General features: G+C 34.1%; 1 protein-coding gene and 1 long non-coding RNA gene across 2 annotated transcripts; one reads left to right on the top strand and one right to left on the bottom strand.

Annotated features, from left to right (window-relative positions):
• The first annotated feature begins 29,839 nt into the window (after positions 1-29,839).
• On the top strand, positions 29,840-30,592 carry LOC107869635 (agamous-like MADS-box protein AGL62). The gene has a single exon (XM_016716132.2). It carries the CDS (start codon positions 29,984-29,986, stop codon positions 30,590-30,592), a length of 609 nt encoding a protein of 202 aa, XP_016571618.1. The 5' UTR covers positions 29,840-29,983.
• Positions 30,593-45,609: 15,017 nt separating this feature from the next.
• On the bottom strand, positions 45,610-54,622 carry LOC107867728. Its single transcript, XR_001673291.2, has 3 exons — positions 54,442-54,622; positions 46,355-46,479; positions 45,610-46,280 (listed from the first exon to the last, which is right to left on the bottom strand). It is a non-coding gene; the product is annotated as an uncharacterized LOC107867728 (long non-coding RNA).
• Positions 54,623-72,089: the final 17,467 nt, after the last annotated feature.

Genomic DNA, 72,089 nt, shown 5'->3' with positions numbered 1-72,089 from the left:
GAAAGGTAGGGATATACGCCAATAGGGCTAGTCCCATCAGTCATTAGTTTTATTCGGTCGCCCAACTCAGCAAGGTGCCACTTCCAGTGCTACCAGTGGCCAGCGTCCAAACATATTATATGCTCTTCAGTATTTCCAAGATCAGGAAAATTTTCCTGACATAGTTACTGGTATGTTACAGGTCTTTCACTTACATGTTTATGCTTTACTAGACCTTGGAGTTTTTCTTTCTTTTGTAACTCCATATATAGCCATCAACTTTAGAGTCAGTCTCGAAACTTTGGTAGAGCCCTTTTTAGTGTCTACCCCAATAGGCATTTCCATTGTATCCAGACAGGTATATAGGAATTGTCCAGTCATAATATCTCAGAAAGTTACCTCAGTTGATCTCGTAGAGTTAGAGATAACAGATTTTGACATTATTCTCGACATGGATTAGCTCCACTCATGCTATGCCTCTGTTGATTTTAGAAACAGAATAGTTTATTTTTAGTTCCTAAATGAACCAGTCCTTGAATGGATGGGTAGTACAACAACTCTTAGGGGTCAGTTGATTTCGTACCTTAGAGAGAGAAAGATGTTATCAAAGGGGTGTATTTACCATCTTGTGCGAGCCAAAGACTCTAACTCAGAAACTCCAACTCTTGAGTTAGTTCAAGTAGTAAATGAATTCTCAGATGTGTTTCCTGAAGATCTGCCCGAAGTTTCTCCCAAAAGGGAAATTGACTTCGGAATAGACCTTCTTCTAAATACTCAATCCATATCTATTCCGCTATACAGAATGACTCCAGTAGAACTCAAGAAGTTAAAATAACTGTTAAAGGATCTCCTAGATAAGGGACACATCAAACCCAGTGTCTCCCCATGGGGCGTACCTATTCTATTCGTGCATAAGAAAGACAGTTCTCTCAGAATGTGCATAGACTACCGTCAGTTGAACAAAGTCACTGTCAAGAATAAATATCCACTTCCTAGAATTGATGACTTGTTTGATCAACTTCAGGGTGCCAGCTATTTTTCAAAGATAGACCTCAAATCAGGCTATCACTAACTCAGGATCAGGGAATATGACATTCCTAAAATAATATTCTGAACCCGGTATGGTTACTTCAAATTTCAAGTCATGTCCTTTGGTCATACCAATGCCTCAGCAGCCTTCATGGACCTGATGAATCGAGTGTTCAAATAGTACTTGGACATGTTCATCATAGTCTTCATTGATGATATTTGTATTTACTCTCGTAGCAAATTGATCATGTAGACTACCTCAGAATAGTACTTCAGACTCTTAGAGCTCACCAGTTATTTGTTAAATTTAGTAAGTGTGAATTCTGGCTAAGATCGATAGCTTTCTTTAGCCATATTATTTTTTGTAATGGCATTAGAGTTGATCCTTAAAAGACCGAGGCAGTGAGAAATTGGCCTTGAACTATCTCTCTATCAGATATCAAGAGTTTCTTAGGTTTAGCTGGCTATTACTACCAATTTGTTAAAGGTCTTTCTTCAATTGCATCCCTCATGTCTAGATTGACTTTGAAGAAAGTTAAGCTTCAGTGGTCAGATTCATGTTAGAAGAGTTTTCAGGAGTTAAAGACTCGACTCACCTTAGCCCCAGTTCTTACTCTACTAGATAGTTCAGATAATTTTTTTGTGTACTGTGATGCATCCAAGGTAGGTTTAGGTTGTGTCCACATGCAGAGGGGTAAGGTCATAGCCTATGCCTCCAGATAGCTTAAACCCTATGAGAAAAAAATCTGACTCATGATCTTAAGTTAGTAGTAGTAGTATTCGCCTTAAAGATTTGGAGGCATTACTTGTATGGGGTGTATGTGGATGTGTTCACAGATCATAAAAGCCTTCAGTATGTATTCTCTCAGAAATATTTGAATCTGTGTCAAAGAAGGTGGTTAGAGTTACTAAAGGATTATGACATGAGTGTTTTGTATCATCCAAAAAAGGCCAATGTAGTGGCTGATGCTCTCACTAGATTGTCTATGGGCAGTGTTGCTCATGTTGAGGATGGCAAGAAGAACTTAGCTCAGGAAGTTCATCAGCTTGCCCAACCAGGTGTTTGCTTAGTCGACTCAGCAGAAGGTAGTGTGTGGGTGCAGAGTAGTGCTGAATCATCTCTAGTTTCTGTGGTGTAGGAAAAGCAGGATAGAGATCCCAGTCTAGTTAAGTTAAAAAATAGTCAAAAATCAAAAAGTGGAGGTTTTCTCCCAAGGAGGAGATGGTGTGTTGCGTTATCAGGGTAGATTATGTGTACCTGGTGTAGATGACTTGAGGCAATAAATTCTTGCGAAAGCGCATGGTGCGCGGTACTCTATTCATCTAGGGGCCACTAAGATGTACCATAATTTATAGGAGATCTATTGGTGGAGTAGGATGAAGAGAGATATTGTAGAGTTTATAGCTAAGTGCTCTACATGCCAACAAGTTAAGATTGAGCATCAGAAAACTAATGGGTATATGCAGGAGTTTAGTGTTTCCACTTGGAAGTGAGAAAAAGTGAACATGAATTTTGTGATAGGTTTGCCGTGTACCCATCATTAGTATGATTCTATTTGGGTCGTCATAGACATGATGACCAAATCAGCCTATTTCTTGCTAGTCCATAATTTTAATTCAGCTGAGGACTATGCCAAACTCTATATCAAAGAGTTAGTCAGGTTACACGGAGTCCCAGTGTCTATCATCTCTGATAGAGGTACCCAGTTTACCTCTCACTTTTGGAAGGCACTCTAAAAGGGTCTTGGTACCTAAGTCCACCTCAGCACAGTTCTTCACCCTCAAACGAAAAAGACCATTTAGACTCTAGAAGATATGCTGAGAGTATGTGTTGTTGATTTCAAGGGTAATTGGGATGACCATTTGCCTTTGATTGAATTTGCATACAATAATAGCTATCATTCCAGTATCCATATTGCTCTGTTTGAGGATCTCTATGGTAGGATATGTAGATCTCCAAATGGTTAGTTTGAAGTAAGTGAAGCCATAGTAATAGAGCCTGACTTGGTGTTTGATGTGTTAGAGAAGGTTCAGTTGATCAGAGAAAGTCTTAGGGCTTCCCAGAGCCGAAAAAAATCATATGAAGATGTGAGGAAAAAGGACCTCAAGTTTGAGGTTGATAATCTTGTGTACTTGAAAATATCTCCCATGAAAATAGTGAAAAGATTCGACAAGAAAGGGAAACTCAGTTCCTGACATATCGGTCTCTTCAGAATTCTCAGTCATTTTGGAAAGATTGCTTACGAACTTGAGTTGCCTTCAGATCTAGCCTCAGTACACCTAGTGTTCCATGTCTCATTGTTAGAAAAGGGTATTAGTGATCCAGCTATAGTTATTTCCTTCGAAAATATAGATATTCCGAACATTCTTTTCTTTGAGGAAGTTCCAATCAAAATTCTTGATCATCAAGTTCGTAGATTAAGAAACAAAGAAGTTCCTCTAGTCAAAGTTCTTTGGCGGAATCATTCCATTGAGGGAGCCACTTGGGAAGCAGAGGCAGATATACAGACCAAGAACCCTCATCTTTTCTTCGTGAATCCAGATTCAGTATAAGGTACTAATTTTCTTAAGATTTCTCTCTATCATGCTCAGTTTAAGTTGCACATCATATTTATGTGAATCGTCAATTTACAAATATGTGCAATCATGCATTCCATGCATCAGATATGCATGTTCATTATGTAAGCTTAGTCCACCAGTTTCCTCAGCTTAACTAGTTTTATTCGAGGACAAATGATCCCAAGGGGGAGATATTGTAATGCTCCATCTTTTCCTAGCATAATCTAAGTCCTAATACATGAGTGTTCATATATAAAATTTTTAAAACACTCATTATTTTTTAGTTTAGAGCCTGCCATTGCGTAGAAAATTCAATTAGCTTTCCAACGATATAAAATTCGCCCAAATCTGATAACCGGTAAGAAGTTATGGCAATTTTAAGTTCCAGTCGTTAAACACCATTATTTTAATACTTAGTGCATCACGGACACAGTCCAAATGACAATTGTCAATTTTCAATGTGACTCTACGATCATAGCGCATTGCGGAGCAAGCCAATTTCCCGTTTGGCAATTTCCAGTAGGCCTCTGTAATGTTTGCGCATCGTGGAGGTGGCCAAATTGACATCCAAAGATTTACCGTGATAGCTACGTGTCGCAGTGTTTGTCCAGGTCCCAGTTGTCATTTTCCAGTGGCCTGGCGCAATAGAGGCACGTCGCGCCCGTGGTCCAGATCGAAAATTTTTTATAAAAAATTAAAGTTGTGCCCAGGGTTAAAACAATCTTTTTTCATGATTTTATTTCACCCAGATGTGGGATTTAAGCACTAAAAATGCTTAAACCCTTCATTATTCACTTTTCACCAAGATCAAAAGGTAATTCTCTCTCAAGAAATCAAGAACCCTAGCTTTCAAGTTCAAGGTCAATCCTTACGAACTCACCAAGAACTTTAAGAAATTCATCATCCCAGGTATGTTAGATGTTCATCTATGGATTTCTTTCATCCATGGAGCCCAAGTAACCTATTTTAATCACCAAGTTATAATCTTTCAAGTTATTATGTTTTAAATTTTGATTTTATCCATGAATCTCCATACACTATTGATTTTATACCATGTTACCATGAAATTATCGTTACTATTTAATTCTTCATGTTTTTATATTATTATTTATTGAATTAAATCATGATTTAGATCTATGGTGTTGAATTCATGCTATTCCATAAGTTTCATGACATTTCTATGATTGTTTTAACCATGAACTACAAGTGTTTGATAAAATGCCTACAATAGTGATTAATTTAAATAAAAGCCTTCATGTTTTGTCCCTCAAGTTTTAGTGTCATTTTACTATTATTGTTTTGAGTCCTGGGGGTATTGAATAACCGAAATCCATCGATGATTACTTAGTCTAGTATCAGTACATTATAGAATAGTCATCAGAACATACTATGAGCATTATCAGAACAGTCAGATATCAGTCAATTAAACTCAGAATAATCTAGTATTTCAGTGTCTTTCAATTGGGAGTAAGATTTAGCACCAAGCGAGTGTAGGGATGGTGGATTCCCCGTTAGATAGGCAGAGTCATTAATAGCAATCCCTATACTCCAGAACTACGTAGCGACTATAAGATATGAGAAGCCACCCGCCAGATTAGGCTTGACTATCTCGCAGGGGTCACCCGTCAGTTCAGGCTTGACACCCTTAGTCCTTTGTACATTATATCAGTTTAGTGGATCCATACAACCATCGTTAGTACCCATGGCACGGTATTAACACCCTTCCAACTAGAGTTATAGGTTGGATCCTGATTAGCTCAAATTGGGGAATGTCGTTTAGATGATACCTCCCACAGTATCAGATATAGTCTCAGTTACAGTCTCAGTTCAGTTATGCAGTCTTAGAGTTGCTTGACTAAATTATACAGATATCAGTATTTTTTAGTATTTTAGTTTACAGATTTTACTCAGTTCATGTTATATGCTTGGTCATGCATCCCAAGTGTCCACAGATTTTCACGTATCTTCAGTATTTATAGACTGTCATGCATACTCTATATTTACAGATTCTCCATATGTATCTACAGATTCCATGTTCTCTACTCTATACTCTATGTTTTACATGCATATTCAGTTAATTATTAGTTTTGTTCATGAAACCATGCCTATCAGCCTACCTCATTTAGCATACCAGTACATTCAAAGTATTGATCGCATACCTTTCTTTTGTATTATGATGTATTATATCATAAGTGCTGACGCTCAATTCCCAAACCGCGTTTAGACTTCACTTCTTAGATTATCAGTAGTATAGTAGCAGTGGTGAGTCCTCATCATTCGAGGATAGATTATTTTACTTCATATCTCTATTTTAATAGTTAGCAGAGTTAGTTGGGAGCCTGTCCCATCAACTCATATTCAGTCAGTCAGTTTTAGAGGCTTTTTAAACATTAGAGTCAGTTATTCAGTATTCAGACATTATAGTTAGTTATCCAGTTTATCATTTTTTATCAGATTCAGTCAGTTGTTTCTATAAACTTATATTTTAGTTTTAAATTTAGTTATTAAAACCTTATGGCATGTCAGTATTCTTTCGCATTTGCTAGAATTTTTGCCAATACTGGTGTGGTTTTCAGCCTCGGGGAGTTTTTGACTATGTTTTGATAGTTCTTGCCCTCCAGTAGATATGGAGTGGGTTATATGCATTTTCAACTAGTGATTTATCCTTTTCTGTGATTTCTATTTTGCATCTACATTTCATGCCCTCGGGTAGTTATAGAGTTGGTTGCTTGTGTTATCAGTAATTGGTTATCCCCGTGGTAATTTTGTTCTTCAGATATGTCTCGGCTGTGACTTGGTACAATTTGTCTCATGTATGTCAAATTTGGATACTAGAATCAATTTGAGATGGTTGACAATACTCCTCTGTTTTTCTCTTAAACGTGAATCTCATCAAATTGCAGTGATTAATCATTGCTACTAGTTGGTATTTACTAGTTGGAGAGAGTGGAGATCAGGCTGGAGGTGGCTGGATCTAGGAGTGCGACGATGGTCCGTCAGTGGGGTGTTTCCAGTTCGATGGGACGGTGGCTATGTGGTGTTGATTGATGATGAGTAGTGTTTTTCCAATAAAATTTTGCTGAAAATAAAACATGGGGGGTTTAATTTATTTGGTGTTATTTTTATTTTGAATTAATGTTTTTCTTTCTTTTGAAATTGATAGTAGTAAGTGTTACTGTATTGTCTGTGTATATCTCTATAGGGATGAGAAAAATACGTTTATTAGATAGGCTTCTCTTGGTCTTTAATTGGGACTGGATCGTGTAGTTTATTGGGTCGGATAGAGGGTTTGAGTTAATAATTTAAAATTAAAACAAAAAAGCGACAAATATACCGTTGAACTATAATAAATTGTACATATATACCCTCCGTCATACTTTGGGGTACACATATGCCCGTACCGTTAGTGTGAGGAGCATATACATATCATTTTATTACCGGCAGGGGCATATATGTACTCAAAGTATGATGAAGGATATATACGTATCATTTATCATAGTTTGAGGATGTATTTATCCTTTTTTTGATTGTTATATTATACAGATATGGGCCATATATAGTCATACTAGGTGGCTTAGCCATGCTACGCATGGAACCCAATGTTGTTCCTTAAAAATTCCACGATATGTGTAATTTTAGCATTTAATTAAAACCTTTATTTATTTACTTGATAATTTAAGTTGTTAATATGACATTCATAAGATTTCGAGAGTCAATCAAATATTTTATATTTTAAAAATTTTTTAGTTGTTAATTATTGTAATTAATATATTTTTTTACGTATTTTTTTAAATATATAACAAATTAATTATTTTTGTAGATATTTTAAGTTGTTAACTATGACAATTTATAGTACTTCTTATGTAATTTATAAATAATAGATTTTTTTTGAATATATAACAGATTAATTATTTTTTAGATATTTTAAGTTGTTAACTATTGTAATTTATAATACTCTTTTGACATAGCGGCCTTTCATTCCCTTGTTTCGTCGTGGCACGCCCTTGCCCCCCCTCCACAAGCACCCCCCGGCTCAGGGGGGAACAGAAAATGCTTTTCGTTTTCCACCCTTTGTCGGTCCTTGCGGGACCGAGTTATTCTCTATAACCATAATATAAAACAAGTAAACCTAAAAGCTTTGAAGCGGACTTCTCCTTTCCTCTCCTCTCTTTAAACTAAGAAAGAAGAAAGAAGGATCGAGTCTTGCAGATCTACTGCTTCAGATTCATCAAGTTGGGTGCTGCTTCCTTCTCCTAGTTTTGTATGTCTTTTTCGACGATCTCAATGTATTTCAGATTCTGCTTTCATCTTCAGATGAAGGAGACATCATCAGCCCGCCAGGTCTCTCCGAAAGTCCGAACTCTATGGTAGAGAACGCTGTAATAATAATTGGTCTTTTCAGGGCCTACACAGGGGTTCCATTAGTAACAGGTAGGTTAGCTCAGGTGATTGAGGGAGGTGGTAAGAGACGGTATAGGCAAGCCTTTCTTTATGATCATAAGGATCGGTCATGGACTAAAAGATATTTTAGAAGCCCATAAAGGAAAATATATAAGATAGCCATATCCCAAAACCAACCAGGCAACTGCTTTTTTTGAGAGAAAATCTTATATTGAACTTATTATTTCGGGCATAGATATTTTCATTTTGGTAGAAACCCGAAAGTATTCGAAGGCTGATAAAAAGATACGTGTACTACGAGATCACAAAGACTGATAAGCATTCCGACGCTTTAGTTAACCCTTTATGTTTAATGACGCCCTCGTGACCCTGGTCAGTAAGAAAGTAATTTCTTTTGACGTAAAAGGCAGATAGAAATTATGGATCTCGCTCTCAGATTCGTCGATCCTCTCAAGTTTCTTATCCTATTGAAGGCTTGACTTCCCCCATAGTTGGGGGCGGGGGTTAAGTGTCCGATTCGACAATGAACACTAAATGAAATAGGCAAATCTATTTTCTCACCCGCCGGAGGCTCTTCACTTCATGCCTTACTTCTGCTCTAACGAGAACTCTAAGATGAGGGAGTTAGAAGTCGGATACTATTTTAAATTGTTAGCTAATTTATAAAACTCTCCCTGTTCAAATTTTTGTGGCATTAACAGCCTACTATATTTTAAAAATAATTTAAGTTTTAAATTATTATGATTAATAATATTTTTTCTTCTATTTCAATTTAAGCAATACTAATATAATTTTGATGTCAATCAAATACCACGATTGAAGTAGAAAAGTAGGCATGTCTTAAATGACTCATAATAACTAATTAGAAGTGATGCTATAAAAATACTTATGAAAAAAGTCTAAGAAAACCTCATATAAGATATCAAATTAATTCAAAATATTATTGAGATAATTTATTATTTTATCTCGATTTTATCTTTTTTATTAAATGTAATTATTTTTTAATATTTAGATGACCTCTAATAATTAATTAGGGGTGTATAGTAAAATTATCATTGAAGCAGACTTGTCATAAATATCTATTTTATTTTTTTATTAAATATTATTAATTTTTTAATATTTAAATGTCATATAATAAATAACTAGGAATTATTAGTAAAATTACAAAGCAAACAGACAGGTGATAACCTGGCATGACTACGGAGCAGAATCTGCTTGAGCAGCTCCACTCCCACTTACTATATAGGAGAAATAAGTTATGTCCACAGCGACTTAAGGAATTAGGCATCAAAGGATATGTCATAGAGAAAGTTAGGTCATTATTTTTGGGAAAAGCAATGAAGCAGCTCGCCATTTGCACTGTTGCAAGGAAAAAAATTAGAGTGAGATCGAAAATTAAAAGACAGTTGATTCGAATTCCATAAGAATCTTTAGGTCCCTGTTCAACAATCACAAAAGTCTAAATTACCATTAGCTCGATTTCGAGAAAGCTTAAGAATAGTTTTAAATGGAGATTTCAAGAATGTCCTAAAAAGATAATTTTATTGACCAAATATTTATGTGTTGTCAATAAATGAGTACAGAAAAATAATTTTGAGTAGAAATTATGGATTTATTTAGGTATCGATTGAACCTGGAAGTGAGTTTCATAACAAAGTCAATGAACAGTGACTAAAGTTGAAAAATATGACTTGGATAATATTTCTAATGATTCCCGTGAGTCAGAATAACCATGTATGAGTAATGATTGGACTTGAATTACAAGAGTAATAAATTTTTGTATCGCTATTTTGAAATAAAAAAATATTTATGAATGAAGTAATCAAAATGGCAAGTGGTTACGGTTGAAAAAAAAATAGAGAAAAAATATTTATGAATGAAGTAATCAAAATGGCAAGTGGTTACGGTTGCAAAAAAAAAATAGAGTTTTATGACGTGTTAGTAAACTTGTCAACAATATTGGGCATTATTGGATGTTGAGCATTGCAAATGTTGGTGTAAATACAGTTTGATGATGTTAGGAGCATTATGCTAAATTTGGAGTGTTGTAGAGTAATTGGAGATTGGAATTGAGGTAAGATTTCTTATCCTTCTTCATCTATGGAGCTTGTAGGAGCATTTTACGCGTGCTTTGGTATGAACTCACCAGATGGTGATTGAAAGCCGTTAATTTGTTCAACTATTTCTTTTTGTATAAAGAAGTTTTACAGATTGTTTATGTGATGAGAAGCTCGGGGTATCAGAAGACCCTGGAAAAGGAGTCGAGGAATGTTGTTAATTTCTTTACTTTGGCTAAGAGGGGAAGTGTAGATAAACATCTTTGATTAAGGGGTCGTATGAGCTTGTTGCTCATCTCGTATAGTTGGTATACCATCTGTGTCAACCAGGCTTATAATTATAATAGTTGTATTTCTCATAGTTCTTGTAGGTTAAATGTCTAAGGGCTATTCAGTTGTAATCATTCAAGGGCAAGAAGTAAGATATGTAAAGCTAAAACTTCCTTCGCTGTTAAAGTATAACCTATTGTCACTTATCAATACTATATTAAAAGTACAAAGAACCTTAGAAATATTGTTTGAACTTTTTTTCCTGAACACTCCACAAAAGACAAAATCGTCTTTACACCTTTTTTTTCTCTAATTATTATGTAACAATTCTTTATAAAATTGACTAGAGTCCTAGAATATATGAGAAGGAAAGACACCTAAAATTGCAGAATTACAAATTTAAAAAATCCTTCCCTAATTATATTTGGTACAAGCTCAATTGGAAAACAACTCCTAAAATAGGAGAATTTGTATAACTATAATCATTCCATGTTTTAGATAGAAAAATATTAGAGTCAACCATTAACAAAGTAACATTATCAAACTTTCACGAGTCTCTTTTTCATTATAATTTACGCCAAAACATGTAACAAGCTTGTGAGCACAACTTAGGACAATCAATAAGTTAAGTTATGGTGTTGGAGATTTGAAATGTATAAGATCTTTTTTATTCTATTTTATTATACCCTACATAATTATCGTGTAATTACTTTTCAGTTTTTGTTTCTTCAAATTGATATAAAATTGTTAAATTCTGTATTTTATATAGGTATGAAATAATTATATTTAACAATTCTAAATCAATTAGAATTCTATCTTATATAGGAAATAATTTCTGTAATTCTATTTAATTAATATGTTGAATCAAACTCTAAGAAACATATGATCTCTTCTACTTCTATGTTTCTTTTTCTTTTTTTTTTCATAATTTTGATTCAAGCATGCCTTCTTACATTCGTTATTATCAGTGTTTATGCCTTTTCTTTTATTTGTTTTAGTTAATAACTGTAAAGACTATATTTGAATTATACATAATTAACGATTGACAATAGATTCTTCCTTTTAAAAGAAATTCATGCTTTTCTTTCAGTTATAAATTTTTTGTCAAAAAATTAAACGAAATAAATATGTTGCCACCAAATAAAGTAGCTGAAAAAATCAAAGGTTAATTCTTTGGCTTATGATTACCTATGGTTTAAGTTCGTTGCTTAAGTGTTTTTTGGATTTTGGGTTTTCGATATTTTTTGTTATGTTATACTTTGATTTTATCATTATTATTTTTTATATCTTGGATTTGATGGTTTGGTTTGTGTAATCTATTTATTTTTCTAGGGGTTTCTCTATTAGGAGTCGTTTGGTGCCAGCTATAAGGTATAATAATCTCAAGATGAAATTCTTTGTTTGGTTGGATGTATTAGTTAGCCTCGAAATTATTTATCTAACCATTTATACGATATTAATGTGAAAAGTTATTCCATAAACATGGAAGCTAGCCCCAAAATTATTTATCCGATTATTTATACCATAATAAAGTGATAAGTTATTTCATATACATGGTGAGATAACTTATCTCACAATAGATCATTTTGGAATATCTTATTCTCAACTAAATGACCTCCGTAAGATTATTATAAGTATTCTGGGATTAACATGCAACACACATTTCATACACTAGTTTCTTTTAAAAGAGTCAACATAGCCAACTTGTATATGTAAACAGAGCCTTCCCTTTCTATATTTGTCTTCACTTCTATATATCTAACACACAACTGCATGCCTAATATGGTCATGATATCTACGTGCCTCTTCTATTAGAAACTACTTGCCTTAACACTTCTTATATCTAATTGTTGAAGTCATAGTATTTATCTTGTCGAGTCAAGTGTCTACAGAGTTGTGCATGACGACCGTGTACATATTCGTTAGAAACTCTTAGACTCACGTGGTATATCTATCACATGCTATAAATTAAAATAAAGGAAAAGGACATGGGCTGATCACTTTGAAAAGAAATGGTCAACAATTTGAAAATGTGGATAATTGAAGCCGGTCGGCTCAATTATTTTCCTTTTTTATCCATTTGGACCAATTGGACACATGCAGTCTCTATACTTAATTGATACACTGTTATATCATATTAATGCACTTTTATATTACATTGATACACTTTTTAAAAAATAGAAAGAAAATTTTATGCAAGCACATGCAATCCCTGTACCCAATTGATACTCTTTTATACCACATTAATACATTTTTATAACAAGAGAGAAGGGAAACCTATGCATACATATGCAGTATCCATATACCCAATTGATACTCTCTTATACTAGATTGATACACTTTTTATACCACATCGATACAGTATATATACCACATAAATACACCTTTTACAGAGGAAATCTGTGCAAGTATATACAATAATTGCAACTAAAGATTGTATAGAATGTGTAGAAATTATGTAATTGTCATAAAGAATGGGTATATAAACTGTAAAGTTATTGTACAAAATATATTTTTTATGGTGTATACAAATTATATCACTGTTATAAAAACATAAAAATAAAATAAATAGCATCATCAACTAGCTAGAAAAGAATAACTACAAACTTATATTTGATTGTCTAAACAATAAAGAGCAAATTATTTTTGTTTGTACTAAATCGGCAGGAAAAATGAAACTAGAAAAAAAGCTAAAAAAAAAAAAAAAAGAAGTAAAATGACAATTATAAAAAACGGAAATAAAAATAAGAAGAAACGGAAGAAGCTTACCAAAGTTGATTGCTATTTGGTCAACAAATGCGGCTATAAATTGAAATTAAATATTTGGTTATTTTTTTAGATTAGTTTCAGCCGAGTTAAGCGTATGGAATGGCTATTTACTTGATTTTTAGTTTTAGGGGCTATTTGTAGGATACTATTTTAATTTTAGGTGCTATTTTTGTCTTTTTCCCTTAAAATAAATGATCATAGCATAGTCGCATTAGTATATTCTATCACATAGAGACATATTATAAGTTGATATAATTAAAGAACTGGGATTTAAAAAAATGGATACCATTAAAGAAGTTAGTTACATATGGAAGTACTACCTGGATAGCTGAACAATCTTTATCATAATTTACTTGTATATGCCATTAATGCATTGTTGACACCTAATTTTTGTCCTTCACAACTAAATTTAATTTTGAGTTTCTTCGATTTTTAATAAAATTGAAATATTTATTTCATCCGAATAAAAATTGATCGAAATATTTTGAACATAATTTTGTCATTTTAAGTAGCAATTATATATTATCGTGTTCAACTATTCGAGATTATATAATTTGATTACTTAAATATTTATTCTATGGAATATCGAATTTTAATTAAGGATTATTTTAAAAATAAATATAATAATTAAAATCTTGATTTAAATGTCATTTGTTCTTGAAAATAAATTATTTGAAAATATATTTGTTTGATAAAAAAAACTCTGGTTTAAATCGGTAGTTAATTTATTTCATGCTTTGATTCAATTTAGTCGATTTATTTAAATTGACCATAATTAAAATCAAATTGACCATGATTGCAATGCAATTGGTAAATTAATATTTAATTTGGTTAGAATTTAAATAAATTGACTAAAATCTTAATCTAAATTGGCTATTTTTAAATGGTCAAATTTCTACCCCTTTCATTTGAGCCACTAAAATTGGCCCAACATAATAACAACTTCAGCAATCCTTCTAATATAACCCCAGCCCAACCAATACTAACTCAATCCAATTTGACCCAAAACAGCCCATTTCTTCTTCTTTTAAATATTACCAACCCAACAACAATAATCCGCCTCAGCCCACTTCTTAATCTCCAAACCCGCCCCACTGTCTTATCTCCAACAAAACAAAATAACGATCATACCCACATACGGTACAATTGTTATCACATCAAACAAATATCGATCAACGATACCACTATCAACCAAAATCGAAATTGACCCGTCAACCATAGACAATCCGACATAACCGACCTGTATCTCGTGAACCCAACCATCCGACCCAGAGACCCCGCAAAACGCTGAACCAGCTTCACCACAACCCAAAAATTCGACACTAAGACTCGCGAACTCGGTAATCCAAATTTAACCCGCAACTTCAGTTCACCCAAACAGAAACGGAACAGCTCAGTTCGTTTTGTATTTGAAATTCAAATTTTTTACTGGAAGAGTACAAATCCAGTTGTCAACGTTATCCTTAAGTGAAAAATGTCAAAATTGCCCTCAAAACTCTCGTCCCACAATGCCAAAAAGATAGCAATTCATCCCAAAATTCCTTCTATATAAGGATCTTTGTTGAGCTAAAAATACTAAGTCTTGTAAGGGGAAAACCCCTTTGAGCAAATATACAGTGCATTTTTTTTAGTAAAAATTTGTTGTCTCGTGAAATTCGTTGACAAATCAAAGATTTCAGTTGACGATGATTTTTTTGGTGGTGGCTGATTCTGATGAAGTTCACGATCCCGTTTTACTACTCCGAAAGAGGTAACCTTCTTGACGCTTTATTTTGATTCTGCCTCGTTTTCGCCTTCAAAGTAGTAATATCAATTTAATTTTCTCTTGTATGCTGGGATGTTCGCTGTAGAGGCCTTGAGAGCCATAGGTTATGTGATTGAATTACGACTGTTGTTTGGGATAACATTCCTTCCAATTTCGATTTGATGATTTTCTGTTCATCTTTTAAGTTCTCTTTTGTTTTAGATGACATTAAAATTTATATTCATGTTTTAGCCTGAATGTTTGTCTCTTCTTTCTTTTAAAATTTCACTTTGTTTTCTTCTAAGCAATAGTACGTAGTAGACTGATCATTTGAGTCATAACCACTTGAAAGTTTGAGTTTCAAACTCGTGATAATGCTTACTTTACATGGTTTTTTTAGTTTGTCCCTCTCGACTAAATCTAAATGGTTTGATGAGTATTTCAGTAGTAAATATCTATCACTACTTTTCGTCGACACGAAATTCACAAGTGCAGTATGTGTGCTCAAGTTTTAGCACAAATTGGTTTCTCAGTAATATGAGCCAAAACCATGTGCTTCTTCACATTTTAAGACATACTATGTGCGATGTAACTTGAAGACTCCGTTTAGTATAAATACGCAAGGTTTCCTTTATGAATTGAAATTATGCTCATGTTTGGTGTTCCATTCTTTTTATCTACTCAATTAGAAGTTTAGTATGACTGCAAGAGGTGTTTAATTTTAGTTCAATATACTGAGCCTTTTGATAATGTGCCATGTTGCAAAGATATTGTTAACAGTGAACTGGTATGTCCATGCTATAGTCATTTTGTATAGTGATTAAGTGATTCTTTCCTTTATAAACCCCTTGGTCAACCTATGTTGTTGCTTATATATATTAATTCTCAACAATGTTTCAGTTAGATTGAAGTGTTCATTTTATCTTTGCTTGTCTATATAATCATCTCAAGTTAGTTAGGAAGAGGTTAATACTCTGTCTTCATGTCTTGAACCTGCTTTTTTTGTCATATCGAATTTGCTAAAATGTAAAGTTCATTTGCATATAATTCTTCTTTGTTGAATTAATATAAAAATGTCTTATGATTTCAACTGGCTCTTGATTATTTGTTAGGGTCTATGCCGCATTGCTCTTAGTTAAGCATGTATTAATTCTCTTATATATGTCCCTTTTTTTCCTTGCGATGATCATGTATTAACTACTTTTAATTTTTCTATTTTGTTTGAACTTGTTCTTTAAATTGATACGAATATGTATTATTATTCTCAATCGGCTTTTTGACTGTTTAAGATCTATACCACGTTGCCAATTTTAGTTAAATTCACATTAGTTTTCTTTTAGTTTTTCCTCTCTTTGATTGATCACGTGTTGGCTAACTTCCTTTACTTTATTTTCTTCCTTCCTTCTTTCTTTAATTCGATTATGTACTAATGTGCTTTATTTCTTCTTTCTTTTTATGGAAATCATCTGAGTCCTACATGGACTCTTTCCCTTTTGCATATTGATCACGGGCCAATGCAGTCTATGTTTCAAGTCAAGCTCAAAGAAAAATCTAATGTTGAATTAAATTCGGATGCGGGAAGGTGGAAGAAGAAATGGGTAGACACCCATTGACAAATTGACAAAGAGGTTTGAAATTCTCGTTACATTTTTCATTTATTATTATTATTATCATTGTTTCGCTTGTCTTATTTCATTCAGTTATTTACTTATTCATTCCTTTGGGCCTCGAAGCCAAAGTTGAATTTTAATATAGGTGAAGCAAAACTCGAGTCAAAGGTTTAAAAAAATAGTTTAGGACAGGTTATAAGTAGAAAGCGCAATTATATTAGGACGGGGTTTATTGATTTGCGCTCAATGGCCTAAATCTTTTACTTTCTCTCTTTCCCCTTTATGTGCTATTTGCTATTTTTTCGCTTAGACTTATTTGAAATTCCCGCTAAGTCATCAAAACCGGTTTTTGTACAAAACTTGAAAAAGTAAGATTTTACCTTAATTGATTTCTTTTGGAAAACCAATATTTTCTTTTTGAAGTTTAGTCAAAAGTTATTTTCAAACAATCCGGATAACCGTAAGTTAGCAGACATTTTAGATGCCTTAAAAACTTTCCTAAAATGTTAATAAGAACCACTTACCTAGAATTTCAAAACTTGAATGATTTTTTTGTTTGAATCATTTAAAGGTTTTTCTTAATTTTCCCAAATAAATTAAGTGGCGAATCTAAAAAGGTTAAAATTTTCGCAAAACAAAAATTACGACTCTGCTGGGGATCTTAACTGAGTTCTAATCAAATGTTTGAATTTGCCTTTTGACTAACTGTTATAGTGTTTAAACTCTTTATTTGCTTATATGTTTAAATTCTGTGAAATTTAACTGTTGCGTTTCATGGCATAATCCCGCCTAATAATTATTAAATTGTTTTGGGGTTTCGTAGATGTCTCGGCCCTTATTGTTCAACTCCAAAAATAAGTATGAGAAATACGATGGTTTATTAGCACGTGAGGCGTCTAATGGTTGTTCGTATTTCCAAACTCAAGTCGTCCACTTGGGAAGCTGGTTCAAACCCACTCTAAACACCTAGGATAGAGTAAAACCAAAACCCTACTTTACATGAGCCTAGGATGACCCAATACCCGAGGGGAGTATTGGGCCCAATATAAAACTTGTCCTGCGTCTATCAACCCCGATTCAATTACAGACGAATCATATTTATGAGTTAAAGAAATATATATTTGTTTAATCCAATCCATTATTCTTTGGGGGTCGGGAAAAGGCTTCCTTTGCTTACTTTCATGTAAGAATGCCTCAATCATACACCAATTGAGGGAGGAATTGAAGCAAGCCAAGCAAGAAATTGATCGATTTGGACAGTCGCATCTAGAACACAGTTATACGAAAATTGCTTGACCATTAATGGATGTCGCCAATGACAAGAAGTGGACAAAGATAAGAGGGTGAAGGCCGATAGAAGATCATTCAGGAACTAGTATTTTCTATTCCCTGAGCGTAAAATTATTTTTTTCTCATGTTATTTTTCCTTTCCCTAAAGATCGTATCCCTTTTGTGCAATTTTTATAGGCATTTATGCCATTTATGTACACCTATGAAGGTTTTTAGGAGATCATGGATTGGTTTTAAAAAGCATATACTTCCTTCAAATACGTTAGGCCAACCCTTCATTCAAAAGAGTCACCCAATTAAGATGCACGTTTATTATAATATGCTTGTGTGATATAACTGTTTATGTGCTTATACGTTCTATATTGATTTGAATCAAAGGCGAATTGATTCAATCCCATTTTTCATAGAGCATCTCTAGGCAAAAACATACCCATTATACAAAAGTCCGACCAAACATACTCTAAGTCTCTCAAGTTTCTCCGAAAAGTCTACAGTCATTCTTAAAACTTTCAAAATGCTCTACCATTTTAGAAAATTTGACTTTAGAATCAAAAAAAGTCATTATAGTTTTGAACTATGTAGGGCCTGTTTCTTCTCCATGAGATACGTACGCAGCCTTTCGGCCCAGCCCCTATCTTTAAATATTCTGTTATCCTCCGTTTTCTTGAAAGAAGAAATAAGGTCGGAAAAAAGAAGAACTAAACCTTCCTGGTAAATCTCATTTGTCTATATCAATGAGCAAAATCTTATTCATTGCAATTCTGGAGTCATCATTACTCCATGGATCAATTTACAAGAGATAAGAAACAACCTTATGTGTTTACTTTCTGTCTTATCATCTTGGTTATTACTAAAGAAATCTAACACGTTAACCTTTGAGTTTTTTTTACTTTGAAAGTAATAGAAACTACTTTGTGTTGACAAATGTACCTACCTCACTAGATCAAAGTGAATAAGAGATTCCCCTCTTGGCTATAACTATGTTACAGGGAAAGAAAAATGATTAGTACTAAAACTGAAATCTACCAGTTATTTTTCAAAACCTATAAGCGATGGTCTAGATGATGGAATAGGGAAAAATGTGATGCTACCATGGAAGAATTTTTTTTAAGACAACTGGAATCAAAAAGGATGAATTAGACAAAACATTGTTGAATTGGACTTCCACTTCACTTATTACTCCCCAATCAATAGGTAGCAATAATTTAAAACCTACCAATGTCATGTTAATAGTTAGACGAACAAAGCGAGGAGAATGATGATAAATGGAAAGAAGGTGATGAGGAGCAGTTAGTGGAAGATATAGAGGAATGTGAAAACTGAGAGACACCCAACCTAAAGGAGCCCTAATTCTACCTAAGATGGATGGCCAAGAGTGAACTAAACCAACCAATTTAGATGCGGTAAAGAGATACTATGTTTGAAAGTTGTTTTGGTTTTTGTCCCCTTGGTTTATTTGTAATTGCCTTTATAATAGTATTTATTTTATGATGTGTAATTTCCTAGAATTTATCCTTTTCTTTTATGTACGAACTAAGTTTAACCTGAATTCCTAAGAAAGAAATAAGTAGGTGGCCTGTGTCGTCTTCGGTCAACCCCTTAGGAGAATTTATCCTTTTCTTTTATGTACGAACTATGTTTGACCTGAATTCCCAAGAAAGGGATACGTAGGTGGCCTATGTCGGCTTCGGTCAACCCATTAGGACAATTTATCCTTTCCTTTTATGTATGAACTACGTGATGACCTGAATTCCCAACAAAAGAGATACATAGGCAGCCTATGTCGGCTTCGGTTGGTCCATTAGATTTTTGTATATATCTTTAGTGTAGTCCTAAACTGCATTTGACCTGATTCCTGCTTCAACGGGATACATAGGCGCCTCAACGGCTCGTCCATATAACCCCAGGAAATGGAAACAGGGGCAGAATTTTCGAGAAGGAATCTCAAAAATTTACAAGAGGAAGATCATCATCCAACAAAGAGAACAGAGACCAACAAAGACTTCGGATCCTCTCGAGATGAGATTATCTCAAACAACTTTAAACTAGGAAAGAAATTTTGGGGAAAGCCTCTGGCTATGATAGAACTTTTGATAGAAACCCTCAGCGATGATGATAAATTCCTGGAATTCCTCCATCAAACGTCAACTACAGTCAGAACCAAGAGAAAGATGTTCGTTGAGCTAGTATATGACATCATGGCAGATATTTTCTAAAGCTTTTACAGAAGTTTTTGAAACTATTTTCTAAAATTAAAACTTCTTTCAAAAATTTATACAAATCTTTTACTTAGCGATTGCCTTTGAATCTATTGAAAAAAGGAGTCGGGATGGAAGTACCAACTTGACGGAATACCCGAAAGATGGAGAGGAGCAAACCAAGGATCGAAAAAGGTCAACACGGAGTAGTTTCACTCAAAAACTAATCATTTTTCTGTAGATGCAAGGATCAGTACATAAAAAAAGGAAATCTTTTTCCAAAAAAATCGTCGAGAGGGTTGCGAGCCACACCAAAGCATATAATGCTCAAGAACGATATTTTTGAGTAACCCCGAAGATGGATTTAATACACATTTATTGAGGACCTTTTGAATTGTCTATCTCATTTCTTGAGACCATGAAGGACAAACAAAGGCTCCTTATCTACTTTATGAATATTGTATTTAGAATTCTTTATATAAAATCAGTTGCTAGTATAAGCGATTTTATGTCTATTAAATATTTACTTTAAGTGTTGGTGCATTTAAGGAAGTCGACACAATAAATACAACAATCAAAGGATCACTCAATATGAGGAAGATCCAAAATTCATCCTCAAAATTCACCTTGAAACGAAGCAAACGATATTTGAGTAATCCCCAAACAAGGGTTTTGCCCCATTTACTTGCAGTCGGTGGATCTGTTATTTAATTATTTCTTCAAAAAGAGAAGATTAATAGCAGAATAAGTCATTCAAATTATGATGCTCAGTATTTGTTATAAACTATCATGAAGCTTGATTGTGGTCGCCATTAAGAGCGACATTGTGTCTACTAACTGTCTACCTTGAGTACAGGTACATGTAGAAAGCAAAATGCAGACAAAAGGACTCAAGCAAAACTGTTTTCAAATCATCGGAAGAGCAATTTCATATCATCTCATTGCCGAGAGGGCCATTTCATATCATCTCATTACCGAGAGGTCCATTTCATGCCATTGACAAGAGGGACATTTCATATCATCTCACTACCGAGAGGGTCATTTCATGTCATTGCCAAGACGACCATTTCATATCATCTCATTGCTGAGAGAGCCATTTCATGCCATTGCCAAGAGGTCCATTTCATATCATCTCACTGCCGAGAGGGCCATTTCATGTCATTTCTAAGAGGGACATTTCATATCGTCTCACTGCCAAAAGGGTCATTTCATACCATTGCCAAGAGGGCCATTTCATTTTATTTCATTTCCAAGAGGGTCATTTTATCTCATTTGATTGCCGAGAGGGCCAATGTATTTAATATCTGTTGACACATAAGATAGCATACGCTGGAGTCGAGGATATCATCAACATTTAATATCTGTTGACATGCGAGATAGCATATGCTGGCATTGAGGATATCACCAGTATTTAATATCTATTGACACGCAAGATAGGATATGTTGGCGTCGAGGATATCATCAGCATCAAGATCTATTGATACGCAAGATAGCATATCATCAACATCAATATCTGTTGAAACGCGAGATAGCATATGCTGGCATCGAGAATATCATCAGCATCAATATTTATTGACACGCGAGATAGCATACGCTGGCGTCGAGGATATCATCAACATTTAATATCTGTTAACATGTGAGATAGCATACGCTGGCATCGAGGATATCATCATCATTTAATATCTGTTGACACGTGAGATAGCATACGCTGGCGTCAAAGATATCTCATCATTTTATGAATCAGCATCTAAATACGTCAAAAACACGTAATTCAAAAGGACGTCTTTAAGTCATTATCTGAAAGCGAACGACTTATTAGACTTCCTAGAAATTTTACAATCTGAGGTTCATTTATATGTCATATTATTTGAAATAGGATAGTGTACAAGATTACCTATGAGTTGGTAGCCCATAGGTCATCTTCCCGCAATAACATCCTAATCGGATAGCGTGTAAGGTAACCCAAAAATTGATAGTCTGAAGGTTATCCATAAGTTGTAACTAAATCCTTATCGGAGAATATATGAGATTATCCAATTGATAAGTCCAAGGGTTCTTTATAAGCCACATCATATCCAAAGATCGATTATGTGCAGGATTGTCCAAAAGACTACTAATTTGAAATATATCTGTAAGTCACATTATATCCAAGGTCAGATGGTGTGCTGGAATACCTGAGAGCTAGCGATTGGGGGGTTATCTGTAAGTCATCTCTTATCCAAGGTCGAATAATGTACAAGATTACCTAAAATCTAGCAATTCAAAGGATATCTGTAAGTCGCCTTGTATCCAACATTAAATAATGCAAAAGATTATCCAAATATTGATAATTTAAGGAAAATTTATAAGTCGTATCGATACAAAATATGTGCAAGACTTACCCGAGGTTTCATGCAAAGAATTATTGTCAATAACTAGAAAGGTTATCATGGAAACCAAAATATTTCACCTCAGCATATGATTACATGGTTGCAAGGACCGTTCTGCATAAAGTGTCGTCGGAGTCCAAAAGGGTCACCCCACTTTGAAGACATATTCAACCGACAAATGAGATAGTTACGTAATAACTAAGAGGGTTGTTATATCTATTGTTGCAAGTTATTTCCTTTCAAATGGGTATACGAAAGGATGAATTCATTTTTCAAATGATAACCCACGTGGAGATATGGTATAAGACGACATACCCCTTTCGTAAATTATGCTTAGCACTAACACTTTTGTTTGAAACATTTTTAAGAGCATCTGAGAGAATGAAAATCTCAAATCAAAACCATAAGTTCGGACGACTCCAGATAGGACGCAACATAACGTAGAACTCTTTCTTAGTAGAAAAATGAGACATAGTCTAAAGAGGAACGTCAAACTCTTCGGACGCGAGCTAAAGGATGATCGCCACTACCATACAACCACACCCCTGTTAGAAGGCATGTGGGAATTTTGGCATATTCTGGTTTCAGCTTCATCATCAGGATATTTCTAAGCTTATACCGAAGGTAAACTTCTCTTTCTTTCAAATACGAGTGATAGGACACCTAGAGTTTTGAAAATTATGTCCAGGTAAGTTCTTGCCTATAGATATGAAGGATCCCATATTCATGGTTAAGAGGTTACAATCCTCTTTTACGCAACTCGATCAACTTATCACTCATCCTGAGCCAAAGATCGTCTGAAATAAAAGACTATCTTTTCTACAGATTGAGTCGAACTACAAGCAGTTTGATTCTCTGATTCTCGGGGATATGTAGGCTGGGCTTTTTGTTGAAAACTCGACCGCATTCCAACATCTCCTAAATCTCTTTATTCCCCAACTTCTCGATTTCATCAAAAACTCTAAAACCGAGACAACCTGTTAATTTTCTTAAAAATCGTGCTTAAAATCAAGCTTTATGAACTACAAATGTCTTGAATTCTCATGTAATGTGAGATATGTAGGAAATCTGATATCGAGGTTTGGCCATAACTCTATGAAACTCATGCGAAAGCTAACCTCTTTCAGATTCGAATTTGTGGTCGGACAAAAATTAGGAACGTCAACCTCCCTTTGCCTAGGGTTACTTGCATCCACCCTTCCCAAAGGGAGGAGGTATTTGTTGACACCTAATTTTTACCTTTCACGACAAAATTTAATCTGAGTTTCTTCGATTTTTAATAAAATTAAAATATTTATTTCATCCGAATAAAAATTGGTCAAAATATTCCATACGTAATTTTGTCATTTTAAGTAGCAATTATATATTATCGTGTTCAACGATTAGAGATTATATAATTTGATTACTTAAACATTTATTCTATGGAATATCGGATTTTAATTAAGGATTATTTTAAAAATCAATATAATAATTAAAATATTTATTTAAATGTCATTTGTTCTTGAAAATAATTTATTTGAAAATATTTTGTTTGATCATGAAACTCGGGTTTAAATCGGTAGTTAATTTATTTCAAGCATCTATTCAATTTAGTCAATTTATTTAAATTGACTATAATTAAAATCAAATTGACCACGATTGCAATGCAATTGATCAATTGATATTTAGTGTGGTTAGCATTTAAATAAATTGACTAAAATTTTAATCTAAATTGACCATTTTTTAAATGGCCAAATTTCTACCCCTTTCATTTGGGCCACAAAAATTGGCCCAACATAACAACTTCAGTAGCCCTTCTAATATAACCCCAGCCCAACCAACATTAACCCATTTCAATTTGACCCAAAATAACTCATTTTCTCTTCTTTTTAAATGTTACCAGTCCAACAACAATAATCTGCCTCAGCCCATTTCTTAATATCCAAACTCGACTCACTGCCTTATCTCTAACAAAACAAAATAACGATCATACCCACATACGACACAGTTGTTATCACAGCAAACAAATATCGATCAATGATACCACTATCAACCAAAACCAAATTCGACCCGTCAATCATAAATAATTTGACACTAGTAACCCGTATCCCGTAAACCCAACCATCCAACTCAGAGACCCCGCAAAACTCTGAACCAGCTTCACCGCAACCCAAAAATCTGACGCCAGAACTCGTGAACTCGGTAACCTAAAATTTGACCCACGACTTTAGTTCACCCAAGCAGCAACAGAATAGCTCAGCCTTTTTTGTATTTGAAATTCAAATTTTGTACTGGGGGAGTACAAATTAGTTGTCAACGTTATCCTCAAGTGAAAAATGTCAAAATTGATCTCGAAACTCTCATCCCACATCGCCAAAAAGATAGCAATTCATCCTAAAATTTCTTCTATATAAGGCTCTTTGTTGAGCTGAAAATACCAAGTCTTGAAAGGAGAAAAACCTTTGAGCAAAAATACAGTGCATATTTTTTAGTAAAAAATTTTTGTCTCATGAAATTCATTGGCAAATCGAAGATTTTGAGTTGAGGACGATGTTTTTCGGTGGTGGCTGATTCCGATAGTTCATAATCCCATTTTGCTACCCCAAAAGAGGTAAACTTCTCGACGCTTTATTTTGATTCTACACCATTTTCGCTTTCAAAGTAGTAATAGCAATTTAATTCTCTCTTGTATGCTGGGATGTTCGCTGTAGAGACCTTGAGAGCCATAGGTTATGTGATTGAATTACGACTGCTATTTGGGATAACATTCCTAACAATTTTGATTTGACAATTTTCTGTTCATCTTTTACGTTCTCTTTTGCTTTAGATGGCATTAAAATTTATATTCATGTTTTAGCCTGAATGTTTGTTTCTTCTTTCTTTTAAATTCTACTTTATTTTCTTCTAATTGATAGTAGCAGTAGACTGATCATTTGAGTCATAACCACTTGAAAGTTTGAGTTCCAAACTCATGATAATGCTTACTTTACATGGTTTTTTTCTTTTGTCCCCCTCGACTAAATCTAAATGGCTTGATGAGTATTTCAGTAGTAAACGTCTGTCATTATTTTTTGTCTATGCAGAATTCACAAGTGCAATATGAGTGCTCAAATTTTAGCATAAATTGGTTTCTCACTCATGTGACCCAAAACCATGTGCCTCTTCACATTTTAAGACATACGATGTGCGATGTAAGTTGAAGCCTCCGTCTAGTATAAACACGCAATGTTTCCTTTATGAATTGAAATTGTGCTTAAGTTTGGTATTCCGTTAATCTTTTTATTTGCTCAATTAGAAGTTTAGTATGACTACAAGAGGTGTCCAATTTTAGTTCAATATACTGAGCCTTTTGATAATGTGCCATGTTGCAAAGATATTGTTAACAGTGAACTGGTATGTCCATGCTATAATCATTTTGTATAGTGATTAAGTGATTATTTCCTTTATAAACCCCTTGGTCAACCTATGTTGTTGCTTACACATATTAAGTCTCTACAACGTTTCAATTAGATTGAAGAATTCTTTTATCTTCGCCTGTCTAAATAATCATCTCAAGTTAGCTAAGAAGAGGTTACATACTCTGTCTTCATGTATTGAATCTACATTTTTTGTCATATCGAATTAGCTGAAATGTTAAGTTTATTTGTATATAATTCTTCTTTGTTGAATTGATATGAAAATGTCTTATGATTTCAACCGACTCTTGAATATTTGTTAGGGTCTATGTCGCATTGCTCGTAGTTAAGCATGTATTAATTCTCTTATATATGTCCCTTTTTTTCCTTGTGGTGATCATCTATTAACTACTTTTAATTTTTCTATTTTGTTTGAACTTTTTCTTTAAATTGATACGAATATGCATTATTATTCTCAATCGGCTTTTTGACTGTTTAAGATCAATACCACGTTGCCAGTTTTAGTTAAATTTGCATTAATTTTCTTTTAGTTTTTCCTCTCTTTGATTGGTCATGTGTTAGCTAACTTCCTTTACTTTATTTTCTTCCTCCCTTCTTTCTTTAATTCGATTATGTACTAATGTGCTTTATTTTATTTTTTTTACATGAAAATCATCTGAGTCCTACATGTACTCTTTCCCTTTTGCATATTCATCATGGACCAATGTGGCCTATCTTTCGAGTCGAGCTAGAAGAAAAATCTAAAGTCGAATTATATACGTATGCGAGAAGTTGGAAGAAGAAGAAATGGGTAGACACCCATTGACAAATTGACAAAGAGGCTTGAAAGTCTCATTACATTTTTCATTTATTATTATTATTATTATCATTGTTTCACTTGTGTTATTTCATTCAATTATTTACTGATTCATTCATTTGGTCCTCGAAATTAAAGTTGTATTTTAATATAGGTGAAGCGAAACTCGAGGCAAAGGTTCAAAAAAATAGTTTAGGACAGGTTATGGGTCGAAAGTCCAATTAAATTAGGACAGAGTTTATTGATTTGGGCCCAATGACCTAAATCTTTTACTTTTTCCCCTTCTCCTTTTATGTGCTATTTGCTATTTTATTTGCTTAGACTTAGTTGAAATTTCCGCTAAGTCGTCAAAATCGGTTTTTGTACAAAACTTGAAAAAGCAAGATTTTACCTTAATTGATTTCTTTTGGAAATTCAATATTTTCTTTTTGAAGTTTAGTCAAAAGTTATTTTCAAACAGTCCGGATAACCGCAAGTTAGCGGATATTTTAGGTGCCTTAAAAACCTTCCTAAAATGTTAATAAGAACCACTTACCTAGAATTTCGAAACTTGAATGATTTTTTCTGTTTGAATCATTTAAAGGTTTTTCTTAATTTCCCAAATAAATTAAGTGGCAACTCTAAAAGAGTTAAAATTTCCGTAAAACATGCATTATATGATGAAAATTTATCATTATCGAGGCAGGATATCAGCTTTTACTTGACATATATGCGCGAAGTAATTCTGTGCACAGGATTGAAATCAGACCATTATATTGAGTCCAAATGTTGTGGCATATCCATCCTTGTGACATCATTTTCATTTGAAGTCAGCTGGAATGTCATGCACTGATTTCGCTGACTTGAGCCAGTATATGAAACATATGGAATACGGACAGACCCTCGTAGTTAGTCCATGAAGGCACACCTTGTACCAGACTGTAATTACACATATACGTACAAAATTATAGCAATGAATATTTTAATAATATATGCCATATGTTTGATATAGACCGCCTTCCATAGACCATCTTATGAGCATTTGTATCTGATATAGGCATAAGATATCACCTAGGCAAATTTCTAGATGTTTTATAATAAAGAACAGTTTTAACACACATATGTAAGATAACAAGGTTATTTATATAATTCACACTAAAGTGTTAATAATCTTTGGGGGAAAGGACATGGGCTGGCCATTTAAAAAAAAATGATCCACAATTTGAAAATTTGGATAACTGTAGCCAATTGACCCAATTTAATTCTCTTTTTTAGCCATTCGGCTCAATTGGGCACATGCATTCTCTATACTCAATTGATACACTTTTATAGCACATTGATACACTTTTATACTATATTGATACACTTTTTTAAAAAGAGAAAGGAAATTCTATGCAAGCACATGCAGTCCCTATACCCAATTGATACTCTTTTATACCACATTAATACACTTTTATACTACATTGATACACTTGCAGTATCCATATACTCAATTGATATTCTCTTATACTAGATTGATACATTTGTAGAGTGCATGTAGAAACTATATAGAGTCGTATAAAATATGTATCTAAATAATAATTGTAGTTAAAAATTGTATAGAATTTGTATAAAAATGTTATAATTATTATATAGAATATGTGTGTATATATATATATATATATATATATATATATATATATATATATATATATATATATATAAACTGTATCATTATTATATATAAATATACATCTTTAACAATTGTATTCTATTAAAAGTATATAGTATTGTATTTTATTGTATAAATAAGTAAAACTAAACAAAACAAATAGTCTGTTATTTTAATAATGTTGGTGAATGCAAAATAATCTAAAAAAAAAAAAATTACTTGATTGTTTAAAAAGAATAAAAAAAAAAGTAGAATCTTTAAAAAAGAAAAGGAGCCAAAAAAAGCAGCAACAAAATTTAAAAAAAAAAATGAAGGCAAGAACGTGATCTACAAAAATGAAACCAGTGAATATTTAAACATTGTCCACCAAAAGAAGGCTAGAAACTAGGGTATCTATTTCTTGGCCATTCTGTTGGAATTACTTTCTACCGAGTAGCTATTTACCAAATTTTTAAATTTAGGTGTTAGTTTTGTGGAATTATTTTAGTTTTAGTTGTCCTTTCCCCTCATCTTTGTCCATAGTTTCTATCTTTAACGCTTGAGGTATGATATGCCACTAACACTAGTATATAGGTCATTGTGTCATATTGTAGAACTGTTACTCGTATGCTTATAATTCCTCGATCTTAATATCTAATTCACATGAGCATCTACACTTGTTTATTGATTATTTTGTCTGTTTCATATACTAGTACATATGTCATATGTACTGACGTGCTATATTCGGGGGCTATATTTCTGTAAATGCAGATTCTGGTATACTAGTCAGCACATTAGCAGACTTTCATACTAGGCACTCATTTAATCAACAAAGCAATTGATGAGTTTCTCCCTCACCTGGAGCGACAAGTGCCTAGTACTCCTTAATAATATTTATAAAATAGTTAGGTAAGTTGGAGTCTGTACCGATCATTTTTTATTATACAGTTGTAGATTCTATTATAGGCTTCATAGGCGGTGTACAATTATCATACGTAGTAGTAGTTTTAGTTGTCTATATAAGTACCGAATCCAGTTGGTTGATATGTTTATATACATAGTCCCTTATTATTGTTTATGATTAATAATTCTTGCACTAGTTTAGTTCAGTTGTATAACACATGTTCATACGGTTCTTATCTGTCATATTCAGGTTTGGGGCATGGCCATATTTTTATAAATAAATAACTCTTTAAAAAGATTATGCAATGCATGTTACTTTTAATACATTTAAGCAGACAATGCATAAGAAATATACCATCATAATTAGTACCAACACTACTAATGCATCATATTAAACACTATTTGTTGACACCAATTTTATTTCTTCTTTTTATCATTCTACTCATTCAAACATCTATTTCGTTAGGCCAAAACACTATTTTTAGTTAGGCCAAAACACTATTTTTACTCATTTTGGTAACAAAGATTATCTCCATTATTTAAATATCATAATTATTTCATCATCATCGTCATCATCATCATAACTAAAATTTCAAATTAAAATTTTGTCAAATCTTTTCACAATTAAAAAAATTCTCTTCACTATTTTCCTTTCAGTTAAAGAATACTATTATTCCCAAAAGATCACCTCAAATCCATATGGTCCTATTTTTCTACTCAATCACATGTTAATACCTCAAATCACTCTCATTGGATCTTGGCCACCAATTTTACCGCCTCCCCAACGTCTCTTTTCCGATTTTTTTCCTACTTATTCTGTTTTACCTATTAGAGATTCTAGTAACCAAAATTATAGGGAAGTTCCCCAATTACTCTTTCCTTTCCAATTTAGGAAAACCAATTCCTAGTTATTACTCCTACAAAACTTTCCAAATTTACACGTTATTTACTATCTATAAATGTTACTCCAAATCAAAAAGTCCCCACATTAGCAATACGCCAACCATGAACATGAACAATACTGACGCCGTCAATTCCACCGCCATGAATGTTAAGAAAACTCAAGGACGGAGGAAAATCGCTATGAAGCCAATAGCAAACCAGAACAGTAGGCACGTTACTTTTTTCAAGCGTCGCTCGGGTCTTTTCAAGAAAGCTAGTGAACTTTGCATTTTATGTGGTGTAGAAATTGCTATTATCGTTCAATCTCTCAAACGACAGCGGTTATTCACATTTGGTCACCCTAGTGCCGACGCCATCATTGACCGGTACCTCAGCGGAAAATCCGCCTCCGATCAGCAGTTCAGCTTTGTGCAACAGAACAATGAATATTTTTCTCAAATCTCTAGAGAATTGGATGAAGAAGAGATTATTGATGAATCAAAGAGGGTGAATGGTAATAATAACGGATTTTGGTGGAATGAGTCGATTGATGATATGGGGATTGAGGATCTTGATAAATTTGTGGATGCATTGGAAGAATTGAAGAAGAGAGTGAATATGAGAGTTGACGAATTGAATATGATAAAAGGTTCTTCTTCATTGCCGTCTACTTCAACTATGAATCAGGCTATTGATTATTGTGCTTCTGTTGTTCCTTTTGATTTCAATTAGGCCAATTTCTGAAGCATTTATGGCCATCTTTCGAATTTTGATATTCAAATATTTTTTGTTGTTGTTTTCATTATTTTATATACTAACAGCATTACTGCACTAGTTTCGCAACAAAAGGAAAAACTATGAGACTGAGTTGACAGAATATCAGAGAACATAAAATGTAAATTGTAGCAACATAGTCCTTTTGAGAACATAAAATGTAAATTGTAGCAACATAGTCCTTTTTAAGTAATAAAAGCTATAAGCTTCTGGTTGACGATATAATCATGTGGGCATTATAATGCATATATTGCTTATTTGATAATAATTATAATGCAAGAACTGTACGTTATATAGTTATAACTCATATAAGCAGAATTTCTTAGTGGAAATCAATTGTATAAATAACAATGCATTTTATGCAAAGATTAATTTTTCTTTAAGTTCAAATAAAAAGGACTTGTTAGGGCAGATATGAAATGCTATCAAATTTCATGAACGAAGAGAGACCGTGGAAGATAATAATTTCGAATAGTCATGGTACACTAATTGTAAGTTGCTTGTTGCGTAGCCATAAGCAACTTGTAAGTCGTTTGGCCATAAGCAATTAGTAAGTAGTTTACTTGCATTTGAAAACTTAAAATAGAGGGCCAATATCTGCCAGGCTCTATCAAGGCAGAGGCGGATCAGGATATAAAGTTAGTAATACTTAAGGAGATTTGAACCCATGATTAGTGGCGGAGCCAGCATTTTCACTAAGGGGGTTCATTAGTAAACATACGAACTAATAGAAGAGGTTCACTATTTACTATATATACATAAAAAATAATTTTAACTATATATATATAACATAATTTTCCGACGAAGGGGGTTCGGATGAATCCCTACTTGAAGGATAGCTCCGCCCCTGCCCATAACCAAGAGGTCAATAAAACTTTTACAAGTCCATCTATTCTACTAGACCAACCATACACTTTATTTATAGGTTCTCAACTTATAATTCTCATATATTTACAACATTTCTCTATATAAATGCTTGCTAGATCCGCACGAAAGTTAATGGGTTCCCGAAAATCCACACCCAGACTCCTAGATTCGCCCCTGTATCAGGGTCAGCAAAAGGAAATGTACAAGTCTCTCAAGTACGTACCAGCATTTTGTCCTAGTTGATTTCTTTGGAAAATAAGTGTCCACTATAAATTTGTCTCAAAAGTATTAACCCTTTTTGACTCCGGATTATGCCAGGAGATTGATCCCTAGTAATCTTCTTACAGTGCTTTCGTTTGATTTTACTAATTTTTGTTTCTTGCAGTGTAGTGTGAAAGTGAATTTCGGGCTTAATTAAATTGAATAATGGTTTTATTTCTTTGTATATGCTACTGTTGTACCAACTTACTGTGATTTGTTGCATGCAATAACATGACGTGTCGGTTGATTAGTCTTTGCATAAGGGATGGATGGTGGTTGATTTGGTGACAAACGTCAATTGCCACCACATATAATTTCAGTTTCAAGTTTACTTGTCTACAATACTCATGCTAAATCATATTAAAAGTTAATGATTTGTATGTTAAAGTGCCTCAAATTAAATAATCAACTTAGAACATAAGGATTAATTTGTTTCCAAAACAGAAGGTCCAATAGCCATTTAAAAGCCTATTCGAAAATTAATCAACCAACACATATGACATGGTAATAACAATAACGAAAAAATACATAAAGTAACATACTTATGTATTAAATTATAAAAAATAACAATAATTTTATCAAATTACATTTTATAACATTTGTAGCACTATTTTATTATGATTTCCTTCTTTTTACCGCATAGGAAAAGTAACCTTCAATTTTCCCTCTTTTCACGTTATTTATTTTCTCTCTCCTTATTTTAAAAAAAAACTTTCCGTTTTTTTCACCTTTACCAAAATCTTCCCGCTTCAATTTTATTTCCTTTGCACAATTTTAGCACTATCAATAAAGATTATTTTCATCTATTTCAGGTAACACTTAATTTAAGTATTGCATGTTAGTTTTTTTTTTTCGACTCTAATACATCTTAAAATTAGATTTGAAGATTTTTTTATTTTAATGGATGAACAAAAATCAAAATCATAAAAAAATAGTGGTATACGAAATTTGAATTTGGTGTCTGATTGTGGACCATCTTTTAGTCTCGGGCTAACTCAAGAAGATGTTGTTAAAGTTGTTTCATCTTCTTCACAGTTGAAGAAATCTCACAGATCAAAAGAGATTAGGTCGAAGTTTCGCAACGATCCAATTACAATGATAGAAATTCTGAAAAAAAAAAAAAGTTAAAGAAAACGTCATCTCCAAAGGAACAAAAAATTAAAAAAATCGAGAGGAAAAGGAAGGCTCAAGAAATTGAAGTTTTGAGTAGTAAGGTTGATAAGAAAGTGCAGAATTCTTTTGCTGATGATTCTGGAGAAGATAGTGAGGAAGAGTTATTTTTTTGTTGTAAATGTATTTTTTTAGTAAATATATTTTTCTCTAAGTTAAGATGTTACAAAAGTTGTAAGTTATGTATTTTTTGAAGTACTTAATATGTATTTTATGTTTTGATGATATGTGGAGGGCAAAATTCAATAGAAAGCATATTTGTGAAGATGATAGGATAATTGTGAAAATTTACTATTAATAACTAGGTTAATACTCATGAACAATTTCTTTTTTTTATTTGTTATATGTATTTTTGTATAATTGATATGTATTTTTTCAGAATTTGTTGTATTTTGGGCTATTCAAAATACATATGCATATTATATATAGTGAGGAAGAGGTTTCCTATTTTATTGTTGTAAATGTATTTTTTATTAAATATAAATGTATTTTTATTAAAGTTGGAAGTTATCTATATCTTTTTCAAGTAGTTACTATGTATTTTATGTTCTGATGATATTGGGAGGGCAGAAGTGAGTAGACAGCTTATTTGTGAAGATGCCAGTATAATTGTGTGCAAATATATTGTTATATTAAGTATTCATTAAGAGTTTATTGGCGATATGTACTTTTAGTATAATTCATATGTATTTTTCAGTAGTGAATGAATTTTTTCTCTTATCAAAATACATATGCATGTTATATATATATTTTTGTTGATTTGAATTTTTTTACAGTTTAATAAGTTGTACTTTTACTTTGTATAAGTGAAGTGTGACGAAATATTCATTCTCAGAAAATGTTCAAGATTTGCACCACATGTGCTCTTATAGCGATATTAATGGAAGCATACGCTCCATATTAAACAAGCAACAGTATAAAAACTTTTATGACAATACCATTTTTGGATATTTTATGAACAAAAAACATTGTGTAGTTCAAGCACAGTTGTGCAAATGTGTTATGACTCTTGAGGTTAAGGGTAGTTCTTCTTCTAGAGTAGCTATTCGGGCTAATGGCACCTTTCTTAATTTTACTCCTAAAGAATTTGTCATTGTTACTGAATTGAATTGTGTGTCTAATAGGTACGACTATGTTTTTGATGAGAGTGTACCAAATAGAATTTTTCAGAAGTAATTCAATGGTGCAAAAGTTATACAGAAAAGGCAACGGTTTCTAGCATTCACGGAGAAAGTTTGGGGGGAGAACAATGACAAGGATGCTGAGAAGTTTGCTATTTTGTATTTCCTGTATTCTTTTGTCTTATCTAATGTTGATATTTGGGTTATACCCCGACTACATTTTGATTTGGTAGATAGTGAAAGATATAAGAATTTTTCATGAGGTACTTTATCATTTGAAGATCTTGCGAGAAGTTTGAACAACAGGTTAAAAGCTAGTGATAAATTTTATTTGGTTCAAGAAATGCCATTGGCTATTCAAGTGTGGTTTTACGAGTGTTGTTCAAATGTCCCAAAAAAATTGCATTGAAGGTTGATAATCGAATTCCCCGATTATTAAATTGAAAGATAAATACGCCCAGACCACGTTTTGAGTATTTGATGGATGCTATGTTAAATGACGGTGGCAAGATTTGTTGTTAATAAATACATATATATTACTATATGTTTTTATACTATATATATAAATTTTCATCTATAATTTTTGAACAAATTCTTCAAATTGTATCTATATTCTTAGGTTATATTTAAGAACATAGAGCCAACTCAAATGGAATTGGAACAGTTTCTAATACTACAGAATGATGTAATGGAAGATGTACGTTCAATTGATTCGGATGATGACTTCTAGGATCCACCACCAAAACAGATCAATGAACATTTGAAAAAAAAATAAAAGGTTGATTCATCAACCCCAACTATAAAGAAACCATCAAGGAAAAAGCCAGTCAATATGGTTGATGATCATACGCAAAAGAGGACACCAACTCCTCGTGCTGCAAATGCTGCTTGTATGAAGATACCAGTTTTTAAGCCAATTCAACCACAATAGCCAATTTCTTCAAAAAGAAAGAAATTAAAGCAAACATCAAGGGTTATTTTTTCTCCGATACAGTCAAAGTCAGAGAGTCCTGTAGATGTAGAAGTCGTGCCGTATCAAAATCGGATAGTCCTATAGAGAAAGAAGCCTTCATTTCTAAGAATGTTTTTGATGCATTTCGTGATGAGTTAAGTTATTTATCAAATAATAGTTTTACATTAACCAATCTTAATCATTTTCTATGAAAACAGGTTCTTCAAGAGTTTAAAGCAATTCGTACATTAGTAAGAAAAAAGTTCAAACTGATGCTCAAAGCAATTTAACAAAGCAATGTAAAATTTTTAATATTACATATGCAGAGTACTAAAAAATATATATGCAGAGTATTCAAAAAATACATACCCTGTGTATTTAAAAATACATATGTTGTGTATTCAAAAATACATATTCAGTGTTTGAAAAATTCATATGCTGTGTATTCAAAAGTACATAGGCTGTGCATTTAAAAATACATATACTGTCTTTCAAAAAATACATATACAGTATTTTGATTATTACATATGTTGTGTGTTCAAAAATACATAGACCGTATATTGAAAAATATAAATGCAGTGTATTCAACACTACATATGTATTTATGAGTATATACATTTTCAGTGAACTCAAGTGATAATTATTTTTTGAACTTACATTTGTAGCAACAATATGAAGATGATGACTCTGAACCACAACATATGAATTATGATGATGCTGAAACATCACCACAACGATTCATTTCGAATGTTGCTCAGAATTTGAGTGAAAATTATGATGGTACAAAGGTATTTTTAATAACTAACATATGTTTTTTAATTTAAGTGCACATATTTAATTTTATTTTGTTTAACAGTTATATCTTATTTTATATATAGACTTATATAAACATATACAAAAGAATTTTTGTTTGATATTGTTTTAATTTTTTTGACCTGTTTGCAAAGGGTGCACTAATTTACATCCAGATAAATCAAACATTGAAATTGATTCTCAACTTTTAATTCCTGATGAGCTCTACTGAAGTATAAATTTGAATTATATACATTCTGCGAAGATTGTTCATCATGATTGTCCAGTATGTATAATGATTTAAATTTTGAGTTTATATGATGTAATAATTCAGAAGTAATTATCTATTTTTTATTTTTTGACAGATCAGTGATGATAAAGTGGATGAAACAAATTTGAGGAATTCACAGTTTATAATTTCAGATGAGTTGTTACCAAATCTAAATGCTTATCGGAGAAAAAGCATCACCACACCTTTATCGGCAATTCGAGAAGAACTTACTAATGAACATTTGAATGACAAAAAGTCCGAGTCTCTTGTTGAAGATCATTATCAAGTATGTATAATGAAAATATTTTTGTGTTTATGTGGATTATTTTGGACAGATCAAACTAAATTTTTTTTCATATTTTAAAGACAAACAAAGATAATGTTGTATTGAGTTCAAAATTAGAGCTGCATATAGAGGTTGATCTTATTATGGGGGAACAAATTATGAAACCTCCTAAAATACAAGATCTAAGAACTGATGAATAAAGGAATGAACCAGTTTGTCCTGATTCACAAAGCACAATCCCTGATGAGCTGCTTCCTAATATGAATGCCGACAGTAGTAAGAGCATCATTGTTCATCTCTATGATAATCGTGAACTTCAAACTCCAGTTCAAAAGTTCAGGATTAGGCGATCATCCAAATTCATGGAGTCACCGTACATGATTAAGTTTGGTTCAACAGTTGGTAAGTACACTAAGTTATATATATACTTTTAATGTAATATGTTATGCAAATACATTTTTATTAATTACATTTTTATATTCTATAACTATATAGGGAGCTCAACAGGACACATACGCATATTTTTCCAGAAACATCCATTTGCTTATCACCTGATTGATAGGATAGCGGATACGAAGATTGTCAAAAAATTCATGGATTTGATTTCTGTCAACCTTCTAAAAGTTCATGCAAAAAGGTATTTATTTTGATCTGTTTCAACTTTTTTTTAAAACTTAATTATATTTTCATGATTTAACATGTATTGAAAAAAATAAGCAGGAAGAAAAATATTGATCATTACAAAAGAAAAATCAATCATTTCAATGATGCATTTTGGAGTTGAAACAGTTGAAGATACAAACTGATTCTACCCAATGAGGTTCCCTGATCATTCATGGACAGACTCGGTTAGTATATTATTTTGATAGTTTTTTCTTTGCAGTTTAAATACATTTACTAATTAAAATACATATTATATTACATTTAAATACATACACTACTCAAAATACATGTTTTTAAATATATACAAATGATATGTTAAAAAAACATATAGAACTTATTGATATACATATGATTTTTTATCAAATCACATGTTGTTCAATATTTATTTTTCTTGCATTGTCTATATACAAGTGTAGTTTACAAATGTAGTTATACATACAAAATTTGTAGTCATTGGACTATAAACTTTATATGTATTTTATATTATATACACATGCCATTTTAATATATAAATTGATTGAAAGTTCTACGATTTCTGGTGATAATTACTATCGCAAATTGATGTTTGCTTCTACTACTTGAGGAAGAAGTCGAAATATGACCCCAACAGGTCTTACAAATTCAGCACAGTAGATTGCAACTTTATGAACATAATTAGGTCTGTTCATGATATTTATTCTGTGGATGAGGCAAATCTTAAGGCGGGAGGATAGGAGGTCCATCTTAATGAATATATCAATGGGTTCCGTATGCATGCTGCTGTGCTATGGCATACAGTGAAAGATATTTATATTTCGGTCAATATAAAGAAAAAACATCATTGGGTGCTAGCAGTTTTATCTTTCTCAGAGAGGTGCATATTCTAATATAATTCATATGAATCATCTGATCATCATTCAGTTGTTCTTGATGAGATCAAAAAATTAGCTGAGATTATCCCTTTGTATCTTCAAGCGTGTGATTTCTACGATAAGAAAGGGATTGATCTTCAAAATCATCCCAGATACAAAGACAAAGACTCCTCAGATATGTTTGATGTGTTATTTAAAGAGAATTTACCTCAACAATCGAGTGGGAGCTTGTAAGTATTTTAACATACATATATCAAAATTGTATGTTTGTACACAATATATTTTAGTTTCTTTTTGTAGGGATTTTGATCTCTATATGGTTATATATGCAGAGTGCCTTTCTTATGGTCACAAAATTCTTTCGAATGAGTTTGACCCCAACGCACTTCGTACAAGATATATTACACTTTTATGGGACTATGGCACTCGAAAACAAGAAGCAAATGTTCATAGTGATGTTGAAGCACCTTTGAGGCCTACAAGGCAAAGTCAAATAACTAGTGTCATTGAAGTTTTTGATGTATAATGGTTGATGAATTGATTACTTTTTATAGTTCAGAAACTAATTTATGGATGTAGGTTTTGACTATACAACTTTTTTTACGTATTGCATTAATTCTAATTGTAGGTTACAATAGTACTTATTTTGAACTAAATGAAATTAATTCAGTTTTCAAGTGGGTCTAATTTTGAATTGAACTAAAGATTAATTTGAATACTTTATGCAGTTCTACCTTTTTCTATGAAATTTACTTAAAAAAATTATAAGCAGTGTTCATTATATGCTTAAAAATACATATTCATTATACAGCAAATATATTTACATATGTAATGTTAAGAATAATCATTTAAAAAATGCATCTTCAGCATAACCAATATTTATTTTAATATGTGCTCATTCATCATCAATACAATTGACTATTTCAAGCAGCTTTTCATTTTACTTCGACATTTACTTTCAAAATACATATACAGTGTTCATATCTTGCTTAAAAATACATATGCAGTGTTCATCAATTGTATTTAAACAAAAAAAATATATTTGTAGTGTTAGTATTAATAGCTTCAAAAATACATCTGGAGCTTCCTAATATGTATTTTAATGTCGTCATTTATTATCAATATAAATGAGTATTTTAATTAAAGATAAATTTGACTATTTCATGAAGTTTTACTTTTTATTGGTAGATTTAGATACAAAATGGATATTCGTTGTTGTTGTTATTTTTGATTAAAAATACATATGCACTATATATCGTACGTATTTAGCAAAAAATACATATTTCATTTTTGTATATGTAGAATATGTCATATGTATTTAAATCTTTGATCATTTAATTCCTAAATACATTTTTGGTTAATCAAATTTACTAACTTTGCCCTAAACAATATCTACAATGTAAAAAATACATATGAAATATAGATTCAACATACATATGCAATATTCACTTTTTTCAACATATACATATTCAGTATTTAAATATAACTGTGTTCAGTTATCAAATGATGCTTTAATGTATTAACCCAAAAAAAAAATAGTTCATTAATACAAACAATGAAAAAAAATGTTTTAAGAAATAATACGGTAGAACAAATGTATCATTTGAGATATTTTCTAAAAGAACGTCTATTGTGATCCTTAGCTCCACAGCCACCACATGAATTGATGTTCTTCTTTTTTTAAATATATCCCGGTCTAATTTTTCACGTTCCTGCTTTGCAGGTCTTCCTGGAGGTCTTTTGAATTTTGAAGGCAGTACTATTTCACTAAGTACGCTCTCTGGAATTATTCAGTCTTCTTGGTATGGCAACGGATAGATTGAAACATCGTATGTCTTCAACACAGTTTTTGATCTAAACAAATTATAACAGTATGGTCCCTTGTCGAAATTCTTGCTATCCAACACCGCACAAGCATGTGCACATGGTATCTCATCGAGTTGAAATGCATTACATGAGCACTTCTTTTTCTTGAAGGAAACGATGAAGTGCTTTGTTTGTCGTGTACCGTATACACATATTTTGTGGTTGATACAATCTGATATCAAAAGGAAAATTAAATACACTGCTAAAAAAATGCAATCAATACTATGTAATATGTTGTAACCCTATCAGCATTTTGTAAAAAAAAAAATACATATGCAATAAAAATACATATTCAGAGTACATCATTTTTACTGAGCATCAAAATACATATGCAATGGTAAAAATTTGCAATACAAAAAAAATATATATGCAGAATACATAACATGTTTTTAAGTTTATATTATTTATGTTGCATATCTTTTCATTAATGGATTACTGAAAGGAAGATATTTTCTTACTAATGTTTTCATAATTGTAAATTGCACAAATCTAAAAGGTCATACCGTCATATGAGTACACAAAGCCTCGTTCTCTTTGAGTATGCCATTAAACTTTTTAATGAGTGTTGTAAAGGTATATGAAACCTCCTGCCTATTTTTGCAATTTTATTTTGAGAATAGCAAATGAACTTTCTCAAGAAAATTAAAAATTGGCAGTTTTCTAGCTGATACAAGTACTCTATTTATTGACTCTGCAATATTTGACGTCATAGTCCATCCTCGATGAACTGTTGCATACGACCTAACCTATTTTTCATAATCAGCCAATTTCAAATATTCCTTCACCCTAATATCAACTGCCTCGACTTTTTTCATTAACATGTAGAATTCTGACTTTGAATATGATTTGGCCATTATATAAAAGAGCTCTCTGATAATGCATCATGTGACTTTCTGTAAAAAAATTTCACATTTTTCATAGATGCCACATACATACATAATGTGGAATATCTTTGTACACATCACCAACAGCCTTTATTATACTTGAATTCCGATCAGATAAAACACACATGTTTTGTCTTTTCCCGTGTGCTTCCTTTAGATTCTCAAAGAATCAATTCCAACATGCATCATTTTTAGAATCAAGCACACCATATGCTAAAGAAAATATATGACCTGTATAAATAAAAAAAACTTGCACAGTGACATATAAATACATAGAGTAACTGCATATGTATTTATTAATAATACAGCTCAATAAATCTGTTTGTTTAAACAAAGAAATTATATCAAGTACATATAATTAAATGTAGCCGCACATCACTATCAAATATAATCAATTTGACATGTTTCATTCATGAAAGTTGGAAATACATATGTAAATCTATACAGATAGGTATCTATCAAGTAGAGATATGTATTATCAAGTGAAATACAGAAATACATATAAAAATACAATTAGTTATGTAATGTAATTATACAAAAATACTAATCTGCTTCATCCATCGTACATGCTATTACAAATACTTCAGTATAAATTCCTCTCAAATAACTAGCGTCAACAACTATGACTGTTCTACAATGATCTAATCCTTTAATGAATGCATGCAAAGCGATAAATACATACAAAAACTCATTCTTATCAGTCTTCTTCATTCTTATATGTGACTCAGGATAGGAAATATTCAACACATATAAGTACGATGGTAATTTTTCGTAAGATGCTAATGGCTTACCCCTCAACTCTTCTAACGCTCTTTTCTTGGCCCTCCAACATAAAGTGTATGTCAAATTCATACCAAAATCTTCCTTCATGTCATTTTTTATTTCAGTCGCACTGTATTTTCGTTTGTGGTTTTTGAATTTCTGTTTAACCATACCACCTATCAACATACTAGTAGCATGCACCTTTGGATAGATCTTGTCCTTTACCGGGTAAGTATGTTGAGGTATAAATTTTCTTATTAATTCTAAACATTCCAGAATCTCCCATATTTGATGCACGCATCAAAAATTTACAATTCGTTGATTTACAAAACAATGTGTAACTGCAACCAACATAATTTAATACATTCAAAATACATATCCAAAGTCATTTAAAAGAAGATCAAAGAGTTATAGAATGTACGTGCGTCTTCTTACTTGACCTTTTACTTCGCGTTTAAAATTTCTCCCATATTGTATAAGCCTTCATCGTTAACTTCAAATTTTTTTTCGTCAAGTAAACCTGGTCTTCCTCAACATGCTTGTATGTGGGTCTGAGATAATGACCGCAATAGTATCCATCTCAAATACATCTAATGCTGGTGTATTTTCTGAAACCATCAAAGCTCCTTCACTAGATGTATTTATCACCTCTTACAAGTTGTTACAGTCGGCTCTTCTATCAGCAACACACACAGATGAACTGGTAAAGCTGCTCCCTACAACTTTCTCCAATATGCTTACATATAAAGAAAGATAATTCATGTCTTGTATCTTTTTTTTTTGTATTTGTATTTAATCTGTATTACCACTGATCTGATATTCCACTATAATACGTTTGTTGGTTAAGCCCACACTTAAGTGAGATGCCAAAACATCATGCAACTCAATGAATGATACTGTTGTGCTCAACAATATAGCATCAGTGACGTAATCTTTGTAGTTTTTTCATACGTCCACCTACCAGAGTGCTTCACAAGAGCTGGTAGGCTTCCCATTGCTAACTGATTAAACCAACAATAAAAAAATATACATATTTGGCAGATGTTAATTGTTACAACATTCACTTTTTCAGTTTTAATCACAAACAAAGTTACACAGACAACAAATTATATCAAAAAATACATTTACATAATTTTTGTTTGAAGTAAAATACAACTGCAGCAAAATTTTTTAGCCATAAAAAATTTTCAAAAATTTATGTTAATGGTTAAATACAATCAAATTCAAAACCACCAAAATTGCACACAACCAAAACATTTGTTCTATCATTTTAGAAGATCCAACAACAACAATTAAAAATATATTTATAAATTTTTTGTTACATAAAAATTTTGTTACAGTATCTATTCAACGATAAATACAATGAGATACAGCAGCTCCAGATTCTAACAGAACTGAACATATATAAACGATCTTTTCATATATGTTGTTATACTATCAAATTTCGACAATCAAAAATACAAAATATCACAATTTCATCAGACAAAAAAATGAATTCGATCATTACTTGTTCTTCGAGTGCAAAAACGATTTAAATACCTGAAAGAACAATTAAGCTGAATTTTACAACAGATACTTCAATTCCGAAGTTTTATCGTGAACAAAGTAACATTGATCGTTGAACTTAACGAGACTGATTGTTCTAACTGATAGTGCACACCAACAAATACAATTAAATTTTGATTGTTTAATTAGAGAAAAATTGAAGATTCAAATTAATTTGAATTGTTTTTTTTTTTTGAATCACATTTTCTAAATTGAAGAAATAGTTTTTTAAATCTGAATAGATTTGTTAGCACATAACGGAAAAGGCGTGATTGAGGAGTTTTTAGTGGGAAGGAAATCTTTAACATTTAATTTATGAAATTATTACCATACTTAAATCAGTTTATTAAGGGCAGTAAAACAGTTGTATTTTGTATTTTTATAATAACAGTTTGCAAAAATACATATTACAACTTTTTAATCTATGTAATTATGAAAGTGTTGCAATGAAACTCATAATTAAGGGGACAAGTATGCTATTTCAGAATTTTGCCCTAACAATAATTTTAGCAACTAATTGAAAACTGTAATACCCTAATCCAGGAAAGGATTGCTCCAGCTTCATTAATTAGAACAGTTTAATAGCATGTAATCTTCAATCAGATAGGCGGCAAACGACAAGCCTGTTTGAATTGACTTAAAAATGCTTTTAAGCTCTACATAATACTTTCCTCCGTCCTAATTTTTTTAATTTGATTTCTCATTTTACTTATCTTTTTTCATTAATCAAGAAAAGACAATTTTTTTTTTCATGTTTTACCCTTTGCATTAGTTACTTTTTCTTCAAATTAAAATATAAATATTATTTAATTGGGGCACTATGCTAAACTAGCCATGTTATTAATTATTTTTCTTAATCAACATTGTATCATCTCAATAGGAGTATAATGTTTGGATAATATCAATATATATACAACTAAATACTTATTTTTAAGTTAAAATAAATTAAAAATAGTTAGAATTGATCCCTAACCTTTTTAGACATATAGTATACGCGAATCCAAACAGGTGCTAGTCTCTCTCTATAGAGAGGGAAGAAGGTTATAGACTTGTTGATGTGGCATGTCTTATCTTTGCTTCCTTTATTTTGCCATTTTCCTCAAATTTTCAGAGTTTTAATCCAATTAGTTCTACTAGGTTTTTTATTGAAAACAAAAGTTACTTTTATTAAACTCCTATTCAATGCACTTGTCACTTCCTCATGTCCTACACTTCACCAACAATTATAACGTTTTTTAAATTCCTTAAATTACTCTACGCATTTGGTTTTTCTGGGGAAGCTTTGGTTTCTCTTCTCTAAACAACTATATTCTCTATTTTTAATGGGATTTTTTCATTCCCAGCCACCAAAAGAAACATTCAACCATATATGTCAATCAAATAATAAAATTTGGGACTTGAAGATGAAATTTGGGCTTTTCACTCTAGTTTTTTAATACGTAATTGTTCTTAAACACTGTTTATATCAGGAACTCTGCAACTAATATGAAATTATAGAGGGGAAATAAGAGAGAAGATGATCAGGAAGAACAAGAAAGGACATACTAATCCATGATCTTGTGTGAACTCATGAGTACATTGTTGCTTATATACTACTAATTGAGTAAAGAAATCAGCTCATTCTTATCTACACAAAGCTGTAACTAACTATTCCTAAAGTTAGTTAACTATAACTAACACTCACCTTCCATATTTTCGTTTAACACTGTTACTTAACGGTCTTTTTTCTTTCTTTATTGACACTCAAGCTAGTTAATTCCAAATATGTTCAAGTGCCTAGCTTGGATACAAGGTATTCACATTGCACCTTGCTAAGACCTTTTGTCAAGATGTCGGCTGGTTGTTCTCTTGTTGAGATGTACTTGGTTGCCACTAGCTCTTTGCTGATTTTTTCTTATACAAAATGACAATCAATTTCATTATGTGTAGTTCTCTCATGATAAACAGGATTCGAGGCACGCTACTAAAAAAAATTGTAAAAAAAGACTTAAAAAAGAGACTTCAAAAGCCATCTCAATTGACGATCTCTAAAACATAGGTCGCTTTTTGTAAGAGACGTCATGAGGTTGCTTAAAAGCAACCTCATAAGGCGACCTCAATCGATGATCACTAAAACATAGGTCGCTTTTTGTAAGAGACGTCATGAGGTTGCTTAAAAGCAACCTCACGAGGTCACTAGATTATTTTTTATATTTTTCAAAAAGATACCTCATGAGATCTCTAAATTATTTTTTATATTTATTATTATTTTATTAAAAGAGACCCCATAAGGTCTCTATTTGATTTAATTTTTTTTCTTAAATTAAAAGACACCTCATAAGGTGAGATTATTATTTTTAATTTTTAATTATAAGCAATTTATTTAAAACATAAGCGACCTCTTACAGTCTCTTATTTAAGCATGTGGAAAATGAAATTGTGAAAAATAAACCTCATTAAGTCGCGTTGTGCATTTTCTGAAAAATGAAAATGCAAAATAGCAACCCCATGAGGTCTCTTTTCTACAAAAAAAAAAAAAAAAAAAAAAAAAAAAATAGCGGCAATAACAACTTTTACAAATGCCTACCATTTTAATTCAATTCAATAATATATAAAATAGAATCAATTTAATCGAGCTCCAAAAAACTCTCACCAATCAATCAAACTATAACAAACACAAGTAGATATAATCCAATAACCATTAATTGAAAATCAAATTTAAATAACTTGAAATTGAACGAACAAAATATGGAAGTCGTAATGTTCAGACTACTTTAAATTTTTAATGCATTCAAAAACACTTAATAATTCAAATAAGCCATCATAAAGTATAAAGTTTAGATTATCTAACACAATATTCAACTTTAACAATGCGTCGGTGTATGTCCACATAGTAATCCTCATAATCTTCATCTCTGATGGGCTCCTCAATCACATCTCTGTATTGACCATATACTTCATATGAAATAGGTAGATAGGGTGATCAAGGAGGCATACTACATCATTGGGACAAGGGGGAATCCCCTGGAAGCAAGTAATGCATCGAATTGGGCCTTTGCATATACTGTATATCCTTTTGCCTTTCCCCATCCTGCGAGGCCTTGGCTTCGCTAGATAGCTCAGCTATTTGCCGCTTCAAAGCCAAAATCGTCTTCTTTGACTCATCATCGTTATCGTGGGACTACTGACGCCTTCTAGTTCCAAATGAAATTCACGAAACGTTTGTTGGGGCAATTCATAAGCATATCCATACCTACTCAGGCCACCCACCGCATCTAACCATATTCTCTCATTCTGCTCTTTGACTAAGTGGTAGGTCCCGACTATCTTCTAGCAGAATTTGGCGAAAATCCTCTATGAATGGCAAATATCGATTCTGAATTTAATGATAATAATATTAGAATATAAATTTAGAAAATAAAGTAATTACCACTAGAAATAGAGGCTTACATAGGTCAGCTGAGCTGAGCTCGTGGCTCAACCCAAACATCAGGATCTCCATGGATTTTCTTCTTCCTTGTGTGTGTAGCTTTGAATGCCTCGGCCTGAGTTATTGATCTCCCAAGTTCCTTTTCCTGTAAACAAAATTAATTGAATTTTAATTGCTATGAAATAATGATTACGAAACACTGACTGAAACATTAAAAATATTCCATGTATATTGACTGAAGTTGATGTCTCATTCTGAATAACCGATGTACCAGAAAGGTTCTTTATATAAAGTAGATACACAATTCAACAATATTCTTCTCTTATATTTCTCGTAATTAGATACTAAAAGTTTAGCAATAATTCAGACGACACTATCTCAATTTATTGTTTATAACCAGAAATTTGTGTAGTAATCAGTATACACCTAAACTAAACGGACTGAAAATTTAAAAGAGAAAAAAATGGGCAGATTAGTAGAATATGTAACACAGGACAAAAAACAAAGTAAGAAGAACTGTGTGCGCACATAGCCGTGGTTATCCAGAGGGCTCCATAACTTTACTAATGCAGCTCTAGTTTCTTCTACAGAGAACTAAATTCAATAGCAAGTGAATGCTCATACGTATATTATCAAGAGATTTGTGTTGCTTACTTACCTTGGCATATCTACAGATTGTCTTCAGTATTTTCTTCTATAGGTCAATAATGGCTTACAGAGGTAGAGGTTGAGATTGCTGATGAATCACTAAGAAATCAACAAGTATAAATTGGTTCAACATAATCCCACAAGTAACTTTTGGGGATTGTAGAGTATACGCAAACCTTACCCCTACCTGATTGACATAGAGATATTGGAAGGGATTGTAGAGTATACGCAAACCTTACCCCTACCTGATTGCCATAGAGATATTGTTCCAATAGACCCTCGGCTTAAATAAAGCAAGTACAAATTGGTTCAAACTCATGAAAAATAAAAACAGATGAAACAAATGAGATTCAAGTTATCAGACTAGTAACAATGCTGACAAAATCAGACCACACAATCAGATTTCTCATAGAAAACTTTGAACTCTATGAAGTCTAAAGGAAAGCTTCCTAGATAAGTAGTGAAACTCTTCAATTGGGTAGACAATTATTCTGGCAATATTGACAGAGATTCACAAGAGGAAAAAGCAGGAAGAAACAAAAACGTTAATGTAATATTCAGAATCTCAGCCTCTGAATAGGCTAAATATACACCGATATCATTCAACCAGACTCACCAACTTAAACATCTTAATACAAAAATATTTCATGTAATAGAGAAGATCATTTCAAGTAATCTACAGCATCAACTCATCAAACTGTTTCCTGAGGTCTGGTAGAAAGACTCACCATTAATAGCAGAAAAATAATCATAACTAGAATCTAAAATCCCCGTTGTTGGATAATTAAACAAATATCCCCGAGTCTCTTAATGAGTTCCTCTGTGAGAAAACTATCACTTTTATAGGTCCTAGAAACATAAATCAGAGCTCTACTATGTCATATATATCTGGAGGTGACGGTGACAAATTACAATTAAATTGAATCATTGATGTAGGCTTTTTGACTGCTAAGCTTTGTCAGAAACCAAATCTACTGAGTAGTAGACTAGAAGAGTTGATAGGTGAAGTTGATATTGATGTTAAGAAGCCTGTCACTAGTAAAGGCTCAATTCCTAATTGGCAATCGTCTTCGGTTCTATCGGAGGAAGAGATGAACTTGGTGATGTATCACATCTATTCATGCTATCAAATTGCAAGCAAGCAAATTTCTGATGCGACGGGTGCAACTATGCTTGTGTAGTAACCTTTGGTTCCGTAAAGTTATTATTTATGGTTCTGGGTTCCCGCTCTTCTCCTTGTCTCTAGTTCTTCAAGTTCTGTTTTGGAATTAAAGATGTCATATTTTCAAATTAATGGTGTTGATTAGATTAATTAAACCAAGATGTTAACCATGATTAGAATTTCATGTTTTTCCTTACTAGATTTCTAAATATTCCAACAAGTCTGCTTTCCAGATTTTTGAAATTACAATAATCTTTACTGGTGACATTGAGAGAAATGGATAATGATGGACCATTGAGAGAGGAAAATTGGGATCATCTCAGCAATTTGCCTAGCAGCTCGAGAAGTAGGAAAGTTGTTCGTGGATGAGGAGGTGGTCGTCCGTGAAAGCTGCAGAAAGGAACTGCTGGCAAACTATCAGAATCTGGCAGGGCTGTTGTAAGGCCTACTGAGACGTTAACTCAAGTAATTATTAAGCAGGGAGAAATGCATAGGCAGAGACATGTACAAGGTCTCCGAACTATCAGGAAGAGGAGAATAGAGAAGAAAATTGTTAGCTACAAACACTATTTTTTCGTATACTAGAATTTCATGTTTTTCCTTACTAGATTTCTAAACACTCCAACAAGTCCGCTTTCCAGATTTTTGAAATTACAATAATCTTTACTAGTGACATCGAGAGAAATGGATCATGGTGGACCATTGAGAGAGGAAAACTGGGATCATCTCAGCAATTTACCTAGCAGCTCAAGAAGTAGGTAAGTTGTTCGTGGGAGAGAAGTCGGTCATCTGCGCAAGCTGCAGAAAGGAACTGCTAGCAAACTATCAGAATCTGGCAGGGCTGTTGTAAGCTCTACTGAGACGTTAACTCAAGTACTTATTAAGCAGGGAGAAACGCATGGGCAGAGACATGTACGAGGTCACCGAACTTTCAGGAAGAGGAGAATAGAGAAGAAAATTGTTGAAGAAACCCAACCAGATTATTTGGGTGATAGAAGCAGCCGGCTGTGTCTTGTAGTATCACCTAGAAAGCTTGTGAGGGAATAGTTTGGCATGAATGTAGAAGGAATAGAAGCCACAAATGACAACAGTATTAGTTTCCAAAGTGAACAGACCAAATGAATTAAGTAGGAACCTAAGAAGTGGAAGAAATATTGAAGGAATATATAGCAAATACGGGGAGTTAAAAAACTTATATTATCAATTTGCCAGCTCTATATGTCTTGTACTTTAATAGGTACTGAGGCAAATGGCTTTTCTTTTATAATAGTATGCTACAAAATATATAATTCAACTTTTGATAGGAAGGCAATAAGTCCAAAAGAAAAATAGAAACAGAACATAAACCAAGACATTAAAACCCGCTGAGATCATCCCCGTGCTTACACAGATGAGCAGATGCGTGAAAAATTTACACCGTGAGACCCTTATACAACAAAAATGATATCTCCCATGCTGAAGTATTTCAGATTTCTAAGAGAAATAACAAACATAACATGTTCTTAGCCCTCAAATTTGTCCAGAATAAATGTATATTGTTGTACTATCTATCCAAGCAAAGGAACCACTCAATCGATTATTTACAGTAATCAATCTGAATATTTCACTCATGCTTCAACCGCAACTTCACGACTTTGTTAGGAGTAAGGACTTCCTCATTGTTCAAATCCTTTCTTTCCTTTACATAATCTTTTCACTCTTTCCTCACAAATAAAAGAAACACTAGTGCAACTGAATATTGAATGAGAACAAAGTGCAACAATCTGTTAGCTTTGTGCTATTTGAGATAATATCAAAATAGCTAAATAACCATTTAGAAGATTCAAATCTCAAAACTTAGGATTAGAGAAAGAAGCCACCTATTCTTTCTCCATACACTTCTTAACTACGATTTCCTACAGTTCATTAGAGCCAACCAAGTATTTATAGACGTCAATTTGCTTATGTTTGTTGAGAATTCGATCACGCAACTTCTGTTCTATCTATCTATTAAACAGAAAACCCTAACTGTACCTGGTGCAGAGGCAGAATTTTCACTAACGGAATTCAAAATATAAAGAAGTAGATATGGTAAGAATCCAAGGAGATTCAGCATATACTATGTATACATAAACATAATTTATAGCTAAGGGTATTTGGACAAACCCCCTTGCGCCCCCTAACTCCGCCTATGGCTGCACCTAGTGACTTCATCTATGTCACACACAACCTAAAATAGAAAATAGAGCTTCTAAGTATTTATGGCCTCACACTACAGAAATTCAGAGCAAGAAATAGGAGATCAATACCATTTCGTTCATGAAGTGATAGAAAATCATGAAGCAAACCACAGAATGAAGTGAACCACTTTAAGAGATGGTTTTACACTACTAATGTTGTCCCCCCCCAACCTCGGACCTTTCAACCAATTCATTTGGACTACTTCATCCTACATTTTGTTAAGTCCATCCGTAGCCAAGATGAAGAGGAATGGTGAGAAAGTTCCCTGTCACAGAATCTTTAAATCCCACTAGAGATCTGTTAACCAACACTAAAAGCTTGACTTGTAGAGATGTTGAACTTGATCTATCTGATACACCTATCAGAAGACCCTATTTTCCTTAACTTAGAGATAGCATATGACCAATTGAGTTGAACAAAAGCTTTCTCTATGATCCAACTAGCAAAAAACACATGCTTCTCTACTTAAATAAACATAATTAGGAAAGTTATAATGAAAAGTCTAAAAATCTGAATTCTAATTGTACTCCTCTAACTAGTATAGTATAAATAGATCCATATATTTCTAACTGGAATGCTCCTCTCTTTAATTTTCTTTCCTTGCCGTAACTCCAGTAAAGTAGAATAGTAATATATTAACATCTATATGAAGTATGGCAAGCAGTAGTTGCAACAAGTCATTCGGCATCAACTACATGCTGCCAAAGCCAGAAGAATGTAGTGTATTAGATTTGGCACTAATACTCCAGTAAAAATACAACAACAACAAACCCAGTGTATTCCCACCTAGTGGGGTCGGGGGGTAAGATGTACGCAGTCCATACCTCTACCTCTAAAGAAGTAGAAAGGCTGTTTCCGATAGACCCCCGGCTCAAGTCACGAGATACCACACAAACTCATAGTAAAGCACAGCACTAGGTTACATAACATAAATACAGCACCCATAAGTATTAGAAAACAGAGGAAAGCACACAGATTCGTAATAAAACATGGAACACGGAATCATAACAAGAATAAAACCCCCACCAAGTAATTCCCTACACTAGCGACCCAAACCGGCCCTAGTCTTCTGCCCTAATTCGCGTCCTCCAGACCTTCCTATCTAGGGTCATGTCCTCGGTGAGCTATAACTGCTCCATGTCCCGCCTAATCACCTCACCCCAGTACTTCTTCGGCCTACCCCTACCCCGCCTAAAACCATCCAATGCTAGCCTCTCACACCTACGAACCGGGGCATCCATGCCCCTCCTCTTCATGTGTCCGAACCATCTCAATCGGGCTTCCCGCATCTTGCACTCCACTGGAGTCACACCAACCTTCTCCCGGATAGTCTCATTCCGAACTCTATCCCCTCTAGTCAGCCCACACATCCAGCGCAACATCCGCATTTCTGCCACCTTCATTTTTTGGATGTGGGAGTTCTTAACTTGCCAACACTCCGCTCCATACAACATGGCCGGACGGACTACCACCCTATAGAATTTGCCTTTCAGCTTGGGCAGCACCTTCTTATCACACAACACCTCGGACGCGAGCTTCCACTTCATTCATCCCGCCCCAATACAGTGCGAGACATCCTCGTCAATCTCACCGTTACTCTGGATCACGGACCCGAGATACTTGAAACTATCCCTCTTACATACCTCCTGTGATTCCAGCTTCACTACTACCTCATTCTCCCGCCTCACGTCATTAAACTTGCATTCCACATATTCTGTCTTGCTTCTGCTCACCCTGAACCCTTTAGACTCAAGAGTTTGCCTCCACACCTCTAATTTGTCATTCACACCCCCTCGAGTCTCATCTATCAGAATTACATCGTCTGCAAAAAGCATACACCAAGGCACCTCCCCTTGAATACGTCGCGTCAACACATCATCACCAACGCAAACAAAAAGGGACTAAGAGTAGATCCCTGATGCAATCCTGTCAAGACAGTGAAATGCTCTGAGTCTCCTCCCGCCGTCCTCATCTGAGTTTTCGCTCCATCATACATATCCTTAATTGCTCTGATATATGCCAGCGGTACTCCACTCACCTCCAAGCATCTCCAAAGCACCTCCCTGGGGACTTTGTCGTAAGCCTTCTCCAGGTCGATAAATACCATGTGCAGGTCCTTCTTCCTTTCCCTATACTGTTCCACCAACCTCCGCACCAGGTGAATTGCCTCCGTCGTCGAGCGGCCAGGCATAAATCCAAACTGGTTTTCCGAAATAGACACTATCCGTCTCAGCCTCACCTCGACCACTCTCTCCCAAATCTTCATAGAGTGACTCAATAACTTAATCCCCCTATAGTTATTGCAACTCTGGATGTCACCCTTATTCTTATAGAGAGGGATCATGGTACTCCACCTCCAAGCCTCGGGCATCTTTGCCGTCTTGAAGATTTCATTAAACAATCCAGTCAACCACCTTACACCAGCCTCTCCAACGAACTTCCAAAACTCCACATATGAACAAATGACTAAGATGCTATGAACAAAAAAAATATGGGACAAAAAAAATTCCTAGATTGCCCTTATGAACAAATGACTAAGATGCTATTTACACAGAGATTGATTATTTTTATTTCCATTCTAGTCCAAAAGATTTTCCTAGCAATTGATAAACCTTTGTCAAAGTTCGGCAATGCGATTGAATACTGGCTTAACCTTCAAAACGTTAACGGCAGATTACTTCTTAAGAGGTACTATAACCTTTTTCCTAATTTACGTGACACTTTTTGTTTTTTATGTGTGCTATCTTTTGGTTAAATTAGTGTGATGATTTGTAGGTAAAATTATTGTATTACCAGATAAGAAATCAGTGGCCTTCTTGTCATTTGTTGGTAATTTGGATAAAAGAGTTGAGTTGTATATTAAGTGTGTTGAAGTTGGAAGTAAAAGATACAATGAGGCAATCAGCATCATGGCTGCCAAAGCAGCTTATGAGAACAAAGCATTTATTGAAACTACTGTCAAGGATCACTAGAAGGTAAACTAGATAGCACATTAAGTGTATGGTATGAATGAAAAATGTTTTCTTTACTTTTTTTTGTGTGTTGAATACGTAAGCAAAAACATATATTCTAAGAGTATTTGTATATAATCTAAGCAAAAGTTATGAGAGTTGCGCATTGGAGCTTTGAGGATGGGATGATATGGAAAGACCCTACTTCTACTAGGATAGTTATTTTCCTCAATTTCAATGAACTTGTGTTTACAAATCAAACATGAAAAAATAAGAAAAGGTTTCAGACATGCACCCATTAATAGAGAAACCCCTAGGACAACACATTCTCTCATTAATAAGTCATGCGCAGCATGAATCTGAATTAGTTGGGCCAGTGGACTAAAATAAGTTGTTGAGAAAAAAAAGAAACAAGCTGAGAAACAGTGTACTGTTTACATTTCTAAGTCAAAGTATACAGTTTACATTTCACTCTCAAACAATTGAACTTCACAGGCTGAGAAACATAAATATGTGCGCAAGGGGGGAATAATAAATAAAAAGATAGCAAATCCACTACTGTACAGAACAACGAAACTCATCTATCTCGGAGAACCCCAAAAATAATGGCCCAAAACTCAGTGCCACTACACAGAATCTGCAGCTTCTAACTCATTAATCTTAGCCCTCTGGATGTGATTACTAATTAGCTACAAATCATGTAAAAACCACACTTTCAGTTTCTAGGAAACAAAAAAGACAGGTTTGAAGATGAAAATTCCAAACACTGTTGCCCAAATTCAACCACCCAATACGCTGAATAATTCCTCAAACGTCTATGCATTATCCCTGAATATTTTTCAGTTCTCACCATTGAGAATATCCAAATAAAATCTATTTGCTAGAACTAAAAATAAATCACAGGGAATGCTGAAATTTTTACAACTCTTATCCAGTAACAAGAAGTAGCAACACATATTCAATCGGAATGCATAAATCTGAAACTCATTTCTAAAACAAGACAACAAACGCCCAACTATTCATTACAATCTACACATTTTGAGAAAATTAAAAGAGACACAAGAGATTCATAGATTCACATTCTATTTTATACATAAAAAGAAAATATCAAATCTTGCAACCTTACTTGGAATGAAAGAGCCGACGGCGGATTTGAGAGAAGCTCGAATTTGAGAGAGGGAAGAAACAAATTTGAGAGAGGGAGTTTTGAGACAGACGGATTTGAGAGAGAAGGGAGCTCACCCTCTTGAATTGGGATTTTAAAAAAAAAAAAAAACTATAATAATTATTATTTTAAAAGTAAATAAATATTTTGACTTTGCACTTCTTCAAATAGCGATAGATAATTATTTTGAGTAATAAATATCAATTTATTAAAATAATAGCGACCTCACGATGTGGTAATGTTTAAAAATTTTTATTGACCTACTTTATATTTTATAAATTTTTAAAAATAATTTACTAGTGCTAAATTTTTCAGCATTTTATCTTCGACCCTTTAAAGTCTTTATTATTATTATGCAGATTTTTTTTTAGCATTTTGACTTCATGAGGTCTCTTTATTTTAAAATAAATTAAAAAAATAAATTAAGGGGATAAGCGACCTCATGAGGTCTCTTATTTTCGACATACTTTTGAGGTCTCTGATTTTAGGTCTTTTTTTATAACTTTTTTGGTTTGCTATCTGTAAAGATATCTACTGCTAACTAGTGTGCACACCTAGTTCTTTCATTAAACAAAGAAGCCAAACTAGTTCTACCACAGTAGTTGCAATACTTCTGTAATTAGCCTCTATTGAACAATAGGTCCTAAAAATTATAGCTTATTTCTTAGATTTCCAGGATCTCCTATCATGACAAAGTATCTTGTAATATACTTCCTTGAGTTTGAACAATAGGTCCAATCTGCATTACAATGTACCTTACCTCATTCTTGCCTTGACTTGATAGAAGTACACCTAGACTTGGTTTTTGTTTGACATATCTAACCGGTCTAACAATAGTAATCATGTGAAAGTTTTTTGGTTCTTGAAGAAACTAACTTAGTGTTTGCATACTGTAAGCAATGTATGGTCTGGTCACTATCAAATATAATAGCTTTTTTATCAGCCTTTGATATCCATGTTGCTTTACAGGAGGATTGTTTGGAATTGTTTTTACTGATTTAAATACTTATCATATTCTTTGGTAATAAGCTTAATATTTGTACATGGGTTCTTGCAGGTTTAGCTGCTCCAAGTCCAAGTTCAGAAATTCGTTCTAATGCATATTTTTCTTTGACGCATTAGAATACCTTGTTCAGACTTTGTGAACTCTATTCCTAAAAAGTATTTCAGCTCACCAAGATCCTTCATTTTAAATGCCTTTTTAATACTGTCTTGGCATTTTCAATCATCTCTAAAGTATCTTCTGTGATCAGCATATCATCAACATGAACTAGGACAATTGTAGTACCTTCTTTGCATGTTTGATGAAGAGATAGTGATCTAGTTGACTTTGTTTGAACTACATTCAAATAAGAACCTTTGATAATTTTGCATTTCATTGTTGGTGCCTATTTTCGTCCATATAGGAAATTTAAGAGTCTACATACTGGTTTTTCTCCCCCTTCCCCGCCCCCCCTATACTTGACTCTTAAATCTCTGAGGAAAATTCATGTATACTTCATCATTCAAGTAACCTTTTAAAAATCCATTGTAGCATTTGGTGTATAAATCAGTTTTTTAAGTAGCAATTATTAGAGTTATTTTTATTGTCTTCATCATACCCACTGGAGAGAATGTCTCTTCATAGTCGATTCCCTCTTTTTGGCTATATCATTTTCCACCAACCTAGCCTTGAATCTTTCAACTTCTCCAGTATCTTTATACTTAATCTTAAATATACATTTACATCCTATAGGTATCTTTCCCTCCGATAGTGTAGTTATCTCTCAGGTTTGATTCTTTTCCATTGTATCAAATTTATTTCTTATAGCCTTTATCCATCTAGGACCAATCATAGTTTCACTATGAATTGTAGGCTCAGTAGTAGATGTAGAATTTACTAAGTAAGCCTGGTACTTTGGAGCAAGATTATAATAAGACAAGAATTTGGCCATACCATAAGGTTGATCCTTGTGAATATTGAGTGAGACAAAATCCTTCATCCAAAGAGGTGCTTTTATATCCCTTTTAGACCTTCTCTGCACTTCTTGTATAGGATTTATTATAGTTGGTTGTATGATTACTTGAGGAATTTCTTGTATAGGATTTATGTAGCTGGTTGTATAACTTGCTGAGGCACTTCATGTTGAACAACTGATGGCATTTGTTGTACAACTTTATATGTTTATTGAGCTCTTAATTATATTATATCATAACTATCATGTTGAAATAATATTTCATGTTACAGATGTTGAACTAATGTGTCATTTAGCTGGTTGACAATAAGGTGTTGTGAATCAATAGTTTGGGTCTTAAATCCTCCCTAAAGCTTACATTTCTGTTGACAAACAAGGTCTTGTTAGTAATGTCATATCATATATATATATATATATATATATATATATTATATATATATAAAATCATATATATATATAACCTTTTTGGGTTTCAAAATAACACATAAGAATAGTTTGTTGTAATGCTCCGAATATGATACCCGGAATGCTACACAATGCTAGCAATCCCGAAGGAGCACAAACTAACTCATGACTGCTACACGGTGCTAGCAATCCCGAAGGAGCACAAACTAACCCATGACTGATATCTGTAACTGAGCACTGCATAATATACTATATAAATTCAGAATAAAAGGTATGAAAGGCCATAAGGTTCAAATATCTGATAAAAACATAACATCTAGAAATACGGTATATCAATACCAAAACTGAAATAAACTATCTTAACATGCTAGTCTGAAAGCCTCTAAACTGTTTGAAAATTGTAGAGTTGATGGGACATGTCCCCAACTAACTCCGTCTACTAAAACTGAAATAATAAAGTAATGAAATAATCATGTTATCCTAGAATGATGAGGACTCACTGCAAATCTACTGTTGCTGGCTGAATCTGAAGCTAATTGCGATCGGGAACTTGAGCGTCTGAACCTATGGTATAAAATACCATAGGGCAGAAGAAAAGTATGCGTCAGTACGTCTGAATGTACTGGTATGCAAAGTGAGGTAGGCTGAATACATGAGTTTCATATGCATGAACAATACAAACTGGTTGAATAACATGAATGTGAGAATACATACATGAATATATAACTATAAATGAGATCATGATAATACTAACTACTGAGTCTGAATACTGATAACATGAGTTTCATGTAACTGATGTATTGTTAATTGAGTGACTGAGTCTGACAGTCCTAATTCTGATGGAAGTAGCTGAGTTTCGTACTGACTTGAGCGACTGTATCTGATAGTCTTGAATCTTAAGAACTATCTGAGTTCTTTTATTGAGACTAAGATTGAGACTGTGGGAGGTAATCATCTAACCAACATGCCCCGAATCTGAACTGGTAGGGTCCAACCTGTCACCCTAGCTGGAAGGGTTTCAGTACCGTGCCACGGGTAAAAACAAACTATGAGTTAGCCCTCTCTGGCAGAGAGCTCTTCTGTCAACACCTCGTAGTAGGAAAACTCAAATAAGATGTATAATCCCTAGACTTGTAGGGGTACATCTCAACCTACGCTGGCTACGTAGTTATGGAACGCAAAGATTGCTTCTAAGGATCACACCCTCTACTGGTTGACAGGTGATTCCTCATCCCTGGGTTCACTCGGTGCTGAATCCTACTCCCAACTGAATAGACACTGAACTGATTTCCTAGTTCATACTTGGCTTTACTGAGCAATCAATGTTCGTGTTACTGACTGAACTGGACTGATTTCACTAAGTTCCGTTGACTGGTGGAATACTACTAAGATCTGATTACTGACTAAGATTACTAAGTACTGTGAAGGACTAGACTGATACTGAATTTACTGAATTTTCCAGAGTCATGTGACTAACTGAATTCTAAGGATTATGGCTTGATTGAGAGTATATTGAAAACTGACACTTTTCTCTAGGCACATAGCTAAATTGTCAGGTACAAGTACCCCAGGACTCGATAGCATGAAACTAACAAGATATGGCACTTCTTTGAATACAGAACCATAGGCCACAATTCAAAATACAATCATTAGGGGATTTCATGAAGCACTTGATATTCATAATCTTGTACATTGATAGGAATGCATTCAAACATGTCATAATTTCACAATTCTAGTCTCATGAGCATTCCATCAAACAACTATAAGACATAGATTTAGCATGGGAGTCATTTTGAACATCTAGTTGTAGCCTAAGTTCATCATTTAGATCAACAAAGGGTCATAAAACACAATTCTACTCACTTAGGCATTTTATCAAACACATAGGATGCATATACTTAGGCTTGGGCATGAACACTAAACAATTACATCTTGGCTACTTTAATCAACTTAATTTCATGAAATTCAATCCATATGCTAACATAATATCAAGGAATACATAAAGATTCCATCATGGAAACCATCAAATCAACAACATGGATACAATTTCAATCCACAATATGAACATCATTATTTAAGCATTATAAAATGGTTTCTTGAACTCCAAGGATGAAAGTGATCCTTGGATGAACACTTTACATACCTTAGATGGAAGTTTCTTGAAGATTAATGGTGGAACCTCCTGGATTAGAACCTTCAATTGAAAACCCTAGACTTGTTCTTGAGGGAATTTGAGAGAAACAACTATATCTTGTTAAAACCTAGCTAAATCTTGTGTTATAGGCTTATATAGGGGGTGGGAAATTGACTCTTTTTCCCTTAAAGATGCGAATATTTAATGACTGAAAACTATACATCGATGCGATTGGCGACGCAGCGCGTCAATGACACCGACGCGATACTTGACGCATTGCACCATGATAGCATCAAGCCTCAGTACTTTTGGCTCTAGCAACCTGCAACAATGTTAACCAATGTGATAGGCGACGCGGCGCACCACTATCGCATTGTTCCACTATTTTGGGACACCAAACGTGGTCTAAACGAGGTTCAAAAAGTCCAAAACTTGTCCGGGAACACCTATTGACCTCCCTGATTATGAATTAGCAAGAATACTGACCATTAAAGGACATTAAGGCTGCGAAATAAGATTTTCCACTTTCAAAGGCAAAAAATAAACTAAGTCTGGAAACTTAGCTAGAATTTTCTAAGTCTGGGACCCCCCTTGACAAGCTTAAAGGACTGAATTAAGCTTAGAAATTTTGTGGGGTCTTACAATATCTCCCCCTTAGGAATATTTGTCCTCAAATGGGACTGACTAAGATGGGAGAATTGATAAGCTGAAGTACATACTGAACATAAACAACTAAAACATCAGTACATGACTGATAAGCTGAATGTATTATACTGAACATGCATATCTGATGCATGAATAGCTAACTGAATGAATGCATGACTGGGATTACTGGTAAACTGAATTTATCAAGTTGAGCATGCATATCTGATGCGTGAATACATGACTGAACTTACATAAACGTATGACTGAATATTCAATGGTAATTGATACCAAGATTATAATGGGAATCTGAGCATGAAACTGAATACCAAGTTTGTAATGGAATCTGAACATGGAACTGAGTGAATTCATGAAAGACTGTTACCTTAAACAAAAAATACTGATGAACCCGAGATCATTTACTGGGCATGCGTAAATGGGAACATGGAACATATCTGAGCCTGAAATGTGGTATATAAACTGAATATTGTGATCTGAACTGAGTACCTTGAATACGTGGCTTGCGGCTAAGGTCGAAGTTTGAGGGTCAAATTATGAGTACCCTTACTCTTAACTATATTCATACGAGGAGAGAGAGTGGTATGATTATGTCATGAAAGTTTGGGGGATTATAGTGTATCTCCCCCTTGGGAGACTAGGTCCCTCGAAGAATACTAATTTTTGTTGAGATACTGAGAAAAACTAGGGCGATGTACAAGGCACCTACAAACTGAATTGAGACTGAATATCTAGGATCTGAAACTAAGACGTGATACATGAACTAAGCTGAGCACGCAACTACCTCGTTGGTCCATCCTAGAAGGATCACATTCATGGGACTCCGGATAATGCGATTAGATAGAACGAAGGGAAAACACACCATCCGAACTTGTTCGCCTGACTGCTAAACTGAATTACTGGTTGCTTAAACTAACTCATACTAAAAACTTATACTTAACTGAAGTACTTCTCCGACACTCTTTCAACTATACTCTCCACCTTCATACGACACGTCACTCGAGACCACCAAAAATATTTATATGGGTATTGAGACGACTGCTTAAGTATACTGCTCATCTGATTAACTGAAGGACTGATAACTAAATGTTGGGTCTACAAGATGTAAGACCCCATAAAAATATTGCATTTAAATTCAGCTCGTTTGGCTCCTTGAAGCTCAATATAAGGTCCAACACTTAGAAAATTTAGCTAAGTGTTCAACACTTAGTCTTATTTTAGACCTCCAAAATTTGGGGATTTATTTGACGACCTTACCGATCTCCATTTTTAGATTTTCAAGTTGTGTTACGATGGGGCAAGGTCGTAGTACATCCCGGGTGAGTTTCAAAATTTTTAGAGTAGCGTAAGGGCATGTTTAGATGCCCAAACTAGTAGCTCAGGGAGATCTACCCACGCCGCCTAGCCTAGAGCACCGCTCTAAGCAAGGCGCCGCCCTGGCTAGAGTGGGGGACTAGCTAAGTGTCGCCTTGTAACTCCAGTGGGTGCTTAGTTTTTTAGCATTCCACCTTCGTGTTTTGAAGGGCATTTTGGTCCTTTTCCACCCATATATAAGCTCCCAAAAATGTGATTAAGGCCTCGAACACAATAATATACTTCTTTTCATCAAATTCTCTCAAGAAAGAGAGCAAGGGTTTCAATTAGAAGACCCAAAACCAAGCGATTTCATCGATAGTTTTTAGAGAACTTTCAATTAAGGTAAGCGTATTGTTCATCCACGGATTTCTTTCATTCATGGAGATCAAGAACCAAGTTTTAAATAACAAATTATGATTTTAATGTGTTGAATGATTATGATTATGTTCACGTTGATGGTTGTTATTGGTGATTCAAGATGGTATCTTAATGTGTTTCTATGAAATATGTGAGCATATTAGTTGAAACCAATGAGTTTTGGGGTGGTTTAAGATAGTTAAATTGATGATTTCACCTATGCCATAAAGTGTGCATGTAAGGTGTTTGATGAAATGCCTATAATGATAAAATCATGTTTCTTATGACTCAATAGTACTTAAATGACAAGTCCATGCAACCCCTTATGATTCAACAAACATTTCATGCTATAGTTGTATATTGATTGTTGTGTTATAAATTGTTCATGATGTTGAAACCATGCAAGTATTTACATGTTATATGTGTTCCCTTCCATGAGCAAGAATATGATAACCATGTGAAGCATGAAATCCCTTATTTATGGCATTATGAATTGTGAACTCTATTTCTAAGATCAAGAAGTGTCATGTGGTGTCAGTTTCCTTCCATCAAGTCTTGGGGGTACTTGTACCCAAAAAATATAGTTGTGTGCCTAGAGCCAAGTTATGCTTTCACGATATCCTCAGTCAAGCCATGTTCCATAGAATTTAGTCAGTCATGTGACTCAGAAAATCTCAGAAATCTCATAATCTCAGTCAAATATCAGATAGCAACAATATTTTGTTAGTCAATGGAATTTAGTAACTCAGTCCATGTACAATTAGTTAATCATGTTCAGTCTCTTCAGATAGGAGTAAAAGTTAGCACCGAGTGAACCCAAGGATAGGAACACACACTATCAGATGAGGGTGTGATTTTTAACAGTCATCTTTGTGTTCCAGAACTATGTAGCCAGCATCAGATGAGGGTTGATGAAGTGGATAAGCACTGTCAGATGAGAGCCCCACCATTCTCTTTTAGGGACACTATCAGATGAGGGTTACCCACAACTTGTCTTTACCAGTGAATCGGTATTGATACCCTTCCAATCAGGGCACAAATTGGACCCCATCTCAGCTATTATAGCTCATTTGGGGCATATCGGTTAAATGACTACTTACCACAGTTTCAATATCAGTCTCAGTAAAATAACTCAAATAGTTCTTCAGATTTTAGAACTGTCAGATACAGTCAACTCAGATACAGTGCGGAACTCAGATAGTTCCATTAGATTCAGGACTGTTAGATACAGTCACCCATATTAGCACTTATATCAATTATCAGTACATTATTTCATCAATATTCAGATCCAGTAATTATATATTCATGGTATCAGTGTCTGTTATCACGTCTCATAAATATATTCTCACGCTCATGATAGTCAGTCAGTTATTATTATTGTTCATGCATATAAACCCCATGTATTCAGCCTACCTCACTTGCATACTCAGTATATTCCAATGTACTGACGCGTTTGCGCTATGGCATTTCTTTTTATTTTACACCATAGGTTCAGAGGCACGACTTCCAGATCAGCAGCAGCAGTAGCATTTCGGTACTCAGAGTTTTAGCAGTGAGTCCTAATTCCCTAGTTGGGGACATATCCCATCAACTCTTTACTTAGAGTATTCAGACAATTAGAGGCTTTCAGACGATTACAGTGTTTTCAGACTATCATGTTTCAGACTTCAGTATTTCAGTTTTGTTTTGGTATTATGGTACCATTTTATTCAGACATCATTATTTCTTAGATTATGTTCAATATTGAACCTTATGGCCTTTGGTTCATATTTTCGCATTTATATTCATATATTATGTAGTTCACAGGTACAGATATCAGTCATGGGTTAGCTTATGGTCCTTTGGGATCATGAGCTCCGTGTAGCATTTCGATTCAGAAAAAATTGGGGCGTTATAAACTTGGTATCAGAGCCTAAGGTTCAATAGTGTCCTAGGAAGTCTGAAAGCTGCATCTAGTAGAGTCTTGTACATAGGTGTATTGTGTGTCACATTTATGTACAGAAGGCTATAAGATGTTTTAGGAATAGTTTCTCTTATTTCAGTATTCATGTCATGCCAGTGAGCATAGTCTCAAGCCAATCTCAGTCCAATCCACTTCTTTGCTTTATTTCAGAATATGCCTCCCAAGAGAAGAAATCAGTCAGTCCCTCAGCCCGAAGAACCTTTGGGCGATCTTATTTTTCATGCGGAGTTTAGGACCGATTTACCACTCTTGCTCATTCAGTTGCTACCCAAAATGAACGACCAGCTGTTGTTCCAGCCAACCCAGTGGCTAATTCAGCTGCAGCTAGGATTCGAGACTTCACCCGAATGAACCCTCCATCCTTCCTCAGGTCTAAGATAGATGAAGACCCTCAGGAATTCATTGATCAAATTCAGAAAGTGACAAATATCATGGGAATGACTACTATTGAGAGTGCTGAGTTAGCCACATACCAGTTGCAGGATGTGGCTCATACTTGGTACAAGCAGTGAAAGTCTGAAAGGGTAGATGATGCAGGTCCTATAGAGTGGAAGGAGTTTTTCACGGCATTCTTAGATAGATTCTTTCCCCAAGAGCTGAGGGAGACGAAGGTGCTAGATTTCATCAACCTCAAGTAGGGCAATATGACAGTGAAAGAGTATTATCTCAAGTTTACTCAATTAGCTAGATATGCCCCTCATATGGTTACAGACAACAGAGCTAAGATAAGTAAGTTCATTTTAGGGGTGAATGATAGCGTGGTAAATGAGTGTAGCTCTGTGATGTTGAACAGTGACATGACTTTAGACAGGTTTATGACTCATGCCCAGCAGATAGAGGAGAAAAAAAGTTATGGTGAGGGAGAGGCAGAACAAGAGACTAAGGTCAGGAAATTTCAACTTTGCTTAGCCCAGAGGAAATCGTTCTCAGTTTCATCCCAAGCTATCAATTCCAGCTCCTTTTACAACCAGTGCTTTAGTTCCAAAGTTTAGAGAGGGAAATAGGGATAGGGCGCTAGGCTATAAGACCAAGGCAGTGTTAGCTGTGCCCGAACTAATCCCTTTTGTCAGACTTATGGCAAGAACCACAAAGATGTTTGCAGAGCTAGTAGCGCTTTCTATTTTAGTTGTGGCAAGCTAGGCCACAGAGTTAGAGATTATCCCTGGTTGGGTTATCAGGTCAAAAGAACCGTTCTGCAACTCAGTCTTCTCCGCCAATTTAGATCAAGCTCAAGGTAATAGTTTTCATTAAGCTTATTCAGCTTCAAGTTCAGTATTTAGTACAACGTGGTATTCAGTTTCATGCTTTTGTTTTATCACAAACTTGGTATTAAGTGCCATTATATATTTAGTCATGCATACATGTATCAATTCTGTATATAATCATGCATCAGATATGCATTCTCATTGCTAGAACTTCAGTTATCAGAAACCTCAGTCATGGATTAATGAATTAGTTACACATGCATCAGATATACATGTTCAGTACGATATATTCAGTTTATCAGTTATGTTAGTCATGGGATCATGTTTCAGTCATTCATGTCCAGGTTATGTTCAGCTTATTATTTCCTCTTTCAGTTAGTATCATTTGAGAACGAATGTTCTCAAGGGGAGATATTGTAAGACCCCACAAAAATATTACATTTAAATTCAGCTCGTTTGGTTTCTTAAAGCTCAATATAAGGTCCAAAACTCTAAAAATTTTAGCGAAGTGTTCAACATTTAGTCTCATTTTAGAACTCCAAACTTCGGAGATTTATTTGACGACCTTCTCTATCTTTATTTTCTAATTCTCAAGTTACGTTGTGATGAGGCAAGGTTGTAGTACATCCCGGATGAGTTTTGGAATGTTTGGAGTAGCGTAAGGGCATGTTTGGGTACTTAAACTAGTAGCTCAGGGCGATCTACCTGCGCTGCCCAGCCTAGAGCACCGCTCTAAGCAAAGCGCCACCCTGGCTAGAGTGGGGGACTAGCTAGGCATTGCCCTGCAACTCCGGTGGGTGCCCAATTTTTCAGCATTCCACCTTCGTGTTTTGAAGGGCATTTTGGTCCTTTTCCACCCATATATAAGCTCCCAAACACGTGATTAAGTCCTCAAAACATAATAATATACTTATTTTCATCAAATCCTCTCAAGAACAAGAGCAAGCATTTCAATTTGAAGACCCAAAACCAAGCGATTTCACCGATAGTGTTTAGAGAACTTTCAATTAAGGTATGCTAGTGTTCATCCACGAATTCCTTTCATTCGTGGAGCTCAAGAACCAAGTTTTAAATAAAAAATTATGATTTTTATTTGTTGAATGATTATTTTCATGTTGATGGTTGTTATTGGTGATTCAAGATGGTATCTTAATATGTTTCTATAAAGTATGTGAGCATGTTAGTTGAAACCCATAAGTTTTGGGGTGGTTTGAGATAGTTAAATTGATGATTTCAGCTATGCCATAAATTGTACATGTAAGTTGTTTGATAAAATTCCTATAATGATAAAATCATGTTTCTTATGACTCAATAGTACTTAAATAACAAGTCTATGCCACCCCTTATGATTCACCAGAAATTCCATACTATAGTTGTGTATTGATTGTTGTGTTATAAATTGTTCATGATGTTGAAACCATGTAAGTATTTACATGTTATATGCATTCCCTTCCATGAGCAAGACTATGATAACCATGTGAAGCATGAAATCCCTTATCTATGGCATTATGAATTATGAACTCTATTTCTAAGATCAAGAAGTGTCATGTAGTGTCAGTTTCCTTCCATAGAGTCTTGGGGGTACTTGTACCCGAAAAATATAGCTGTGTGCGTAGATCCAAGTCATGTTTTCATGATATCCTCAGTCAATCCATGTTCCATAGAATTTAGTCAGTCATGTGACTTAGGAAATCTCAGAAATCCCATGATCTCAGTCAAATATCAAATAACAATAGTATTCTGTCAGTCAACGAAATTCAGTAACTCAGTCCTTGTACAGTTAGTTAATCATGTTCAGTCTCTTCAGATGGGAGTAGAAGTTAGCACCGTGTGAATCCAAGGATGGGAACACACACTGTCAGATAAGGGTGTGATTCTTAGAAGTCATCCTTGTGTTCCAGAACTATATAACCATCATAGGTTGAGACATCAACACTGTCAGATGAGGGTTGATGAGGTGGATAAACACCGTTAGATGAGGTCCCCACCATTTTCTTTAGAGGACACTTTCAGATGAGGGTTACTATAATACCCCAGGAAATTTTTCATTAAAATTTTGTGTGTAAACGTGTTGGGTTTTATCTTCTAGAATGAATTATAAATTTTTCTTGTGGAATGTCTTAGATTATGACCCACCATTTCGTAGATTATCGAATAAACTTTCCAACGATATATGGATCATCTAAAACATACACCCGAGCGACGAGTTATGAATATTCTGATCGAACCGTGAATAGTAGTGAACAGTAAAACGTGCAGGAAAAAGTACTGAGGCCTGGCGTATTTTTGCTCCAATTTTAAATGATCATAACTCCTTGTACATAATAATCTAGGTGATCTACTACATATCAACGGAAAGATCTGCGAGTCCTCTTTTCCAATGAAATTAGTTTCATCCAATTTGTCTATCGGAACAAAAAGTTATGGTCGATCTACTTCAGCCTATCAAAAATGAACTCTAGGGTCAACTTCAAACAATCATAACTCCTTGTACACAATGATCTGGGTGAGATACTATATATCAACAGAAAGATATGAGAGTCCTCTTTCTAATGAAATTGGTTTCATCTAATTTAGATATCAGAGTAAAACGTTATGGTTGATCTACTTTAGACTATCAAAACAGTCCACCAAAGGATAGATTCGAGAATTATTTAATTTTTAGGGGCGTTTTGGTCATTTCTCCTTACCCAAAATCCATCCAAACCCTATACTAAAGTCTATTAGAAGCATTATATGTTATATTTCATCAAATTCCCTAAAAAAGAAAACCCTAAGCTCCTACATCTAATTTCAAGAACCTCCAAAGTTCACCATTAATTCTGTAAATTTATTCAAGATTCCAAGTTCCTAGTTCAAGAACTTTAAGAACCTCCAAAGTTCACCATTAATTCTGCAAATTTATTCAAGATTCCAAGTTCCTAGTTCAAGAATTCCAAGAACCATCATTCAAAGGCACGATTAACATCTCAAAAATGAGTATCAATCTAAAGTTCATCATTCAAGGTATGTGGGGATTTTTCAACAAGAACTCTCTTTCGTTCTTATGCCCAAAAGTAATTTTCTTTACAAAGGCATGATTTTTATTTAATTTTTACAAATTTAAAGCATGAACCCATATCTTATGATGATTATTATAAAATCTTGATATTTATGATTTTGAAAGATGAATTTACATGTGTGGAGATATAAAGCATGAATCTTGAATGATATTTATCGTGATTTTGATATTTGGGTCGTGAATCCCTATTGGAAATTGTATTTTTTTGAGAAAGTGTGTGTTATAAGCACATTAATGTTGAATATTTGAGATATTTTGAATGATTTGACCTTTTGGTCTTAATGAAGTTGTTTTAAACTCGAGTGTGAAAGAAATCCACAACGTGGTTGATTTTGATAGATGGGAAGCATGATGGCTCCCAATGTATATTTATATATTACTGAAATTGTTTTGTTGTGGATTGTCTTTGAAATGATCTGAGCTAAGTCCAGGAGAAATCTTTAGCACCACGTGGGAGGTATAAAGCGACCTTACTTCTCTATCACTACGTGCCCCCGTAGGAGTGAGCCTGAGGCTAATTTATATAGTGATCACTAGTTTGTGTGGATTTTATATCGATAGTCCTACTCTGATGGCAAGGATAGGATGGCTCTCCCAAACGTGGGTTGTACGTTAGACTCCATGTAGCTCACATGGTTTATGTCGGTTATAGGATCTCCCAGTATGCGTGTGTTTTCTTGTGTCTATGGTGAATGGTGAAGTGATTTGAAAGTGGAATTGTGAAAGTTATTCTTTTGAAAGATTTAAATGATACTTACATTATGAGAATTGATATTCTTAATGAACTGAAAGTGATTGACAAATTATGTGATGACTCACATGTGTTATTGTACTTATTTTATCCTCTCATGATTATGATGATTTTCTTCGGGCTATGTGAGTTTTTCATATATCCTGCATATTTCTTATAAATCTTTATGATGATGATGTATATACAACTGCATACACCCCCATATACTCGATTCCTTTCCATGGTACTGACCCATATCTTCGGATGTGGGCTATATTTTCTCGGAATGTAGGTTCAGGTGCTCAGTTTCAGGTTCGACAGTGATTCTTCGAGCACACTGTTCTATATCCTCTGTTGTGGTGAGTCCCCATGTTCTGAGGACGTGATATCTGATGTTAGTTTTACGGAATTATTTACATTTGATAACTGAGTATAAGTCAGTTGGGGCATGTCTCAATGGCTTGCTGGTTTTATTGATTTTCTTAGAGGCTTGTCAGACTAGTATATATGTTAGGAGTTGACTAATAAGTCATATTTTGTTATCTTTCTGAAATTCTTTTATTCTTGGATGATGATTACTCTGTTGATATTTGAGGGTTATTTATGGAAACCCCATTAATTTGTGTTAAACTGAATGAAAATGGCTCAAAGGGTTAGCTTGGGGCTACTCATAGCCTCAAGCACCGTGTGACGCTTCGGGACCCATTTTCCAAGGCGTTACAAACTTGGTATCAGAGCCTAAGGTTTTAAGGTGTCCTAGGGAGTCTGACAATCCGCGTTAAGTAGAGTCTTGATCATCGGTGTGTAGCACGCCACATCTATGAGCAAGAGGCTACAAGATGTTTTACAAAAAAGCGTGATTCTTTCTTTTAAAAGTCTATCGTTCTTAAAGTGTCTCTCTCTGCTATTGATTCATGCTCTACTCTTTCAGAAATATGCCTTCACATCGAGCGAGAAGAAATAATGATGGTCAGCAACCTCAACTCGCTAACCCATTGAATGAAAACGTGTCTTATACTAAATTTCGGGCAGCCTTACAGGAGCTTGCCCAAGCTGTTACTGCAAATGTTTAGGCCAACCCAACCCCAGCTCCACAGCAATAGGGAGGTGATTCAGCTGCTGCCAGGATCCGTGACTTCATGCGGATGAATTCGCCAGAATTCTATGGGCCAAGTCTGATGAGGATCCACGGTTATTTTTAGAGGAAGTTCGGAAGATTACTCAGGTGATGCATGTATCTGAGGAACTTAGTGTGGATTTGGCTGCGTATAGGTTGAAAGACCTTTCTTATGACTGAGTTGTTGCTTGAAGGAAAGGTAGAGGTGAGAGAGCTATCCCTACAACTTGGCAAGAGTTCCAGGATGTATTCCTGGATAAGTTTTTCCCTTTGGAGATGATGAAAGCGAAGGTGGAAGAGTTTATGAACCTGCGATAGGGCTCTATGCCTGTTAAGGAGTACTGTCTAAAGTTCAATCAGTTGGCCAAGTATGCCCCTGACTTAGTGGCTGATAATCGGGCTAGTATGAGTAAGTTTATGACTGGAGTGTCTAATTATGTGGTTAAGGAGTGTAGGTCTACTATGCTGAATAGTAAGATGAATCTTTCTAGGCTGATGACTTATGCCCAACAGATTGAGGTAGACAAGATTAAGGAGAGAGATAAAATGAGAGGGAATCAGAGAGCTAGGTCCGAGCAGCACGAACAAGGTCAGACTAATCGCAGGGAATGAGTCGCCCTCAATATCAGGATTGTTCGTCTATACTATCACCTTCATCTACTAGTGCTCCCATGCCTAGAGGTAGGCAGGAGCAAGGTAGCAGGTCATATACCTCCAAGTCCCAGTACAGTGTTGGCAGTAAGCCAAATCGTCCCTTGTGTCCTAAGTGTGGTAGGGCTCATTCAGGTGAGTGTTGGGGTCTGAAGAAGGGTTGTTTCCGATGTGGTGACATGGGTCACAGAGTTAAAAATTGTCTACAGGATGGACAAGGGCGTCGTGACTATCGCCCTCAGACCCAGACTCAGACTATTAGTGCTCCAGTTCCAGTGACTCGCCCAGCCCCAGCTCAAGGCACCTCTTCTAGCAATACTGGCAGGCAGCGCTAGAATATAGTCTATGCTTTACCATCTCACTAGGAACAGGAAGACTCTCCCGATGTTGTTACTGGTATGCTTTGTATATTTCAGTTTGATGTGTATGCTTTGTTGGATCCTGGATCCTGTTTCTCATATGTTACACCTTTGATTATTGTGAATTTTGAAATGAGTCCTGAGATTATTCCTGAGCCTATCCTAGTTTCTACCCTAGTGGGTGATTCGATTGTTGCCCAGAAAGTGTATAAAAGGTGTCCTGTTACCGTTCTTCATAGAGTTTTGTTGGATGATTTGATTGAGTTAGACATGGTAGATTTTGATGTGATTCTGGGTATGGACTGGCTATATTCTTCTTATGCCTCTATTGATTGTCGGACCTGAGTGGTCAAGTTTCAGTTTTCGGTTGCATCTGTGTTTGAGTGGTCTAGGAATTCTGTGTCACCCAAGAGTCATTTTATCTCTTACCTCAAAGCTAGAAAGCTTATTTCCAAGGGTGTATTTACCATTTGGTTAGAGTCAAAGACACTAAGTCTGAGACTCCAACTCTCCAGTCTGTTAACGTCGTCAATGAGTTTTCTGATGTCTTTCTGGATAATCTCTTAGGGATACTTCCTGATAGAGAGATAGAGTTCAGGATTGATTTTCTTCCCGATACTCAGCCCATTTCTATTTCTCCTTATCGTATGGCCCCTGCAGAACTTAAGTAGTTGAAAGAGCAACTCAAAGATCTACTAGATAAGGGTTTCATAAGGCCAGTGTTTCTCTTTGGGGTGCTCCTGTGTTGTTTGTAAGAAAGAAAGATGGCTTTTTGTGTATGTGTATTGATTACCGCCAACTGAATAAAGTCACCATAAAAAATAAGTGCCCCTTTCGAGAATAGATGATTTGTTTGACCAATTGCAAGGTGCAAGTTACTTCTCAAAGATAGACCTTCATTCCGGCTATCATCAACTCAAAGTTAGGGAGTGTGACATTCTAAAAACCATTTTTCAAACTCGTTATGGCCATTTGAGTTTCTTGTTATGTCTTTTGGATTAACTAATGCCCCAGTAGCTTTCATGGACCTCATGAATCGAGTGTTGAAACCATATCTGGATATGTTTGTCATAGTGTTTATCGATGATATACTGGTGTACCCCTGTAGTAAGAATGAACGTTATGATCATCTTCGAACTGTCTTGCAAACCCTTAGAGATCACAAGTTGTTTGCCAAGTTCAGTAAGTGTGAGTTTTGGCAAAGGTCAGTTATTTTTCTGGGTCATATCATTTCCTCCGAGGGTATTAGAGATGATCCCCAAAAGACCGAAGCTATTAGAAATTGGCCTAGACCTATTTCTCTGACTGATATCCAAAGTTTCTTAGGTTTAGCTAGCTATTACCGCCATTTTGTTGAGGGTTTCTCCTCTATAGCGTCTCCTATGACTCGGTTGACCTAAAAGAAAGTGAAGTTCTTGTGGTTCGAATCTTGTGAGAAGAGTTTTCAAAAGTTGAAAACTCGACTCACTTCAGCCCCTGTTTTGACTTTGCTTGATGGTGTTGATGGTTTTGTGGTGTACTGTGATGCTTTGAGAGTTGGGTTAGATTGCGTATTGATGCAGAAGGGTAAGGTGATAGCTTATGCTTCTAGACAGTTGAAACCCTATGAGAAAAATTACCCCATCTATGACCTGAGTTGGCTGCTGTTGTGTTTGC

The sequence above is a fragment of the Capsicum annuum genome, chromosome 4, assembly GCF_002878395.1.
Source record: "Capsicum annuum cultivar UCD-10X-F1 chromosome 4, UCD10Xv1.1, whole genome shotgun sequence".
NCBI lineage: Eukaryota > Viridiplantae > Streptophyta > Magnoliopsida > Solanales > Solanaceae > Capsicum > Capsicum annuum.
This window is presented reverse-complemented; position numbering and strand designations above follow the sequence as displayed.

Bases quoted from the DNA above. Each gene is read 5' to 3' on its own strand.
- LOC107869635 (XM_016716132.2), top strand. From the start codon at position 29,984: ATGAACATGAACAATACTGACGCCGTCAATTCCACCGCCATGAATGTT.